The sequence below is a fragment of the Schistocerca cancellata genome, chromosome 8, assembly GCF_023864275.1.
Source record: "Schistocerca cancellata isolate TAMUIC-IGC-003103 chromosome 8, iqSchCanc2.1, whole genome shotgun sequence".
Lineage (NCBI taxonomy): Eukaryota > Metazoa > Arthropoda > Insecta > Orthoptera > Acrididae > Schistocerca > Schistocerca cancellata.
This window is the reverse complement of record NC_064633.1, coordinates 97021829-97093917: the sequence shown is the minus strand read 5'-3', so window position 1 is coordinate 97093917 and position 72089 is coordinate 97021829. Positions and strand designations below refer to the sequence as shown.

Below are 72089 nucleotides of genomic sequence, written 5' to 3'. Positions count from 1 at the left end.
TCCCCAAACCGGCGGGGAATCGAACCTGGCACCCCGTGATCCAGAGACAGCATCGCTAGCCAGACCACGAGTTGCGGGCGGCAGTGCTAGAGGGAATATGGTGTTTCACTATACTTAGTTGTTAAACGAAGTTACTTCGAGATCACTCATACGAGAAGAATATTTGAATTAAATTGCCTTCTGATGATAAGTCGCGTGGCCAAACTGGGGACTCTGCGACTTTTGTATGTGGAGGAGTCCGCGGAGATTTCTGGATCAAACAAGTCCCGGTGGTGGATGTCACGTATTACCTGCCGCGTGTTTCGCCGGTCAGCCACAACATTTCTGGGGGCAGCGGGTTGCAGATTACTGTAGAACTTTACTTTCTGCCACTTTCTACTCTTCTCTCCATGCTTTATATGCCTTCCTTTTAAGTCCAGGAAAGTGAAATAACATTATGTGAATTGATGGTTGACGATACGTGACAGACACGTACGGACAAGGGGATTGGCGAACATCTCTTATCTTACAGGGAAGAGGAAAGGTGGAAATCAGCTGAGGTGGTTTGATGATCGATCACTATGATTCGCGGCTTGAGCTCGGACTACTGTTTCTGGTCGATGACTGAGCGAATGCTTATGTTCAAAAAATATTTTACATTTTGATCATCCTCACAGCTGGGAATCGAAGACTTTCTGTGCCAGCACGATAAAGCTGCAGAATACAAAATAAGAGTAATTGTAATGTAGTTCGAAGAAAATTAGGTTACAATGCTGGACCAGGTCGCTAAACATTGTGATCTGAATCCAGAGAACATATCTACAGGGTGTTCCCGTAAGAGAACGCAAAAATTTAACAGGATATAGAGGATGCTTCACTAAACAATTTGAGGCAGGGAAACTGGAGTCGGAGACGTCAGCTTAAGGAGATAATAAGAATAAAATCGCATTAATGTGTTCTTTCTTATTTACGTTAGTTACAGTTAACTGCAAATACACTACTGGCCATTAAAATTGCAACAACAAGAAGAAATGCAGATGATAAACGGGTATTCATTGGACAAATATACACTCCTGGAAATGGAAAAAACAACACATTGACACCGGTGTGTCAGACCCACCATACTTGCTCCGGACACTGCGAGAGGGCTGTACAAGCAATGATCACACGCACGGCACAGCGCACACACCAGGAACCGCGGTGTTGGCCGTCGAATGGCGCTAGCTGCGCAGCATTTGTGCACCGCCGCCGTCAGTGTCAGCCAGTTTGCCGTGGCATACGGAGCTCCATAGCAGTCTTTAACACTGGTAGCATGCCGCGACAGCTTGGACGTGAACCGTATGTGCAGTTGACGGACTTTGAGCGAGGGCGTATAGTGGGCATGCGGGAGGCCGGGTGGACGTACCGCCGAATTGCTCAACACGTGGGGCGTGAGGTCTCCACAGTACATCGATGTTGTCGCCAGTGGTCGGCGGAAGGTACACGTGCCCGTCGACCTGGGACCGGACCGCAGCGACGCACGGATGCACGCCAAGACCGTAGGATCCTACGCAGTGCCGTAGGGGACCGCACCGCCACTTCCCAGCAAATTAGGGACACTGTTGCTCCTGGGGTATCGGTGAGGACCATTCGCAACCGTCTCCATGAAGCTGGGCTACGGTCCCGCACACCGTTAGGCCGTCTTCCGCTCACGCCCCAACATCGTGCAGCCCGCCTCCAGTGGTGTCGCGACAGGCGTGAATGGAGGGACGAATGGAGACGTGTCGTCTTCAGCGATGAGAGTCGCTTCTGCCTTGGTGCCAATGATGGTCGTATGCGTGTTTGGCGCCGTGCAGGTGAGCGCCACAATCTGGACTGCATACGACCGAGGCACACAGGGCCAACACCCGGCATCATGGTGTGGGGAGCGATCTCCTACACTGGCCGTACACCACTGGTGATCGTCGAGGGGACACTGAATAGTGCACGGTACATCCAAACCGTCATCGAACTCATCGTTCTACCATTCCTAGACCGGCAAGGGAACTTGCTATTCCAACAGGACAATGCACGTCCGCATGTATCCCGTGCCACCCAACGTGCTCTAGAAGGTGTAAGTCAACTACCCTGGCCAGCAAGATCTCCGGATCTGTCCCCCATTGAGCATGTTTGGGACTGGATGAAGCGTCGTCTCACGCGGTCTGCACGTCCAGCACGAACGCTGGTCCAACTGAGGCGCGAGGTGGAAATGGCATGGCAAGCCGTTCCACAGGACTACATCCAGCATCTCTACGATCGTCTCCATGGGAGAATAGCAGCCTGCATTGCTGCGAAAGGTGGATATACACTGTACTAGTGCCGACATTGTGCATGCTCTGTTGCCTGTGTCTATGTGCCTGTGGTTCTGTCAGTGTGATCATGTGATGTATCTGACCCCAGGAATGTGTCAATAAAGTTTCCCCTTCCTGGGACAATGAATTCACGGTGTTCTTATTTCAATTTCCAGGAGTGTATTATACTAGAACTGACATGTGATTACATTTTCACGCAATTTGGGTGCATAGATCCTGAGAAATCAGTACCCAGAACAACCACCTCTGGCCGTAATAACGGCCTTGATACGCCTGGGCATTGAGTCAAATAGAGCTTCGATGGCGTGTACAGGTACAGCTGCCCATGCAGCTCCAACACGATACCACAGTTCATCAAGAGTACTGACTGGCGTATTGTGACGAGCCAGTTGCTCGGCCACCATTGACCAGACGTTTCCAATCATTGAGAGATTTGGAGAATGTGCTGGCCAGGGCAGCGGTCGAACATTTTCTGTATCCAGAAAGGCCCGTACAGGACCTGCAACATGTGGTCGTGCATTATCCTGCTGAAATGTAGGGTTTCGCAGGGATCGAATGAAGGGTAGAGCCACGGGTCGTAACAGATCTGAAATGTAACGTCCACTGTTCAAAGTGCCGTTAGTGCGAACAAGAGGTGACTGAGACGTGTAACCAATGGCACCCCATACCATCACGCCGGGTGATACGCCAGTATGGCAATGACGAATACACGCTTCCAATGTGCGTTCACTGCGATGTCGCTAAACACAGATGCGACCATCATGAAGCTGTAAACAGAACCTGGATTCATCCGTAAAAATGACGTTTTGCCATTCGTGCACCCAGGTTCGCCGTTGAGTACACCATCGCAGGCGCTCCTGTCTGTGATGCAGCGTGAAGGGTAACACGCAGCCATGGTCTCCGAGCTGATAGTCCATGCTGCTGCAAACGCCGTCGAACTGTACGTGCAGATGGCTGTTGTCTTGCAATCCTCCCCATCTGTTGACTCAGGGATCCGTTACAGCCATGCGGATAAGATGCCTGTCATCTCGACTGCTAGTGTTACGAGGCCGTTGGGATCCAGCACGGCGTACCGTATTACCCTCCTGAACCCACCGACTCCACATTCTGCTAACAGTCATTGGATCTCGACCAATGCGAGCAGCAGTGTCGCGATACGATTAACCGCAATCGCGATAGGCTACAAAGTCGGAAACGTGATGCTATGCATTTCTCCTCCTTACACGAGGCATCACAGCAACGTTTCACCAGGCAACGCCGGTCAACTGCTGTTTGTGTATGAGAAATCGGTTGGAAACTTTCCTCATGTCAGCACGTTGTAGGTGTCGCCACCGACGCCAACCTTGTGTGAGTGCTCTGAAAAGCTAATCATTTGCATATCACAGCATCTTCTTCCTGTCCCTTAAATTTCGCGTCTGTAGCACGTCATCTTCGTGGTGTATCAATTTTAATGGCCATTAGTGTACTATTAATGACACAATGAACGTACCATTTGTACTGCATCTTTCTAAATGTGCTGAAACTGATGACCATCAGCATTAATGCAATCAGGACGTCGGCGAACAAGATTTCTAACGCACACTGACAAATATCAATGATGTGTTTCGAATCGCATCACAGGCGGGCCACTGGGGTCTCATACACAAGTGACTTTACATATACCCATAGGAAATAATCAAGGGGACCACGAGATACAGCAATGGGATGACTGCGGGCATCCGGCAGTGCACCGTCATGTCGTATCCATATCCTCTGACGAGCAGCCAAGGGTACGTTCTTCAACTCAGGTGCAACTCTTCGCACGAACCTCAAGTACAGGTGGCTACTCAGACGGCCAGGTAGAAATATGGCCCAGTGAGATTGTCGCCTACAATACCTGCCCATAAATTCACAGCAGACGCACTTTATGGTGTGACTCTACTACAGCGCGAGGGTTTCCTCCTACGACACATAACTGTTCCTGCTGTTCGAAATACCGTCACTATCAAATGAGACCTCAACAGTAAACAGTGCGATTTGGAGGAAATCTGGTCGATCAATCCACAGTTGGAGCAACCACACACAAAATGCGACCCTTGGTCAGTCACAAGCATTGCATGGACTCGTTGTGGGAGATTTGGGTGTAATTGTTCGTCGTGTGCTCGCCACACGCTAGTACGTGCAGCACCCATTTCACGTGCAATACGACGAGTACTTGTAGTGGGGTCGGCTGCAACCCGCTCCAGCATATCCTCTTCAAAATCGGGGGTGTGAGTGGTCTTCATGCTGCCAGGTCCCTCGTTTCTTTTTTCCAATGAACCATTCTCCCGCATTCGACGATCTAGAGAAATAAGCACTCATCGTGACGGATGAGCCTTTCAGCAGCGAAAGCACTGCAACGTACTTCACTATATACAAGGTGCATATCAGTGAGTTTTGCGAAATTGTACTGGTACTGCTCCATCGTATTGTGCTGTACGTCTCTGAATACGACCTAGTAATGAATGGGCCTGTCGTTGATCCACACCACGTTCTGACATGGGGCAATGTAAATACGATACAACAGATCCACCTTTTGGACAAGTTAAGTATGCAAAACCTGCATTATGACTTCCTTGTAATCATGCTCTTTCTTCTTGTTTGCCGGCCGGAGTGGCCTAGAGGTTCTAGGCACCTCAGTATGGAACCGCTGTGGTCGCAGGTTCGAATCGTGCCTCGGGCATGGGTGTGTGTGATGTCCTTAGGTTAGTTAGGTTTAAGTAGTTCTAAGTTATGGGGGACTGATGACCTCAGATGTTAAGTCCCATAGTGCTCAGAGCCATTTGAACCATTTTGAACCTTCTTGTTTGCTTGCAGGAAATAAAGAATGTACATATAAATAAACAGCACAGTATGCGTAAAATTGTACGCATGTTAGTTGTAAATAAGCTGCAAAACGACAATGGTAGACAAAGCGGTCGACAGTTTACTGCCACATCTCCTTAAGCTGGTTTCTCCGACCCCAGGTTCCGTACCTCAAATTGCTCAATGGAGCATTCTCTGTGTTCCGTTACATTTCTGCTCGTTCTTCCGGAAGCACCTTGTACGTCAACTACAACATCGGTTAAGTGTCACGTCAATTCACACAGAAATCCAACAACAAGGCTGGGCCATATGCGGCTCGCGTTGGTGCCGTAGGTAGGTTGGCATCGTGTAATAGGGATAGTGGCGTGTCGTTTTCTTCTTGTGTTTTCTGGCGCCACTAATTTTGCTAGTGTTGTCTGTCCAGGAGTGGCAGCAGCAGCGTTTATCGATATCTGGTACCGTGGTACAGGCTTTGGAAGGACACCAAGTGTTTTCCGGATCGGGTGTGCCGGTAGTTCGGTTGGGACGGAGCTGGACGGAGGTCCGGGAGCGCAAGGACATGCTGGGACCACTGGCGGCACGCAGGCATTGCCAGATCGAGAGGCTGTAGTTGCGAGGGCCACAACCTCGTTCTCCACTGGACCCAGGACATTTGAGTTGAGTGAACATTAACCCAGTAGTGCAACCTCCACTATTTTGAAATCAAGCCGTTTGTTCATGCATTGCTGCTCGCAGCGTTGCTGAGACGAAGAGCAGCGAGCGGAGTGTTCATTATTAATCACTGAATGCCTTGTGTTTATTCTTGAAGTTCAACCAGCGGTATTTTTCTGCCTAGAGGCCGCTAACGCCCCAGTTATCAGCCCTGGAGGTTAGCGTATTTTTCCTTGCCTTGCCACTGCTGTCTGGTAAGGCGTGTAGTTCGACAGCCTCCTTGATTGTGGTTCGGATATTTTGTTTTTTTGGACTACCTTGGTCGTAGTGGTAGCTTCCACGAATTACCATTGCATGATCAGAAGCTTCAAGTTTATTCCGCAGTATATGCGCGCCTGATTATTGGTCCCATTTTCTTTGATCAGACACTGACTTCGGCGCGTAACGATGGAAATATTTTGAAACCATTTGTGGCAGCATTAACGGAGGCGGAAAAGACTGGCAGTTACTTCCAACAGGATGGAGCAACTGCCCATACAGCCAGCCGAACCTTGGAACACATTTACACTTCACACCTGAAAGAATTGTTAGCAGAGGTCAATGTGATCGCTGCCCTAGCTGGCCACCTGATCTCTCACTGTGCGATGACTTTGTGTGGGGAGTCCTCAAGTCTAAGGTGTATCACAACAACTTCCAAAGTCCTCAAGAAATGCAGCAGATCATTTCAGATGAGACTGCAGCAATTGCAGGAATCCGGCTTCGATTCATCTTCAGCACCTTTCTGGACAGAGCCCAAAAACGTCAAGAGATGAATGGCGGACATTTTCAACATGTCTGTAGTCGTGTTAGTACTGTACTTCCTTGCCTGTGCTGGTTTCTTTGTGCCCTGGAACTCTGCTCTCCCGGCCACTTTTATTTGCCACACCTGGTACAAAACTTTGAAACACAGCATGAGGTGTGGACTTGCTTCACTTGACTGAAATAGTAAACAACTGTTTCAGCTGCCAAGTTAATTGGTGCCATCTGGCACCACACAGCTCAACTAGGGATGTCATTCACTAGCCTTCGGAAAAGATTCCGTTATGCAGTCTGTGCGACGCCTCTGTTCTCGAAGCACAATTTTTGTGGCCTTACGTCACTTGTACTCTGATTGCCTCGTGTATAGGTCTTCAGGAGAAGGAAGTGATTTTGATTGCATGCTGGTACCAAGTCCTTCATATTTCATCTTTGCAAGGTTGAAAACGTGAATTGGATGCCACATTACTGTGGAACTGTAGAAGCTGCTCAAATACAGATGCTATATACCAAGAAAGTCACAGAAAATTAATTCAGTTTTAACTCCGTTGTTAACACTTAGAGATACGATAAAGGCAAGTGTTAATTTTTATAGAAATTAAATAAGTTGCAGATTCGAGCGAATAGTAGCTGTGAACAACGGTGTCAGAGAAACTATCGACAGAAACTGAAATTTGCTTTGCAAATTACGATCACGTTGTGCCATATTACCTGTCTACCGATGTGCTGTCAACCAAGGACAGAGGTGTGCATGTCTGAGGCCGCCTTGCGAGCTACGAATTCGGCAATTTTCAATATTTGTTTTTAAAAATGTATTTGCAATATGTCTTAGAAGCTAAATTTTGACACTATGTTTCTTTCGGTGTGTTCTTCCTCTATACAAAAAAATCCTAGACGGGTATCGACATGTCGGTTTGGTTTGTAGCTTTCGTCCTCTTATTTTTAGTCAAATGGCTCTGAGCACTATGGGACTTAACATCGGAGGTCATCAGTCCCCTAGAACTTAGAACTACTTAAACCTAACTAACCTAAGGACATCACACACATCCATGCCCGATGCAGGATTCTAACTTGCGACCGTAGCGGTCGCGCGGTTCCAGACTGAAACACCTAGAACCACTCGGCCACCGCGGACGGCTATTTTTAGTCACAATCCTCTTCAATGACTATCGTCCCGATCATTCAGTACCCACTTTCATCAGCGTTGTGACTTATCGGCTGATGTTTTTCCGCTTTCCATGTATGCGGTATAAACCTTCGATATGGTGCCTTTTGAAACACCAAACACTAACTACCTCGGTTACCGAAGCACGCATCGTATGAGCGCTATCGACTTTTCCACTTTCGAATTCACTTAGCTCCGACATGATGCACTCGCAACTACACAGAACACTGTTCTGATAGCAAATGACCATTGCACCGTATTGACGACATTGCACAGGTGTCGTTCGTGGTCAAAACAAACAGTGCAACCTGAAGTCTGACGAGAATATGCATTAATGTTCAGGTATTCGTTTCTCACAATGTTTTCAGTTTTTGCCCAACCTTTGTAAGTTGAATTACAGCGACCTTGGCTACATAAAAGAGGACGCAACATACAGAACGTACACTAATGATGCAAAGCACTTTGACCTAATGTTTAGTAGTGTGTTGGACCACTTTGGCAACGTAATATAGCAACTATTTTGGCATGAAATCGATTAGAAAAGTTCTTGGTAGGTCTTCGTAGGTATGTGGTCCACGCACAGGTCACGCAGTTTCCGTGAATCTGCAGATCGATGGTTTACGGCTGCGGTGTTGACGCTCTAAACCGTCCCTTATGTGTTCCGATCAGAGGACTTCGGCGACCAAGACACAAAGTGAGTTACCTGCCATGCTCCTAAAACCACTGCAGCACGATTCTGGCCTTGTGAGATGGACAGTTATCCTTCAGGTAGATGCCATAGCCGTCGCCTTGGATCCTATGTGGGTGTTCCCTACAGCACAGTACAGTCCCCAACTGCACGTGTACACGTTTCCAGCAGCCGTTCGCGTGGCTGACTGCGTATTCGGACACAACCATCGACATGATTTAACAAAAAACCGATTCATCCTGCCAAACGGCATGTTTACATTGACCTGCGGTCCGTTCTCGATGATACACTATGTGATCAAAAGTATCCAGACACTCCCAAAAACATACGTTTTTCATATTAGGTGCATTGTGCTGCCACCGACTGCCAGGTACTCCGTTTCAGCGATGTCGGTAGTCATTAGACATCGTGAGAGAGCAGAATGGGGCGCTCCGCGGAACTTACAGACTTCGAACTTGGTCAGGTTGTTGGGTGCCACTTGTGTCATTCGTCTGTACGCGAGATTTCCACACTCCTGAACATTCCTAGGTTCACTGTTTCCGACGCGATAGTGAAGTGGAAACGTGAAGGGACACGCACAACACAAAAGCGTACAGTCCGACCTCGTCTGCTGACTGACAGAGACCGCCGACAGTTGGAGGGTCGTAATGTGTAATAGGCAGACATCTATCCAGACCATCATACAGGAATTCCAAACTGCATCAGGATCTACTGCAAGTGCTATGGCAGTTAGGCTGACGGTGAGAAAACATAGATCTCATGATCCAGCGACTGGTTATAAGACACACATCACGCCGGTAAATGCCACACGACGCCTCGCTTGGTGTAACGAGCGTAAACATTGGACGATTGAGAAGTGGAAAAACGTTGTGTGAAGTGACGAATCGCTGTAGACAATGTGACGATCCGATGGCAGGGTGTGGGTATGGCGAATGCCCGCTGTACGTCGTCTGCCAGCGTGTATAGTGCCAACAGTAAAATTCGGAGGCGCTGGTGTTTTCCATTGAGGGGGCTTGCGCCCCTTGTTGTTTTGTCGTGGCAGTATCACTGCACAGGCCTACATTGATGTTTTAAGTATCTTCTTTCTTCCCACTGTTGAAGAGCAATTCGTATGTGGCGATTGCATCTTTCACACGATCGAGCACCTGTTCATAATGCACGTCCTGTGGCGGAGTGGTTACGTTACAGTAACATCCCTGTAACGGACTGGCCTGAACCTTCGGGATGTTTTGGCAACGATGTGGTAGTGAAGTGGAAAGGTGAAGGGACATATGCAGCACAAAAGCGTACAACCGACTTCGTCTGTTGACTGACAGAGACCGCCGACTGTAGAAGAGGGTCGTAATATGTAATAGGCAGACATCTATCCAGACCATCACACAGGAATTCCAAACTGCATCAGGACCCACTGAAAGTGCTATGACAGTTAGGCGGGAGGTGAGAAAACTTAGATTTCATGATCGAGCAGCTGCTCATAAGTCACACATCACGCCGGTAAATGCCAAACGACATCTCGCTAGGTGTAAGGAACGCAAACGTTGGACTGTTGAGCTGTGGGAAAACGTTGTGTGGAGTGACGAATCACGTACACAATGTGGTGATCCGATGGCAGGATGTGGGTATGGCGAATGTCCGGTCACCGTCATCTACCAGCGTCTGTAGTGCCAACAATACATTTCGGAGGCGGTGGTGTTATGGTGTGGTCGTGTTTTTCATTGAGGGGGCATGCACCCCTTGTTGTTTTGTCGTGGCACTATCACAGTACAGGCCTGCATTGATGTTTTAAGTACCTTCTTTCTTCCCACTGTTGAAGAGCAGTTCGTATGTGGCGATTGGATCTTTCAACACGATCTACCACCTATTCATAATGCACGGCCTGAGGCGGAGTGGTTACACGACAATAACGTCCCTGTTGAGAGCAGATTTCTCAGAATGGGGCAGGATAAGGTTACGATTGTGGATGGGGCCGTAATCAGTTACTCTCGGTTACACAACAATAAGTAAACTTTATTTAAAGAAATTAAAATTTTAAAACAATGTCTTAAAGAAACGCAATTGACTGTACGGCGGCTGAAGGCCTTATCACAAAAAAAAGTTCCACAATTTTAGGGCTGAAGGCCACAAACAATAACCTCAAACAACAAACGGCGGTAGACCTGAATTGGAAGTCAGAAGAACAATTCTAAATAGCACATATTAAGATACATACTTCGTTTAAAAAAAAACTGTAACACGGCTGAAGGCCTTATTATAAAGGGAGTGAAATTATTGCTCGGCTGAAGGCCACACACAACTTGAACTTAAGCAAGGGCGAAGAGACAGACAGCACTATGTCTTCAGAACACACCAAAGGCCGAAGGAAACACTAGAACCAAGGTAGACCTCCCAAAAAAATATGCACAGTACAATAAAAGAGGCTGCCGAACTCCACGCTGTGACGGACAGCATCAACACAACGAGGAAAGCTACACTGCCAGAAAAGTACGCTAACCTCGAGGGCAGGTAACTGGGGCGTTAGCGGCCACAAGGCAGAAAATACCGCTGGTTGCACTTCACTAATAAGAATAATAGTAAATTCAATGATGAATAACAAATAGACATTGCAATATTTCACCGCCACGAAACACTTCATTCGTTGTCGCCAGGCTCAGCAGCCCTGGGAGCAACAGCCCGCCGAGATCTCAGAATAGTCGAGGTTGACTCTTCACTCAACTGAAACGTGCAAGGTTCGATTTGAAACGAATTCGTCGCTCTATAGCACCCACCCCTCCTCGATCCGACAGTGGCAGCACGTCGCCAGCGGCCCCTGCTAGCCCTCGTGCTGCACGGACCTGCTCGCTGTTGCGCCCCACCCAAACTGATGTCTGTTCGCCACCCCTCACCAAATCCAGTATGCAGACAGCATTAAAATAACTGCTCATTCAAAACCACAAGATACACACGGATCTGGGAACACAATTCCACCAACAACTCACAATACTAAAACCAGTCACTGTGAAACAACACAGGGGAATTGTAAGTCGGCACAAACACGGAATAGCCAGAAGCGGTCGGAAGACCAAATGCACGTCGCCAGCTGCGACGATCCATCGAACAACCAACCAAAGGTCGTCCCCATTTAAGTCAGGTATGGGAAGGACTGGCAACTTATTGCCATGAGGACACTTTGGCCAGCGAACACATACACACACAAGTGAAAGATGCACTACTCGAATATCACGGTCCATTCAACTAAAACTCGCTGAATCCGGTCCTTGACGCTGTCGTGCACTCTCGCGGCCACATCCTTCCGTCGGACAGTGCATGTGTGTCGCCAGCGGTCGGGCGAATACTGGCTGTCTGGACCTTATTACTGCTCCGTGCCAACTCCACTCGCTCGACACACGACGACCCGGAAAAACTAGAGGCCGCTACAAAGATGTTATCACTGTACGTGCTGTCGATAGCCGCTGCAACTGCCACTCACAGACAGACAAGGCGAGCAAACTTAGTGGCGCCAGTGAACAGACTAAGAAAACGAGATGCCACTATCGCTATTACAAGATCCCAAGCTATGGACGGCATCAATGCGAGCCGCACACGACTCACATGTAATGTACTGACCTGCACAGAGCCCTGACCTGAATCCTATAGAACACCTTTGGGATGTTTTGGAACGCCGTTTTCGTGCCAAGTCTCACCGACCGACAGCGATACATCTCCTCAGTGCAGCACTCCGTGAAGAACGGGCTGCCATTCCCCAAGAAACCTTCCAGCACCAGACTGAACGAATGCCTGCGAGAGTGGAAGCTGTCATCAAGGCTAAGGGTGGTCCAACACCATATTGAATTCCAGTAGTACCGATGGAGGGCGCCACGAACTTGTAAGTCATCTTCAGCCAGGTGACCGGGTACTCTTGATCACGTAGTGTAGTACGTCCACTGCAATCTTAATTGACGATACTGTTGGGTAACCATGTCTTTTTATACCTAGGGGCAGTTTGCTGTGGTCCCCTATGTTCATCGATGTGCTTTGAAGCGCTGAACTGTGTGCTCTGAGACGCTTGTGCCTGCACCAATACTGTACTCTGGTGTCACGTCTTCCGCAGATCTCCTCCCGCCCTCCTCCTTTAGAGAGCTGCCAGGCCTTCAACCTCCACGTCCTGTTCACGACTGACTCTCATGACAGTAACACGCGAGCAGTGGCAAAAGATTCGCTCGTTCTCAAGGCCGGACCGTAAGAATCCGCCCTTGGTGCAGCTCGTTTATGGCAGTGGATTTCCCAGTTCTGTTCTGTATCGTCGCTAGAGTGATTCAGCATTCGTTTCTACTTCGCAATGACATACTTTCCTTACCGCATCACGTGCTCTCAACGTTACCATGCGGCATTCATAATGCTATGGCTCATCGGTGTATTAAGGAACAGGGAGTGACGGGTGTAAGTACAGATATTTTTATGTGTGGTACAAAATGGTTCAAATGGCTCTAAGCACTATGGGACTTAACATCGGAGGTCACCAGTCCCTTAGAACTACTTAAACCTAACTAGGCTAAGGACATCACACACATCCATGCCCGAGGATTCAAACCTGCGACCGTAGCAGCAGCGCGGTTCCAGACTGAAGCACCTAGAACCGCTCGGCCACAACGACCGGCTTTGTGTGGTACCTTAATACGTAGACACGTTATTGTATTGGTTGTTTTTTCCCTATGTCGAACAGTCTTCACACAAACACGTCACAACCTTTACGAACTGACGTTTTCTGCATTGTCATACTGCACCACTAAGTAGACTATGCCTTTTAGTATAGACTAACCGTTTTGGGTCCACGAGTCCACGTATCAACACCTGATCTACTGCCCTGGAGAAAATAGACATTAACGCCTTGCACTCACCACACGTACTTCAAAGTACTAACCAACCCAAAAACATGTGCCTCGTAAAGGCTATAATTATTAGTCTGAAAATTATAGGAATTCTGACGTGATGATATTAAGTATACCGTCGTTAGCTACCACCAGAAGTATCTGCACTTATACACAGTATATCCTCTATTTCTGCTCGAGATACGTTCTAAAAAATTACAGTAGTTTCCGAACTCCAGACAGACGTTCGGGCCAATACAGATATTAAAAATTTGTACAATTGCTGCCCGAATCGTAACTCTTTTTATTATTTTCAGTATAGTGTAAGGGAAGAATGATGAATAGCGGAGAAAGTGAAAGGGATACTCACGTGAGAAAGTACACTCCTGGAAATTGAAATAAGAACACCGTGAATTCATTGTCCCAGGAAGGGGAAACTTTATTGACACATTCCTGGGGTCAGATACATCACATGATCACACTGACAGAACCACAGGCACATAGACACAGGCAACAGAGCATGCACAATGTCGGCACTAGTACAGTGTATATCCACCTTTCGCAGCAATGCAGGCTGCTATTCTCCCATGGAGACGATCGTAGAGATGCTGGATGTAGTCCTGTGGAACGGCTTTCCATGCCATTTCCACCTGGCGCCTCAGTTGGACCAGCGTTCGTGCTGGACGTGCAGACCGCGTGAGACGACGCTTCATCCAGTCCCAAACATGCTCAATGGGGGACAGATCCGGAGATCTTGCTGGCCAGGGTAGTTGACTTACACCTTCTAGAGCACGTTGGGTGGCACGGGATACATGCGGACGTGCATTGTCCTGTTGGAACAGCAAGTTCCCTTGCCGGTCTAGGAATGGTAGAACGATGGGTTCGATGACGGTTTGGATGTACCGTGCACTATTCAGTGTCCCCTCGACGATCACCAGTGGTGTATGGCCAGTGTAGGAGATCGCTCCCCACACCATGATGCCGGGTGTTGGCCCTGTGTGCCTCGGTCGTATGCAGTCCTGATTGTGGCGCTCACCTGCACGGCGCCAAACACGCATACGACCATCATTGGCACCAAGGCAGAAGCGACTCTCATCGCTGAAGACGACACGTCTCCATTCGTCCCTCCATTCACGCCTGTCGCGACACCACTGGAGGCGGGCTGCACGATGTTGGGGCGTGAGCGGAAGACGGCCTAACGGTGTGCGGGACCGTAGCCCAGCTTCATGGAGACGGTTGCGAATGGTCCTCGCCGATACCCCAGGAGCAACAGTGTCCCTAATTTGCTGGGAAGTGGCGGTGCGGTCCCCTACGGCACTGCGTAGGATCCTACGGTCTTGGCGTGCATCCGTGCGTCGCTGCGGTCCAGTCCCAGGTCGACGGGCACGTGCACCTTCCGCCGACCACTGGCGACAACATCGATGTACTGTGGAGACCTCACGCCCCACGTGTTGAGCAATTCGGCAGTACGTCCACCCGGCCTCCCGCATGCCCACTATACGCCCTCGCTCAAAGTCCGTCAACTGCACATACGGTTCACGTCCACGCTGTCGCGGCATGCTACCAGTGTTAAAGACTGCGATGGAGCTCCGTATGCCACGGCAAACTGGCTGACACTGACGGCGGCGGTGCACAAATGCTGCGCAGCTAGCGCCATTCGACGGCCAACACCGCGGTTCCTGGTGTGTCCGCTGTGCCGTGCGTGTGATCATTGCTTGTACAGCCCTCTCGCAGTGTCCGGAGCAAGTATGGTGGGTCTGACACACCGGTGTCAATGTGTTCTTTTTTCCATTTCCAGGAGTGTAGATTCGAATCTTTTTTCCATTTTTCGGTCCCGACCGTAGTGCACTGTGCGTAGAACGATGGTTGAGCAGTCATATGAACCAACACGTATGGCAGCCGGGTGCTGTGGACAGCATCGATGGTCTCGCACACTAGTCAACGTCACTGTAGATTTTAGATGGTTTGCAAATGCTTTTAGACATGTGCATTTATACTTCAGTTACAAAATATACTAGAGATAGAAACTGGTAACCATAGAAAACAGAGAATGTATGAATCACAGATTGATGGCGTGTGAGACTTCCTCTCCTGCCTTGGGTTCGAAGGAATTGCACCCATAGATAATAAGGGCAAATCGAAGAAGCAGAGACATCTGCCACTTGCAGAGTCCTCAAAATTTTAGGCAGCTCGTATGCTCGAAATGTACTAACTTCTGTTTAAACGCTAACGGAACGTCACTTAACGTGAACAGTTGTTTCCCTAACCGCCAGCCGGGGTGGACGAGCGGTTCTAGGCGCTACAGTCTGGCACCGCGCGACCGCTACGGTCGCAGTTTTGAATCCTGCCTCGGGCATGGATCTCTGTGATGTCCTTAGGTTAGTTAGGTTTAAGTAGTTCTAAGTCTATGGGACTGATGACCTCAGAAGTTAAGTCCCATAGTGCTCAGAGCCATTTGAACCATTTTGAACTCTAACCTATCGCAAGGTAATAAATGTGTAATCTCACAAGTAGTTTTACTGACAACATTACTCGTGCATGTGATGTGATTTATATGTATTTGACGATGCTGGTGCTGATTCCGCATTTAACAGTTGACTATGGCACTACGGCTGCAGTGCATTAGGACTTTGATTTTATGAGACCGGTAATCTGTTAAACAGAAAAGATTGTGACCATAGACGTAAATTAAAGGAGACTTATTAAATGTGTAATCTTACTACAAAATAGATTTCCACTGTTAGTGTGCAAGTTCCTTCGTTTGTTAGATTATGCGTGCACTTTCAGCTTTCTGAAGCCCGAGAACGTCCAGTCATTTAAATGTTGCTTTTCCGGAGCAACAGACGGGTCGCGTTCATTCATTGACCAAAATGACTGGTCGTGTTCATTGTAGGCGACGCTGAGTGAGTGATAGTCAGAAGAACAGATAAACAAAAGGAATCTGAGACAGCTTCAGAATATCTACGTATACTGTTATAAAGACAGCTGAAAAACACATTGAAATTCACAGTGGTGCTTCCGAAGTTTTGTCCTATATTTCTTACGATTACTAAGTTGTTTTGTAATGCACAAATGCGTCACTAAGTTATTTATGATGTCTTGATAATTTTATTGCGTTTTCTCACAACTGCTATCTTTAAGCGGCAGATAAATCCGTCGTCGTTGGAACTCGCATTTATTTTTACACGCATGATTGTACTCGAAGCCATCTTGTTATCTCGTACATGAGAAAATTAATGGCGTTCCTTGTAACAGTGCAATGAGTTTTGATGCTAAACGAGATGAGAAAATTTATACATGATTAGAGTCTTAATGCAGTGTAGCTGTAACAAATTTCAAATAATTACAATAGTAAATAATCAAGCAATGACCTGAAGATGTCTGCAGATTAAAATAAGTTAGATCTCAATTGAAGCAGGTGGAATCATGTTACGATATAATTTAATGTCGTAGCGCATAATAGTACGTTACCTTATTGTAAACATTTTTCGCAGTCCTGTGTCTGTTGTTGCTGTCTGCTGCCTGTTCGGCGGAGGTGCTCTTCCAGAACGAACGGCTCACTGTCAGCGCGGACTCCGGTGGGAGACTCAGCTTTGACTACACGAACACAGGTGAGTCTGTTGCACTAGGCTGCTGTCCTCGGAAAAATGTACGTGGAATTTTATGAAATAACAAATTTTGAGCCTCATTACGGGCTAAATTCGACATTTAACCGGCTATTCCCAAACTGAGTCGCTTTCTAGTGACTATCTCTTACTCATGATGTCACGTGTGAAGACTTATTAACTGTATTTCATTGTCAATGAATCACTCGGAATCTGTGACTCCGCACTCTAATCATTATATCTTCTCTCTGTTCAAATATTACGTATTATATTAATGTCACAAGAGTGCCGTACAAAACTAAACTGCACTACTAGTCATTAAAATTGCTACACCAAGAAGAAATGCAGATGATAAATATATTATACTAGAACTGACATGTGATTACATTTTCGCGCAATTTGGGTGCATAGATCCTGAGAAATCAGTACCCAGAACAACCACCTCTGACCGCAATAACGGCCTTGATACGCCGGGGCATTGAGTCAAACGGAGCTCGGATGGCGTGTACAGCTACAGCTGCCCACGCAGCTTCAACACGATATCACAATTCATCAAAAGTAGTGACTGGCGTATTGTGACGAGCCAGTTGCTCAGCCACCATTGACCAGACGTTTTCAATTGGTCAGAGATATGGAGAATGTGCTGGCCAGGGCAGCAGTCGAACATTTTCTGTATCCAGGAAGGCCCGTACAGGACCTGCAACATGTGGTCATGCATTATCGTGCTGACTTGTATGGTTTCGCAGGGATCTAATGAAGGGTAGAGCCACGGGTCGTAACACATCTGAAATGTAACGTCCACTGTTCAAAGTGCCGTCAATGCGAACAAGAGGTGACCGAGACATGTAACAAATGGCACCCCATACCAACACGCCTGGTGATACGCCAGCATGGCGATGACGAATACACGCGTCCAATGTGCGTTCACCGCGATGTCGCCAAACACAGGTGCGACCATAATGATGCTGTGAACTAACCTAAGGTTATCACACACATCCATGCCCGAGGCAGGATTCGAACCTGCGACCGTAGCAGTCGCGCGGTTCCGGACTGAGCGCCTAGATCCGCTAGACCACCGCGGCCGGCTCGCAGGGATAGAAGAATGAAAGGTAGAGCCAGGGGTCGTACACATCTGAAATGTAACGTCCACTGTTCAAAGGGCCGTCAATGCGAACAAGAGGTGACCGAGACGTGTAACCAATGGCACCCCATACCATGACGCCGGGTGATACGCCAGTATGGCGATGACGAATACACGCTTCCAATGTGCGTTCACCGCGATGTCGCCAAACACGGATACGACCATCATGATGCTGTACACAGAACCTGGATTCATCCGAAAAAATGACGTTTTGCCATTCGTGCACCCAGTTTCGTCGTTGAGTACACCATCGCAGGCGCTCCTGTCTGTGATGCAGCGTCAAGGGTAACCGCAGCCCTGGTATCCGAGCTGATAGTCCATGCTGCTGCAAACGTCATCGAACTGTTCGTGCAGATGGTTGTTGTCTCGCAAATGTCCCCATCTGTTGACTCAGGGATCGGGACGTGGCTGCACGATCCGTTGCAGCCATTCGGATAAGATGCCTGTCATCTCGACTGCTAGTGATACGAGGCCGTTGGGATCCAGCACGGCGTTCCGTAATACCCTCCTGAATACACAGATTCCATATTCTGCTAACAGTCATTGGATGTCGACCAACGCGAGCAGCAATGTCGTGAAACGATAAACCGCAATCACGATAGGCTAAAATCCGACCTTTATCAAAGTCGGAAACTTGATGGTTCCCATTTCTCCACCTTACACGAGGCATTACAACAACGTTTTACCAGGCAATGCTGGTCAACTGCTGTTTGTGTATGAGAAATCGGTTGGCTACTTTCCTCATGTCAGCACGTTGCAGGTGTTGCCACCGGCGCCAACCTTGTGTGAATGCTCTGAAAAGCTTATCATTTGGATATCACAGCATCTTCTTCCTGTCGGTTAAATTTCGCGTCTGTAGCACGTCATCTTCGTGGTGTAGCAATTTTAACGGCCAGTAGTGTATTAAGCGTTTAACTGTCTATGGAATTTGTGTTAACGATATAATAGTGCGTTTTTCATGTAGCACGAAACAGAAACCGAATTATATGTTATGAAGGATTGCAGAAATAATAGGTAACATGTACGAAGGCAACTTTACTCAGGTGATAAAAAGTCATGCGATAGCGATATGTACATATACAGATGGCAGTAGTATCGCGAACACAGTTTCAAGAGTGTGCCGAGATTACCAAATTTCAGGCATTACGCCTGACGACGGACAATGCAGTGGGAGACTGCCTTTACTTAGCAATGGGGAGCAGTGGCGTTTGCGTACAGTTGTTAGTGCTAACAGACAAGCAACGCTGAAATAGTAGCAGAAATCAATGTGAGAGGTACGACAAACGTATCCATTAGGGCAGTGCGGCGAAATTTGGCGTTAATGGGCTGCAGCAGACGACGCCCGACTCGAGTTCCTCTGCTAACTGCACGACATAGCCCGCAGCGCCTGTCCTGGGCTCATTATCATATCGGTTGGACCCTAGACGAATGGAAAACCGTAGCCTGGTCAGATGTTTTCCGATTTCAGTTGGTAAGAGCTGATGGTAAAGTTGTAGCGCATCCCCACGAAGCCATGCACCCAAGTTGTCAACAAGGCACTGAGCATGCTGGTGGCGGCTCCGTAATGGTGTGGCCTGTGTTTACATGAAATCCACTGGGTCCTCTGGTCCAGCTGAACCGATCATTGACTGGAAAGGGTTATGTTCGGCTACTTGGAGACCATTTACAGCCATTCATGAAATTCATATTCCAAAACAACCATGTCATGTCGCCGGCCACAATTGTTCGTGATATCTCTGAAGAACATTCTGGACAGTTCGACCGAAAAATTTGGCCAACGGGAGCACCCGACATGAATCCCATTGAACAGTTATGAGTCGTAATCGAGACGTCCGTTCGTACAGGAAATCCTGCACTGGGAACACTTTCAAATTATGGACGGCTATAGAGGAAGCATGGCTCAATACTTCTACAGGGGACCTCCAATGACTTGTTGGGTTCATGACACGTCGAGTTCTTGCACTACGTTTGGCAAAAGGAGGCCTGACAATGTGTTAGGAGGCATTCCACGAGTTTTGCCACCTCGGTAGATATCCCCTGTTTAGTATACTGAGATACGTGATACATACTGTAGCTAAGTTATAATAAAAGCTGATATAAAACATGTTTAACTCATTAATAAAACATAAACCTCAATACGTGAAGTGTTATTCATAATATAATTGAGTAGCGAATAAAACATCCAGATTACTTCAGTTATGGACTTAAATTGAACCTATAGTTATCTGAAAAACAAATTAACATTCCAGTTTAGCATGTACAAGCCGTAAACTTCATCTAAATTTCATCATATAAAATTGTATATGCGGCTGGTATGTGATGACGGTAAATCCATAACATGTTAGTAGGGACCTAAATACACTACTGGGCATTAAAATTGCTACACGAAGAAGAAATGCAGATGATAAACGGGTATTCATTGGACAAATATGTTATACTAGAACTCACATGTGATTACATTTTCACGCAATTTGGGTGCATAGATCCTGAGAAATCAGTACCCAGAACAACTAACTCTGGCCGTAATAACGGCCTTGATACGCCTGGGCAATGAGTCAAACAGAGCTTGGATGGCGTGTACAGGTACAGCTGCCCATGCACCTTCAACACAATACCACAGTTCATGAAGAGTAGTGACTGGCGTATTGTGACGAGCCAGTTGCTCGGCCATCATTGACCAGACCCTTCAGTTGGTGAGAGATATGGAGGATGTGCTGGCCAGGGCAGCAGTCGAACATTTGCTATATCCAGAAATGCCCGCACAGGACCTGCAACATGCGGTCGCGCATTACCCTGCTGAAATGTAGGGTTTCGCAGAGATCGAATGAAGGGTAGAGCCACGGGTCGTAATATATCTGAAGTGTAACGTCCACTGTTCAAAGTGCCCTACCATCACGCCGGGTGATACGCCAGTATGGCGATGACGAATACACGCTTCCAATGTGCGTTCATCGGATACGACCATAATGATGCTGTAAACAGAACCTGGATTCATCCGAAAGAATGACGTTTTGCCATTCGTGCACCCAGGTTTCTCGATGAGTACACCATTGCAGGCGCTCCTGTCTGCGATGCAGCGTCAAGGGTAACCGCAGCCATGGCCTCCGAGCTGATAGTCCATGCTGCTGCAAACGTCGTCGAACTGTTTGTGCAGATGGTTGTTGTCTTGCAAACGACCCCATTTGTTGACTCAGGGATCGAGACGTGGCTGCACGAACCGTCACAGCCATGCGGATAAGATGTCTGTCATCTCGACTGCTAGTGATACGAGGCCGTTGGGATCCAGCACGGCGTTTCGTATTACCCTCCTGAAACCACCGATTCCATATTCTGCTAACAGTCATTGGATCTCGACCAACGTGAGCAGCAACGTCGGGAAATGATAAACCGCAATCGCGATAGGCTGCAATCGGACCTTTATCAAAGTCGGAAACGTGATGGTACGCATTTCTCCTCCTTACACGAGGCATCACAACAACGTTTCACCAGGCAACGCCGGTCAACTGCTGTTTGTGTATGAGAAATCAGTTGAAAACTTTCTTCATGTCAGTACGTTGTAGGTGTTACCACTGGCGCCAACCTTGTGTGAATCCTCTAAAGAGCTACTCATTTGCATATCACAGCGTCTTCTTCCTGTCTGTTAAATTTCGCGTCTGTAGCACGTCATCTTCGTGGTGTAGCAATTTTAATGGCCAGAAGTGTAGTTACCCGCACTTGTACATACATTTGTATCTGAAGAGGAAACATGAGAAATAAGGGTGGGAAGAATAAATGGGGTAGGGGTCAAAAACATTAAGAAGAACCCATTACCTACGTTTTAGTTTTGAACATACAGGGTGAACATTAATAAGAAATTACAGGGACGGATTCATGACTGGAAAATGGGGGAAGAAAAGTCCCATGAACATGGGTCCAAAACTGCACCGCTGCCGCGGAAGATGCCTCTGTCAAATGCTACTCCCTCTGACCTCGTACCGTATGTTCCTTGAGAGCTGCCGGCTGTGTGATTGATGTACCGTAGTGAAAGCAGCAGAATGGAGTGGTAGGGAACAAGCCGAGATGCTGTTTGTGTACGGTCAAGCGGAGAGAAACGGTCGTGATGCAGCACAGCTATACAAAAAGAAGTACCCTCGAAGACACCACAGAATATTATAATCTCTTTGTGGGCGTTTGTGTGATCATGGGTTCTTTCAGACTGACGAACGAGCAGCGAGGAGGCAGACTGTGCGTGCATCAATCTGGAGGAGCGGGTTTTGCACCTATTGAGACCAACCGTAGCTCAAGCTCCAGGAAAGTGGCCCGCCAACATGGTGGAGCCAAAGCATGATTATGTGTACCCTGCATGTCAACCGTTACTGTACCTGTCACCTGCAGCTCCATGGAGGCTACTTCGAACATTTGTTGTGACGTGGTGTGATGAAGTTCTGTACTGTGTTCCGTATCGATTTGTTGTACGCGCACGCATACCGTCATTTTCCGGACACATGTGTCCGCAGCTCGTGGTCGTGCGGTAGCGTTCTCGCTTCCCGCGCCCGGGTTCCCGGGTTCGATTCTCGGCGGGGTCAGGGATTTTCTCTGCCTCGTGATGACTGGGTGTTGTGTGCTGTCCTTAGGTTAGTTCGGTTTAAGTAGTTCTAAGTTCTAGGGGACTGATGACCATAGATGTTAAGTCCCATAGTGCTCAGAGCCATTTGAACCATTTGAACCGGACACATGTGCACAGGAACTTTTTTCCTCCATTGCCAGTCAGGAATCCGTCCCTGCAGCTTGTCTTATTAACGCTCATCCTGTATTATCTGCTTGATGGAAATGGAAATGATCGTTTGGCGTCATTGGTCGGGAGGCTCCTTGAGGGGCAGGTCCGGCCGCCTTGGTGCAGGTCTTATTACATTCGACACCACATTGGGCAACCTACGCGCCGGATGGGGATGAATTGATGATGAAGACAACACAACACCCAGTCCCAGAGCGGAGAAAATCTCCGACACAGCCAGGAATGGAACCCGGGCCCGTAGGACGGCAATCCGTCACGTCGGCCACGCAGCTATGGGGGCGGACATCTGTTTGATGTTTTCTAAACAATTTTTATGTTTTAAATCGGTTCGTTTATTGAGCACACACTCTGAGTGTTTGATAAACACAGTGCAGGTTTCAATTTCTTCGTAAATGTTCATAAGGATTCCTTTATTAATAATGTGTGACACGTCAATTTTTTTTCCTTTTTTTAGCTGTATATTTGATGTTTGCCGTTGCATAAGTGACTGTTGAAAGAAGATTTATTACTCGCATTTGTACTGGCATTAAAGTGCTCCCTTAACTTTTGTACCAAAATTGCTGCTCGTTTGCCCTATGTAAAATTTATTAACATCACATTTAATTTTATAAATGCCTGATTGTTTTATAACTGAATTGTTTGTGTATAATGTTGGTGTATTCTATTCAACTCACTGTGAGTTTGAAAGTCTATTTTCACTTTAGTGTTGCGAAATTCTTTTGCTGCGAGATACAGTTAATATACTCTCTTTTTGCACGTAAGATTAACTTGCACTTGCTGAGGTGTCAGCGAAGCATGTAGTATACAAAGTTGAACGTTATCAATAGTCAGCTGTATTATCTTTGGTTGTATCTTTGCAAAGACATTAGAAAGCTGATTTCAGTTTCAGTCTGTAGGTGGAACTGTCGTGGTTCACGCATGATATGACGTGATTTTACGGTTGTAGCACGATGTTTTCGTTACTAGATTGTACTGTAGATGAATTATTACACGTACGGCTTCACCTATCACGTACGACATATTGTATAAAGCTGATATATAAGTAAGACTGCTTCTATTGAATTTAAACGCGGTTGCTGTTATGTTTAAGGTTTTCCACAGTGTGTATACAGGGTGATAATTATTGAACTATATGAAAGAAAACATCAATTAGCTACAAACTACAGCGTGCAAACACTTTATTCAACATGTAACCATCACTACAGATATTCGGATTTGGGTTATGACATGTTCGATATGCTTGCCATCATTGGCGATGTTGTGGAGCAGACTAATACCGAAATTTTTCATGACCCGCTGAAATGCCGAAAAATCGATGCTGTCGATGACCTCCTCAATGGCTGTTTTCAGCTCAGAAATGGTTCTGGGATTATTGCTGCACACCTTTTCTTTAATATAGGCTCACCAAAAAGAGTAGCATTTGTTCAGGTCGCCGGCCGGGGTGGCCGAGCGGTTCTAGTCGCTAATGTCTGGAACCGCGCGACCGCTACGGTCGCAGGTTCGACTCCTGCCTCGGCCACGGGTGTGTGTGATGTCCTTAGATTAGTTAAGTTTAAGAAGTTCTAGGGGACTGATGACCTGAGAAGTCCCCTAGTGCTCAGAGCCATTTTTTTGTTCAGGTCAGGAGAATATGGCGGCCAATGGAGGCCTCCAGGTGTCCCAGAGACGGAATGCGGTCCCCAAAGTGCTGCTCCAGGACATCCAACACTCTCCTGCTTCGATGGGGTTGACCTCCGTTTCGTATGAACCACTTTGGATAATGAGGATGGAATCATTTTCCAAAACCTTCAAGTACCGTTCAACAGTCACCGTGCCACCAAGGAATTTCGCACCGATTATTCCGTGACTGGACACTGCATGCCACGCAGTCACCGGATGGGGGTGAAGAGACTTCTCGATCGCGAAAGGTGGATTCTCAGTTCCCCAGATATCTCAATTTTTCTCATTGACGAACCCATTCATATGAAAGTGGGCTTTGTTGCTAAACCAAACTATGCGCATGCGCATAGTAATTCCCATCACGCCCTGCGGCCAACCGTGCAGTTTGAATCTTCTAACGCAAACCGTTGAGAAGTTACGACGATTTTATTTCATGTAGTTCATTAATTGGCTCCCTGTATTAACTACATTACTCTTGCATGTTGATGTATTCTTCTGTAGGAGTTTGAAAATTACTTAATGTCGAAATTGGGCAATCACACAGCGAGTAAAGGCTATAGTTGGACAGTCTACTAGGGAATTTGTTATCTTTCTTAAATTTTTTTGGAACTGTGGACCCACAAACGAAAAAAATTTTGAAGAAAATAGTAAAGACTTTTGTCAAATTTGAGTATCTCTAGGAGTAATAAGAAGCTGTATACAAGTACCACATTTTAAGTTTGTGCTGGTGCGAACTGTTTCAGACGGATCTGTGGCGCTGCACAGTTGGACCGACGCAGCTGTGGGGTCTGAAGTCGAGCTTTGCGAAGCACAGGAGTCGGCGCTGTGTCTACAGTGGGGGCAGGAGCAGAAGCTGACGCTACTCTTCACCGACGACACGTGCGACCACTACACGTGGCCCCCATACTCGACAACAGGGCGCTGGGAGACTTGCTTCGACCAGGGCGATCTCCACTGGTACGGCGGTCCGGAGCAGAAGGTGCAGCACTGGCCGTTCGAAAAGCTGAACTTCACCGAGTACTCGTATGTTACCAAGGAGAAGGACTCCATGGCGGTCGTCGAGTCTTACTGGCTCCTCTCCAACGGGCTGTACATATACGTGGATATCAACGTGCCACTGTTTCTGAATCAGGGAAACGGAACTTTTTGTCTTGTAGCGGAGAACGCCGACCCGTACCCGCCCACAAGACAGACGCTGCACTTAGGATATTACGTGTGCAGAGGCGAAGACGCCAAGCAAGCGCACCTCCAGGCGGTGCAGAAGTTCCTCTGGAAACCCTCTGCGGTCCCCGACGAGCGCATGGTCCGCCACCCGATCTGGTCGACGTGGGCCCGATACAAGCGCGACATCGACGAGAACACCGTCAGCGCGTTTGCGGAAGAGATCCTCCAGAACGGCTTCAACAACAGCCAGCTGGAGATTGACGACTTCTGGGAGACCTGTTACGGCAGCCTCTCGATCAACACCACCAAGTTCCCCGACATGAAGAACCTCACCGATTCGCTGAAACAGAAGGGTTTCCGAGTGACAATGTGGGTGCATCCGTTCGTAAATTTCGACTGCGAACCCTACTTCTCCGAGGCGCTGGCGGCAGGTCACCTGGTGCTCAATACGGACGGCGACCCTGCCACGCACTGGTGGAACGGCGACGGCGGCCACGTCGACTTCACCAAGAGCGAGGCCTTCAGAGCGTGGTTCGACCGTCTCCACGCGCTGCAGGCCGCTGCCGGCATCGACTCCTATAAGTTCGACGCCGGCGAGACCAGCTGGCTGCCACAGCTGCCGGTCCTATCCGTGAAAGAGGACGTCAACCCCAACCAGTTCACCAGCATGTACGCCGAGTGGGCGTACGAGGAGTTCAGAGACATGGTGGAGGTCCGCGTCGGGTATCGCACGCAGCACGTGCCGGTGTTTGTGCGGATGCTGGACAAAGACTCAAAGTGGAGTTTCCAGAACGGCCTGCCCACGCTGGTGACGACACTGCTGCAGATGAACATGGTCGGCTACCCTTTCGTACTGCCCGACATGGTAGGTGGCAACGGCTATAACGATGACGTCCTCACCAAGGAGCTCTTCATACGATGGCTGCAGGCCAACGTCTTCATGCCCGCCATACAGTTCTCCTTCGTCCCATGGGATTTCGACAATGAGGTATGTGTCTTTCCTGCATAATGCAACGCTGTTTCCAAACCGTACATACGTTGAATCAATGTTGAATGTGGCCGAGATGAATGCATTGATATAATTTAAATTATTTATTTAATATTCTTAACATTGGTACACAACCATTAGTTTCCAGGTTTCCTAGTTAGTCAGATGTTCCATAGATCATTTTGCACGATAGATCATAATGACGTGCAACGAGTTATTTTATATTCACATTGCAAATTGATGCTTTTTTTTTAAAGAGAAAAGACATGCAGTATGTAACTTAGTAATTACTGCCCACCACCTTTCACACATTTCAGTAACAGAAATTCTCCTACGGTATAGAAGGAGTTGTCAAGGAGAAACTTTCTCAGTTTGTTATCAAATTTTACTTTGCTGTCTGTCAGACATTCTGTATCACTGGGTAAGGGATCAAAAATTTTTGTTGCAGCATTGTGCACTCTTCTTTGTGCTAAAGACAACTTCAACGTGGAGTAATGAATGTCTTTTCTCCTTCTGGTGTTGTAATTATGTACCCCATTGTTTCTTTTGAATTGGAGTAGATTGTTGAGAACAAACTGCACGAGGGAATAAATATACTCTGAAGCAGTAGTCAGAATGCCAAACTCTTTAAACAGATGTCTACAAGATGATCGTGGGTGTGCACCACATATTATTCTTACAGCACGTTTTTGCACAATGAATACCTTCTTTCTTAAAGACGAGTTACCCCAGAACATTACTCCATATGACATTATTGAATGAAAATATTCAAAATACATATACTTAGTGATTTGTCTCTCCACAAGATTTGCAATAATTCTAAGTGGAAATGTGGCAGAATTAAGTTGTCTTTGGAGGTCAAAAGTGTCTTTTTTCCGATTTAAATTCTCATCAGTATGGACCTTTAAGAATTTTAAAGTTTCTACCGCGTTTGTTATTTCCTTACCATGTGTTGCACTTATCATTGGTCTTGTACCTCTAGACGAGCAGAACTGAACACGTTGTGTCTTTTTAAAACTGAGGGTGAGACCATTCGCAGTAAACCAGTCAACGATTCTTTTAAGAGCTTTGTTTACCATTTGTTCTGTTTCTGTGTGTTAGCTTGGACTGATTGCAATACTAGGGTCATCTGCAAAAAGAACTATTTCTGCTTGTTTTATACTAAGAAGATCGTTTACATGTATGAGAGACAATAGTGGTCCTAAGACTGAACCTTGGGGAACCCCATACATGATATCTTTCCTGTCAGGATTATGTCCCTGGACTTTATTGCTTGAATTACTAAGTGCAGCTTTCTGCACTATACTTTGTAGTCTTTCTCATTCGATTTTGAGGAAACTTTTCGGAAAAAAATTCGGCGTCTTGTAGTCTAACATAGTTTGAGAGTGAACTGATTTTATTTTCGTTATTGTCCGTTATTATTGTGATGCTTCCAAAGTAACTAAACCACCGGGCCTATTTTGAAAAACCTGCATTGAAGAGTGTAGTTGCGGACCAGTTGACGTTTGTTGGGGCTTAGGACATAGTTTGCAGCGTGTGCAGTATAGCTAACATTTGAAAATTGCTTTTAACGACGGAAGGAGGTACATGTCTCCAGTGCTGAGTAAATAAATGATATATTTTGATATTTGGCCGCCACTCGCCTTTTTGGCAGCGTCTATGAGGCTTTGGGATTCGTGTTTCTCTTTCATATGAAGTCATCACATTTTAAGTTAGTATTGCATTAAGAGTTAGTTTAATTTTATAACTAGAGGTAGGCAATCGCAGATCCAGTGGCAGAGTTAGCTATACACGTAAGTTTTTCTTCTCTCCACTAACAGTTTCATTCATGAAACATTGAGTGTTTTCGTTCACATATTGTCGAACAAATGGCGTGCGAGCAGTGAACGAGATATGTGACTTTGTTATTGATATGAAGATAACTGGAGTATTCTCTGTTCTGAATATTTTATGCTTACCAATTTTTGTGTTTACCTATTTGGGCTTTCTTGATGTAAGCACTCTATATGGGGCAAAACGACGTCTTGCATATTTTTGTAACAGTTGTTACATATACAGTATAATATATATTACGTATATTTTAAAAAAGAACACTATTTCTTTATTTTCCTAGTCGGCAATGTTGAACCTGTGCTGCTGAAACAGTTTTTTCTGTATTACTTTTTGCAGAAATAGGAACGTTATTTTGAGAAGGTACAACAACGAAGGTCAAAACATGTTATGTTTACTGCAATACAAATCTGTGAAAGGAGCAACAGAAGAGACGGAAAAATTTAATACTATTCCTGTTGCAATTATACTAAACATGTACAGTCAGCATTATAATTTCTGTCCTCAGTGAATGAGTTTTCCCAGACATACGTGCAAATTCACTATTCGCTTGGTACTTGCCCACAAAAATTCCGTTTTTCAGCTGGGATTTAAAGACACAAGTCAAATAAGGCTTTATTCTTCGCACTTTCTACTGGCAGAATTTTATAACATAATAAAGGGGAAACTGTAGCGTTATCTAGCAGCACATTTCTTTTCCCAGTACCTCTCGGATTCTTTGCAATGCTTTGACAAGTGTACGCCTGATGGATGTTATGACGCTTCCCCATCCTTGGTAAAGTACGGCTGTCAGACGGAATGTGTGGTCAGATACACTCTGTTATTTTAAAACAACTCTTCTGCAGCAGACTTACTCTAGTTCTCTTGTTTTGCACAGAACGACCCATTGGCCCTGGAGGTGGCAACGACTGGAATCCAGTTTTCAGGGTGAAAGTATGTTTTGTTTCTCTCGATAAGAGCAAAATCTCTACCATGTGGAAGGGAACTATGCGCTGTAACGAGGAGTTACTTGTCTACAGCAGTGAAATATTTACGGATAATCAGATTTTGGAAAAGTGTCGTAATGTTTTGAACATCTCTCACAAAATTAGCAATAGTTGAGCTTATGTTCGAAAGAAAATCATATGAATATTTCTTATCGCATCTCTCTGAATGTTCTCCTTCACTTTGTCTAATACAATAGAGAAATACTTTTGAGACATTCTGTAAAAATGCAGTAAAATTTCAGGATACACATTCAGTTCTCTCATTAGGTCGAATGTGCCAAATTTCTTCCCTTTTTGGAACCATAACACATGTAACTATTATCTTCCTCGCTGCTCAAAAGTTACGAGTTAAGATTGTAGGGTAGATAACTTCCGCAAGTGGTAGTATGAACCGAAACAAGAAAAAATGTTCAGTAAACAAGGGCTCAAAAATGAATACCTGTGGAGCGATGGGCATTTGTTCAATAGAGGCTGCATTTCACAGTAGCGAAGATGAAAAAGTACTCATAGCTCTTCAGGTACGCATTTTAGAGCCCATGTTTACTGGACTTTTTTCTTATTTCGGCTCATACTACCACCTCTGAAAGTTACCTACCCTACAATATTGGCAACGGCACTCCCAGTGCATGTGTTTTACTGTCAAAGTCGCTTATAACTTCCGATTCGTTCGATTCCGGTGCAAGGACCCTTACCTCAAACTGATGCATTTTTCTGTTCTCCATCATCCTAGAAAGTTTGTAACTTCGTAACGGAATAACTCTGTATGCAGGGTGTTAAAAAAAGCTATTCAATATGTCAGGGTGATACGTGGTACTTACTGGAATTGAGGGAAAACGTGGAAGGTTAACAATATAACTTTCTTTTAACACAGCCTGTTTATTTAACAATATATAAACTGTGTTTTACAAATAATCGAAGCATTACCCATAAAATTTTCTTTAACAAAATGACCAAACTTGCAAAATTCTTTTGACGTTAAATAGGCTTTGAATCTTTGCAAAGAAATCTGAAGTATTGGAAAACTGCAAACAATATGACAAAGATTACAAGACGGCCGGACTTGCAGCCCACCCGTTTCGGGTGAAACAGCGGTGTTTACTACCGCGCTGGACACACTCTGTCTTATTAAATGCCCTTCTGCAACACATGAAAACTATATAAGCACAATTGATGACAAGAGTGATTCAATTACTCAAAACAGATGACTTAACTTTTAATTTTCAAGCTGCATGTCGAAAGGTTCGGGGTTAAGATACGCACCTGTGCTTAAAGGTTAAACAGATTAGCAAACAATATGACAATGATAAGGCTTACTTAAAAGCAACCAATCTCATAATTTCAATCGGCAACCAAGGTGCTGCTGGATCCCAACCCGTCCCTCCTGACAATTTTATTCTGACTAAAGCTCTGATGACAGTTCGCTGTTAATATTTTCAAAGTTAAACTGATTGTCAGTTATTAAGACAGCTCTGAAGGAACGTCTTAAAACATTGCTTGTGAACACTTATTAAAAGAGAACTCACTAGACGGAACCGCAAGATCCAGCTAAAATACATCAATAATGACCCGGTCTTTCAAACACGGTAACCAACAGCTTAGTACAACAGGTTGTTCAGATTACAACTAATGACTGAGAAATGCAATTACAATCAAAGAATTGAAACGGTTAACAGCTAAATATAACCACAAGTTCCCTCTTTTGTTTAACAGAAACCTGTGCCTTAGTACAACTGTTCCGGCTGTTTTTACGACCAAGAGCTGATTAATTAGAACATTAATGATCGGGTACAAACCAGAAAGGAAAGGCAATGTAACAGCAGGACAAATTTTCAAACGACAACTAGTGTCTTAGTAAAATACTACGCCTATATTTACGACCAAATGATCCAACCGAGTAAAATTCTGAGAGTTGGGTACAAACCAGAAAATAATAAGGAGGGCAGGTAGACAATGAAACAAATCACCACGAGGATTGCAGAATGTTACTCCCCTTTGTCAGCATGGATCCACGGTGCGTCGCAGCGGTTACTGAGTGGAGCCGATGAAAGCCATGTAGAAGAGGGTAACTATAGTTGAATTCTTTTATCTTGGCGGCTCGCGCATGCCCGCCCAAACGCGGGAGATTGCTGCGTTGCCAGTTGCACACGACGCACGCGCCAAGAGAAGCAGCGCCATAGTGTAGCATAGTTCGCAAACTTAGGTTTAGGGGGGAGCGCGCAGTTCAGGAAGTAAAGCCTCCACGGCCGCATTAACCCTATCGCTGCTACAAAGACGTGCACCCTGCATTCCGCGCTGTGCGCGATTTTGTCACTGCACTGCTCGCCTGTGTAGACACATGGTGTTCCGGCTGCTTTGACACTCTTATCATTCGATTTCACAAAAACTATTTGGCCCAAAAATTTGTTTTTTACACATCTTCTTGACTGATATCTTCCCCCCATAAATGACTTAATTTTGTTTCGATGTTCAACGCAGTTATTATGCAGCATTAAATATAGTAAACCTTTGCACAAAATTTTGAAGAGTTTGCAGAGGAAAAAGTCCATAGAGTATATTTTCCGTATGGTCGATTTTAGTTGCCACAATGTTGAGAATGAAATGTGGACAAGATACCTAAATTTCATATAAAATTTACTGTATAGCAATATCTCATTTAATTTAATTACCACATAGGTGTCATATGTAATATTAAGAAATATTCCGTCTTTCGCGACTGTAACAAAAGTTTTATTTACACCGGGCACGTTTGGCTTTATTTTAAAGCACTTCAATCAATCAAAAGGAAGTAGGCAAAATAAATTAAACAAAACTGTGGACTTACAAAAACATTGGGACTTGAATATACCGTCTATCAGTGAAGTGGTCTGAGCTATGTCAAATATAATTTTTGTGTGTGGCGCACACAAACAACATTTATTTGCTAAAACACTGATCAGCCGACACAAACGTTGAATATTGTGTTACCGCAGCACAAAACTATGAAAGGTGACTTGGCAATGGAGGAGACAAAATATTGTCAACTGAAGATGCTTCAAAAGAGAGACACGCATCTGGTCTAAATAAGTCGCTTTATTACAGTTGCAGAAGAGGAATAGTTTTACCAATGGTATTGAAATACCATTGGTAAAACTGCGACTGTGGAACAAAAACAAGAAAGACAACATGAGTACCATTGTGTATGTGCCATACCTTTCATTGACTGAAGTGCTATAAAATAAAGCCAAACGCGCCCGGTGTAAATAAAACTTTTATTACAGTCGCGAAAGACGGAATATTTCTTAATATTACATACGACACCTATGTGGTACTTAAATTAAATGAGATATTGTTGTTCAGTAAATTTTATATGAAATTTAGGTATCTTGTCCACATTTCATTCTCAACATTGTGGCAACTAAAATCGACCATACGGAAAGTATACGCTATAGACTTTTACCTCTGCAAACTCTTCAAAATTTCGTGCAATGGTTTACTACTTTTAATGCTGCACAATAACTGCGTTGACCATCGAAATAAAATGAAGTCATTTATGGGGGGAAGGTATCAGTCACGAAGATGTGTAAAAATCAGATTTTTGTGAAATCGAATGATAAAGTGTGTCAAAGAAGTCGAAACACCATGTGTCTGCACAGGCGAGCAGTGCAGTGATGACAAAATCGCGCACAGCGCGGAATGCGGGGAGCACATGTCTGCAGCAGCGAAAGGGTTAATGAAGAGACAAAGCACTAGAAATTTAAAAAAAATTGCATTCAAACGAATAAAATTCGTGAAGTAAGACAATTCGATATTATTTTTAAATAAAGAAAATATTTAGCATTGCACAAGGCTTGAACTCTTAACCTTTCACTTACTAGCCCAACGCCTTTTTTTTTAAATCTCATTTTGTTCGTTGCATCCGCTCGGGGCGGACGTCGTAAGACATCCGTGTAAGTTCTTTCTTGATCGATTAGCTCAGTTTTTTTATTACAAAGGGGGTGCTAACCCTCTGACCGAATACGCTGAGCTACCGTGCCGGTACGCCTTAAGCGTTACACTAACGCAGCTCGTACTGCATTATAACTCCATGATGACTCTAACACGTCAAGCAAAATACTGACGAGCACTGTTGGTATGACTATGAATTACTCACACTTCGTCGAAGTACAATAGGAAATAAACAATTACCGCTGTTCTTTATTGCGGAAAAGCGGTTCGTGAGATTGATGCAAACACCTTTCCTTGCTATCGCCTGAATTAGGAGTCTTATTGCTTGTTTTGTTTAATTAATTAACAGAATATGAAGCAATTGGTATAAAGAATGCTTTTTCCAAAGTTTCTATAAAAGGAAGTCTGCTACCAATACATTGCTTTTGTTCAATTACTTTATTTATGACTGAACGTTTCTAAAACTGAAGACACTCGTCCGTATTCTGCTCTGCAGTCGAGATCTGGCAACATCGTTCTCTGTTCATTGGCTGACTGTGTTTTGTGACGTCAGAGGCGCAGAACGAACCTAAACTCGGCCGCCAACATAAATGACGCGCACTTTAGGCCACGAGCGGTCGTCCGACACGAATGTTGCCAACCAACCGAAGGGATGTCGGCCTGCTGCTTGCAGTCGTCACTGACCCCCATGAAGTACTCCGGTATCTTCGCTCTGCGCAGGCCCTCCTTGCACAGCTCGTGGCTTCGGCCGCTCGGACCTCGCGACCATCTCTTATCACGATGCTACTGCCAATCCCCAAACTTCGTGCCTCCATCTCGGGCCTCCGAACCCCCTATAAATATCGGCAAGCAAAGACTTCTAAGGGTTGATTGGTTGGCAACACTGCGCCGACGCGGACTCTTCGAGTATTTGCTGCAATAAATAATTATAAAAAGCGTTGTTATTAAGCTATTTTTAAACGTGTACAGGTGTTATAAATATAATGTAAGTGTTGTTAAATTAGTGGAAGTGTTAGTGAAGTATAAAATAAGATTAAAGGGGGTAAGAAGCGTATTTTTCTTCTCGCGCCTGTAGCACGAATCCTAGGCCTAATTTCACGCGCGCGAATCGTAAGTAAGCAGTCAATTAAACTTATAGGTAAAGGTTTCCAGTTGGTATAAATATATTGTAAGTGTTGTTACATTAGGGGAAGTGTCAGTGAAGTGTTAAAGAAGATTAAACGGGGTAAGAAGTTTATTTTCCTTCTCGCGCCTACAGCACGGATTTTAGGCTTAATTTCGCGCGCGCGTATCGTAAGTAAACAGTGACTTAAACTAAACTTATATGTAATCACCAGTTTCTTTATTCAGTACTCTTTCAATTTATTTATATCTGCCTGAATAGTTTCTAGGGTCCTTTGTTTACGTTTTAGTCAGTACATAAATCAGTTTATACGATTTCTATTTTTACCATGAGTGAGAAGTGTGTGAGATGCCGTACGATCGTTAGTTTCGCGGTATGGTGTGATGGGTGCTGCAGTTTCTTTCATTGGGGCGAATGTAGTGGCGTGGTAAATGGGGACATAAATGAGGCTCACCAGTGGTATTGTAGGATCTGCAGTAGAAATAGGAAAATACTGGAACAGGAAGGGAAAATTGCAGCTCTTCAAGCTGACCTAGACAAGGCAAGGGAGGATCTGGACAGGTTAAAGAGGGAGAAGGGTGAACAGAGGTGGGAAGCGGCAACAGGGAATAGGGAGTACAGGCAAAGGAGAGCATCAGACAGCTTTGTCGAAAATAGATTTGACCTGTTGCCTCAGTCAGAATCGGATGAGCCTCATGTAGCTGAAGCTGTAGAAAGGGCACAACAAGCTTTCAACGACTTGAAAAAGGTAGGGAAATTTGTAAAGAGAAAGAAAGTTCTGTTGTTAGGTATTTCCCATGGTGGAGGTGTTGGCCAACTACTGCAGGAAAATCTAGGTCCTGAGTACCAGGTCACAAACTTTTTCAAGCCTAGTGCAGATGTGGGTCAGGTAACACAGGATGTAGGTTCTTTATGCAAGGATTTCACAAAAGAGGATGACGTGGTTATAGTGGACGGTCTGGGAAATAGCATTGACAGAGACTCTGAATATTCCGTAGAGAGTGACCTGGTGAAGATAGCATCAGCAACGAAGCATACGAGTGTGAGATTTGTATCTGTGTTGAGACGCCATGATCGGCCTCATTTCAACTCTTCCGCAGGGAGGGTGAACTTGGAGTTGGAGTGGCTGCTTAGGACGGATATAGGGTCTCATATTTGTTTGATTCCTATGGATGTTATCGATAGGTGGGACTACACTAGGCATAGTCTTCACCTCAATAGGGAAGGGAAGGGAAAACTGTCTGCGTTGATTGCAGAAAACTTAAGGGGGGACACTGTCACAAGAGGTAAAATACCAGTGGTCACAGGTGTCAGAGTGATGCCTTTTTTTAGGATAGGGAAGGGGGAAAGGAAACGAGTTTTAAGAGAGATTGGCAAACACACTCAGTTTGAGAAAACATATGAACAGGAGTCAGATTTTGGCATACAGCCTCCATTTAAACAATGTTTAACATAAAGTAATCAGAAACTGGCAGTTCATCTTCGCCAAAGCAGTTATAATCCCATTACTATGCAGCATCAGTTACCTTTATTAGACCAGAACATTCCGGGACTCAGAAATAAAATTGATGAAATACTCATTTGTATCGATGAAATGAATTCATCTAACCAAACTGACATAATCTGCCTCTCTGAACATCAAGTGACCACTGGTATAGATATGTTAGACATTTCAGGATTTAAGATAGCTTCCTACTTCTGCAGAGTAGATATGAATGGATGAGGAGTTGCTACATTTATTAAAAACTGCCATAAATTTAAGAATATTGACATTAATAAATTCTGTTTAGAGCAGCATCTAGAAGCATGTGCAACAGAAGTAGAGTTCCATAACAGATCCCATACAATAGTAACTATTTACCGAGCACCTGCAGGAAATTATAATCTATTCATAAATCATCTAGAAGCTCTTTTGGGTTATTTAACAGGAAGAAACAAAGAAATTTTGGTTGCTGGTGACTTTAATACAGACTTTCTAATGCAATCTTCCAGTAAACATTTACTGCAGTTAGTAATGTTGTCTTTCAGTCTAACTCACAGTGTAAACTTTCCAACTAGGATCACTAAATCCTCAAGGACAGCCATCGATAACATTTTTATAGACAAATCAAAGGAACAAAATCATATCATAAAACCTGTTATAAATGTACTATCAGATCATGACAGGCAGCTCCTTGTTTTAGATGTAAATTCTATGCAGATTATCAAGAGTGCTAAATATGAGTATAGGAGAGTGGTCAATCAACCAAAAATTGAGCATTTTAGAAAACTGCTTAAAGATATGAACTGGAAAGATGTTTATAGTGCTCATGACATGAATGAAAAATATAACACATTCATGAACAATGTCAGTACCATGTCTGAAAACTGTTTTCCTCTAAAAGTTACCCATATTAAACAGAAGCCATAGATTACACAAGGAATAAAGATTTCCTGTAAGACAAAAAGGAAAATGTATCTGTCGACCAAGAATAGCTCCAATGCTGATGATTTAGCTAAATACAAGGAATACTGTAAAATATTAAAAAAAGTAATTCAGACATCTAAACAAATGCAATACGAGAAGAAGATAGCAATGTCAAGGAACAAAATGAAAACAGTGTGGGATATAGTGAAAGAGGAGACAGGTAGAACCAGAAAGGAACAGGAGCAAATAGCACTAAGGGTAGATGACACATTAGTAACCGATGAGCATAGTGTGGTAAATCTGTTTAACAAGTACTTTATATCCGTTACTGATAGAATGGGATTGTCAGGAACAGTAAATAATGCCCTTGAATATCTGAAACTAGCCTTTACAAATAGCTTCAAGTACATGAATATGTCACTCACTTTACCAATAGAAATAACTTCCATAATAAAATCTTTAAAAACAAAGAAGTCTAGTGGTTATGATGAAATATCAACAAAGTTAATTAAGGCATGTTCTTGTGAGTTAACTACAATTCTAAGTTACTTGTGCAACCAGTCAATTATAACTGGGACATTTCCTGACTGGCTAAAATATGCAGGCCGATTTCACTTTTGCCAGCACTCTCAAAAATTTTAGAAAAAGTAAGGTACAGGCAGCTTCTCAACCATCTGACCACAAATAACATATTATCAAGAACACAGTTTGGATTTCTGAACGGTTCTGATATCGAGAAGGCTATTTACACCTACAGTGAAAATGTACTTAATTCATTAAATAACAAGTTAGAAACAGGAGGTATTTTCTGAGGTATTTTCTGTGATTTGTCAAAGGCATTCGACTGTGTGAACCACAACATCCTTTTAAATAAATTAGAATTCTATGGAGTCACGGACAATGCTGCAAAATCGTTCAAGTCATACCTCGCTAACAGGAAACAAAGGGTGTCAGTGCAAGGGACTAGTGAATTAAATCATCAGTCATCATCAGAATGAGAAGAAATTACACGTGGTGTCCTACAAGGATTTATCTTAGGGTCATTGATTTTTCTTGTGTACGAGGGCAGTTCAATAAGTAATGCAACACATTTTTTTTCTCGGCCAATTTTGGTTGAAAAACCGGAAATATCTTGTGGAATATTTTCAAACATTCCTGCTTCGTCTCGTATAGTTTCATTGACTTCCGACAGGTGGCAGCGCTGTACGGAGCTGTTAAAATGGCGTCTGTAACGGATGTGCGCTACAAACAACGGGCAGTAATCGAGTTTCTTTTGGCGGAAAACCAGGGCATCTCAGACATTCATAGGCGCTTGCAGAATGTCTACGGTGATCTGGCAGTGGACAAAAGCACGGTGAGTCGTTGGGCAAAGCGTGTGTCATCATCGCCGCATGGTCAAGCAAGACTGTCTGATCTCCCGCGTGCGGGCCGGTCGTGCACAGCTGTGACTCCTGCAATGGCTGAGCGTGCGTACACACTCGTTCGAGATGATCGACGGATCACCATGAAACAACTCAGTGCTCAACTTGACATCTCTGTTGGTAGCGCTGTCACAATTGTTCACCAGTTGGGATATTCAAAGGTTTGTTCCCGCTGGGTCCCTCGTTGTCTAACCGAACACCATAAAGAGCAAAGGAGAACCATCTGTGCGGAATTGCTTGCTCGACATGAGGCTGAGGGTGACAATTTCTTGTCAAAGATTGTTACAGGCGATGAAACATGGGTTCATCACTTCGAACCTGAAACAAAACGGCAATCAATGGAGTGGCGCCACACCCACTCCCCTACCAAGAAAAAGTTTAAAGCCATACCCTCAGCCGGTAAAGTCATGGTTACAGTCTTCTGGGACGCTGAAGGGGTTATTCTGTTCGATGTCCTTCCCCATGGTCAAACGATCAACTCTGAAGTGTATTGTGCTACTCTTCAGAAATTGAAGAAACGACTTCAGCGTGTTCGTAGGCACAAAAATCAGAACGAACTTCTCCTTCTTCATGACAACGCAAGACCTCACACAAGTCTTCGCACCCGAGAGGAGCTCACAAAACTTTAGTGGACTGTTCTTCCTCATGCACCCTACAGCCCCGATCTCGCACCGTCGGATTTCCATATGTTTGGCCCAATGAAGGACGCAATCCGTGGGAGGCACTACGCGGATGATGAAGAAGTTATTGATGCAGTACGACGTTGGCTCCGACATCGACCAGTGGAATGGTACCGTGCAGGCATACAGGCCCTCATTTCAAGGTGGCGTAAGGCCGTAGCATTGAATGGAGATTACGTTGAAAAATAGTGTTGTGTAGCTAAAAGATTGGGGAATAACCTGGTGTATTTCAATGCTGAATAAAACAACCCCTGTTTCAGAAAAAAAATGTGTTGCATTACTTATTGAACTGCCCTCGTACATTAATGATCTCTCATCAGTTACACTGCCAGAAGCCGAGTTCGTTTTGTTTGCAGATGACACAAGTATTGCAATAAATAGTACGTCGAGTGTAGTTCTAGAAAGATCAGCTAATGATATTTTGATGGATGTTAATAAATGGTTTAAAGCCAACTCACTGACATTAAACTTCGAAAAGATTTACTCTATGCAATTCAGAACCTGTAAGAGGTTTCCACCCAGCATCATAAAGTATGAAGAAGAGCAGATAGAAGAGGTTGACAGTCTTAAATTCCTGGGTTTGCAACTTGATAATAAATTCAGTTGGGAGGAGCACACCACAGAACTGCAGAAGCGCCTTAACAAATCTGTATTTGCAATTCGAGTGTTAGCAGACATAGGCGACATAAAAATGAAGAAGCTTGCATACTTTGCCTACTTTCATTCCATAATGTCATATGGTATAATATTTTGGGGTAACTCTTAAAGTCAAACAAAAGTTTTCAGAGTCCAAAAGCATGTAATACGTATTATTTGTGGAGTAAATTCACGGACGTCCTGTAGAAACCTCTTCAATGAACTGGGTATACCAACTACTGCCTCTCAGTATATTTACTCCTTAATGAAATTTGTCCTAAATAATATATCTCGTTTTCCAACAAACAGCTCAGTTCATATATACAATACCAAGAACAAAAATGATCTGCACAAGGACTTAAAAGCACTTGCTTTAGTTCAAAAAGGGGTCCACTACTCAGGAACACTCATCTTCAATAATTTGCCAACAAACATAAAAAATTTAGTTACAAATAAAGATCAGTTTGAAAGGAGCCTGAAAGAATTACTAGTGGCCAACTCCTTCTACTCGATTGACGATTTTTTTAATAGAAACAAATGATGTATTGTATATATTCATACTATTAGTATTGTTATCTCAGCTTAAAAAAATTGACATGTTCCACATCCACGAGGATCTCCTCAGCATGGATCTATGGAACGAAAAAAATAATCTAATCTAATCTAATCAGGCACAACCCAGACATACCAACTCTTCCTCAGAGATGTTGGCAATGGGGCCGCAAGGGGGATAGTCGATACTACACCTGAGCCAGTGGCGTCAGACAGAACAGTCTACTAATTCAATGGCACCACGGCTCACAGGGGATGGCAGTATGTATCAAAAGAAGACAAAAATGTCTGATGATCATGGGTCCTACAAGGCATACGTTCTGACATATGACATATGAACATGTGTTCATAAGAGGTGCTCTTGTGATGTCATACGTGGCAGTCCATTACTTGTCTTACTACAGATAACTACCCGATAATTAACTTTAATTACAATCCCTGTCATGGAATACTGCGAGATAGAAAGGCATCACGAACATGTGGCTGCGGATTAAAGCAGCACTGTTGCATATCAGGGTCAACAGCGTGATGGGAAACTGCCGTCCAGTATTGACATTTCTTGAATGTATTGTGTTAGAACTGGCTCAAGATTATTGAAGAATTTTGAGTTTTTGAGTACAGTTATTTCACTAAGTTGATCTCTTCCAATTCAAGACATGTCAATGTAAATAATTGACTAGAACCAAGAATATCGATACAAAACCTCGATAATCGATACAGACACATGCTACAGTCCGCCATATTGTGTTGTGTGTATAAAATCGAAGCAATTTGTGCAGTGGCAATCAGTGACAAAATGTAATGTGCAATAGTGTAATGTCAATCAACAGCTCCGCCATTACACCAGTGATGCAAGTGAAGCAGCAAGAAGATGAAATTGTAAGTGATCAGCTGTCATATAAAAGCCTTGCACACTATTTTCGTAACACATAACTGATGCAAATCTATCCGCATCGGATACAGGCTGTGATATACATATTCAACAACAAAGAAGAAAACCAGCAGAAGACATCACTGATTTCGATTTCTAGATGTACACTGCCCCCCTCCTTTCCCCCAAGTGCTACACCAGCATCTACAGTGAAAACAATGGACAAAGTGTTCTAGATCAATCTAGTTTAAGACTGTAACATTTCTCTATGTATTATAAACGCTTGAAGAGAAACAGAACATGTTCGAAACGCGTTGTATTATGTTAGATTAAGCATAAGATAAAAAGTGTCTGGTAGCAGAAACATGAAATAAATAATTATCCCACACAGTCACGGTTCGCAAACATAGCCACTATGGCTGAAAATAATTATCACTCAAGATTTATTGTTGAAAAAGTGCTTAAGGAGTACATGAAATGATTACTTTTACAGATCGACAGCACAAGTGGTTTTGAGGTACCAGATATCGAACCAAGCTGAAATACAGATATTAGTACGTGGTGTAGCCTCCACGGGCGGCCATGCACGTGTTGACTCTGGCATCTCGTCGGTCGTACAGATGACGAATACTGTCCTGGAATACGTTATGCTATGCGTGCTTCACCTGTTCATGTAGTTCTGTAAGACCCGTTGGTTGAAGACTCGCACGAGTCACTTAGTCACTTGTCGTCGCATCAAATACCACATGTGCTCGGTTCGAGACAAGTCCAGAGATCTTGATGGTCAGGGAATTTTCCGCATGTCTTGCAGACCATGTTGAGTTTCAGAAGCATTATACTGTTCGAACAACACATCACCTTCCTGAAACTTCCTGGCGGATTAAAACTGTGTCCCGGACCGAGACTCGAACTCGGGACCTTTGCATTCCGCGGCCAAGTGCTCTACCAACTGAGCTACCCAAGCACGACGCACGCCCCGCCCTCACAGCTTTACTTCTGCCAGTATCTCGTCTCCTACCTTCCAAACTTTACAGAAGCTCTCCTGCGAACCCTGCAGAACTATCACTCCTGAAAGAAAAGATATTACGGAGACATGGCTTAGCCACTGCCTGGGGGATGTTTCCAGAATGAGATTTTCACTCTGCAGCGGAGTGTGCGCTGATATGAAACTTCCTGGTGGAAGATCCCGAGTTCGAGTCTCGGTCCGGTACACAGTTTTAATCCGCCAGGAAGTTTCATATCAGCGCACACTCTGCTGCAGAGTGAAAACCTCATTCTGGAAACATCACCTTCCTGTTGCAAAAACGTCAAAAAGACTGGTCTAACAACATTCTGCACCTACTGAGAGCGGATTAGCGTACCCTACAGAAACTCCACGAAGACGAACGGGAGTTGTAGCTTATCGCACTCCAGATCATAAGTCGTGGGTGGGGCCAGTGCGTCTTGAACGAATGCACTTCATGCGACAGCACTATCCAGTTCTACGTCGTATAAGCATCACTTGCATGGAGGCAGAATCTGCGTTCATCACTGAAAAACACGGCGAACCATTCCATCTTTCAAGTGATCCTCCGACGGCACCAGTCGAACCGTGCACTTCGGTGCTTGGGCGTCAGTGGCAGACGGGCTAGAGTTGTGCGTGCCCATAGTTCCACTGCTAATAACTGGTTCGCAGCAGTTCGTGTTGACACGCCTGGGCTCACAAGTCCTCTTACCTGTGCTATGGTACCTGTGCGATCTGTAAATGCTGCCCTTACAATACGACCATCTTGGTGGGTGTGTGTGCTAGTGGACGTCCAGAATCCCATCTACAGGTGTGAGAATGTTCACGTAACCACAGATAACAGCATCGTTGCACAATTGAAGCAGCACATCCAGCGTGTGTGGCATTTCTCCGAACGGACCATCCCGCCACTTGGAAGACTAAAATTTGACCTTTCAAACTCGCTAGGCTGTAGGAGGCACGAGTGGATCACCGTAGCACAACTGCCTCCTTATTTTAAGCGTTTGCACTACACCGAGCCTTCTGGCTGCGAGATTTCCCTATTAAAGAGTAGACACTGGTTATGTTGTGGTAGATATGCCACTGCGCTGTCTCTTGGCGGGCGACGTTGGAATATACAAGGTGTACAACTTTGCTTCCGCCGTTTGCCGATAGGTGGCGACAACGGCAAGTAGCGGTCGAAAGAAACAGATCGCATCTTAATTTAACATGTCAGTTTACGAGCCTAATTCTCGTCATTTGCTGCAGTGTTACTGTTTTGCTTCAATATGAAGAAAACAGCGGCTGAGTCTCATCGAATGCTACCAAGTATGTATGGTAAGGACGCTATTGGTAAAAGAACGTGTCGTGAGTGGTTTCCACGCTTGAAGAACGCTGATTTTAACGTCGTAGACCAGCATAGTGGTGGAAGACAGAATGTTTTCAAAGATGCAGTATTGGGGACATTGCTGAGTGAAGGCTTGCGTCAAACTCAAGAATTGGTACGATTGTTGGGAGTGACACAGCAGGCCATTTGGAAACGCTTCAAGGCTATGGGCATGATTCAGAAAGAAGAAACGTGGGTCCCGTGTGAGCTGCAACCTAGAGACGTTAAACGGCGTTTGTGTGTTTGTGTACAGTTGCTTCAGAGGCAATAACGGAAGGGATTTCTGCATCGTATTGTGACAGGAGACTAAAAATGGGTTAATACGATAACCCTAAACGCAAAAAATCATGGGGATATCCCGGCCGTGCTTCCGCGTCGACGGCTAAACCGAATATTCACGGCTCCAAGATCGTGCTCTGAATTTGGTGGGACCAGCTCGGCGTCGTGTACTGTGAGGTTTCAAAACCAAGTGAAACAATCGCAGGTGATCGTTATCGAACACAATTAATGCGTTTGATCAGAGCAGTAAAAGACAAACGACCGCAGTTCAGCGAGAGACAAGATAAGTGATTTTGCAGCATGACAACGCTCGACCCCACGTTGCAAAAGAGGTCATAACGTACTTGGAGACGTTAAAATGGGAAGTCCTACCCCACCCGCCATATTCTCCAGTCATTTCTCCCTCTGACTATCACCTGTTTAGATCAATCGCGCGTTGCCTGTCTGACCAACACTTGCGATCTCATGAAGAAGTCATAAATTGGGTCGATTCGTGGATCGCTTCAAAATATGAACAATTTTTTCGACGCGGGATTCGCACACTGCCCGAAAGATGGGAGAAATTAGTGCCCAGCGTTGGAAAATACATTGAATGATACATGAGTAACCAATTTGTTTCATTAAAGCCTCAAATGTTGGGAAAAAGGCGGCGGAAGCAAAGTTGTGCTGTGTGTGTTTGTGTGTAATAATTGGTTGTATTATAATATTTTACTTATGCCTAAGCAATAAGATCACAAACGCTATTCTTCAAATATCATGTACGTTTGTTTTGTTATACACTCCTGGAAATGGAAAAAAGAACACATTGACACCGGTGTGTCAGACCCACCATACTTGCTCCGGACACTGCGAGAAGGCTGTACAAGCAATGATCACACGCACGGCACAGCGGACACACCAGGAACCGCGGTGTTGGCCGTCGAATGGCGCTAGCTGCGCAGCATTTGTACACCGCCGCCGTCAGTGTCAGCCAGTTTGCCGTGGCATACGGAGCTCCATCGCAGTCTTTAACACTGGTAGCATGCCGCGACAGCGTGGACGTGAACCGTATGTGCAGTTGACGGACTTTGAGCGAGGGCGTATAGTGGGCATGCGGGAGGCCGGGTGGACGTACCGCCGAATTGCTCAACACGTGGGGCGTGAGGTCTCCACAGTACATCGATGTTGTCGCCAAGGAATAAATATATTGGGAAGCAGTAGTTAGTATCCCTAGTTCCCTAAACAGGCTTCTGCAGGATGTTCTTGAGTTCACACCACATATAATTCTTACTGCACGTTTTTGTACCCGGAAAACTTTAGCTTGGCTTGATGAATTACCCCAAAAAATAATCCCATATGACATTATGGAATGAAAGTAAGCATAGTATGCCAGCTTTTTCATTTTTATATCCCCTATGTCTGACAAAATTCGCATTGCAAACAGAGATTTGTTAAGACGCTTCAGCAGGTCTGTGGTGTGCTCCTCCCAGTTGAATTTATTATCAAGCTGTAATCCCAAGAATTTAACACTGTCCACTTCTTCTATCTTCTTGTCATCGTATGTTAGACATATACTCTTGGGACACCCCTTACAAGTTCTGAACTGCATGTAGTATGTTTTTTCAAAGTTTAGTGACAAAGAACTGGCTAGGAACCAGTGATTAATGTCCACAATTTTCCTTCAGGGCAATCCTCGTAGTAATGAGGTGCGACGGTCAACTAAGGTTACTCTCCATTCGGCACAAAAAAAGCATAGACTCGTCCAGTGATCAGGATGAAAATGGGCTTACGCGCTGGAGCTGCGGTAATATTACAATCCTGGAAATTGAAATAAGAACACCGTGAATTCATTGTCCCAGGAAGGGGAAACTTTATTGACAGATTCCTGGGGTCAGATACATCACATGATCACACTGACAGAACCACAGGCACGTAGACACAGGCAACAGAGCATGCACAATATCGGCACTAGTACAGTGTATATCCACCTTTCGCAGCAATGCAGGCTGCTATTCTCCCATGGAGACGATCGTAGAGATGCTGGATGTAGTCCTGTGGAACGGCTTGCCATGCCATTTCCACCTGGCGCCTCAGTTGGACCAGCGTTCGTGCTGGACGTGCAGACCGCGTGAGACGACGCTTCATCCAGTCCCAAACATGCTCAATGGGGGACAGATCCGGAGATCTTGCTGGCCAGGGTAGTTGACTTACACCTTCTAGAGCACGTTGGGTGGCACGGGATACATGCGGACGTGCATTGTCCTGTTGGAACAGCAAGTTCCCTTGCCGGTCTAGGAATGGTAGAACGATGGGTTCGATGACGGTTTGGATGTACCGTGCACTATTCAGTGTCCCCTTGACGATCACCAGTGGTGTACGGCCAGTGTAGGAGATCGCTCCCCACACCATGATGCCGGGTGTTGGCCCTGTGTGCCTCGGTCGTATGCAGTCCTGATTGTGGCGCTCACCTGCACGGCGCCAAACACGCATACGACCATCATTGGCACCAAGGCAGAAGCGACTCTCATCGCTGAAGACGACACGTCTCCATTCGTCCCTCCATTCACGCCTGTCGCGACACCACTGGAGGCGGGCTGCACGATGTTGGGGCGTGAGCGGAAGACGGCCTAACGGTGTACGGGATCGTAGCCCAGCTTCATGGAGACGGTTGCGAATGGTCCTCGCCGATACCCCAGGAGCAATAGTGTCCCTAATTTGCTGGGAAGTGGCGGTGCGGTCCCCTACGGCACTGCGTAGGATCCTACGGTCTTGGCGTGCATCCGTGCGTCGCTGCGGTCCGGTCCCAGGTCGACGGGCACGTGCACCTTCCGCCGACCACTGGCGACAACATCGATGTACTGTGGAGACCTCACGCCCCACGTGTCGAGCAATTCGGCGGTACGTCCACCCGGCCTCCCGCATGCCAACTATACGCCCTCGCTCAAAGTCCGTCAACTGCACATACGGCTCACGTCCACGCTGTCGCGGCATGCTACCAGTGTTAAAGACTGCGATGGAGCTCCGTATGCCACGGCAAACTGGCTGACACTGACGGCGGCGGTGCACAAATGCTGCGCAGCTAGCGCCATTCGACGGCCAACACCGCGGTTCCTGGTGTGCCCGCTGTGCCGTGCGTGTGATCATTGCTTGTACAGCCCTCTCGCAGTGTCCGGAGCAAGTATGGTGGGTCTGACACACCGGTGTCAATGTGTTCTTTTTTCCAATTCCAGGAGTGTATTTTGCTCTGGTAATCTGGACTCGTTAGCTACGTATATTGGAGGTTATGCAGCTTGTGGACGTATCTTTCTTTAGCCCTCTTGTTTTATGCCGCCCTCGGTCTCTTTTGCGAGGCTGCTGACGCCACGTTTCGGTGCGGCTTCGTTGCAGACGGTGGAGATCAGCCGGCGCTACACGGCGCTGCACGCACAGTACGCGGACGCCATCCTGGCCGCCATGCGGCGCGCAGTCAGCGAGGGGGCGCCGGTGAACCCCCCTGTCTGGTGGGTCGACCCCGCCGACACCGTCGCGCAGGCCATCGACTCAGGTAACGACTCGTCCAGCGCGCTCGCTGGTCCTGTCCTACAAGGGCGATCTCACCGACTACCCTTCTTCGATTTTCTTCATACTTACAGCATTTTAGCTGAATTTCCTAAGTTAGTACAACGCAATGAAAAGAATTCGGCTTTGAAGATTAGAATATTGCCGAGCTCTGTTAACACTAAACATTTTTAATTTATCATCACAGTTGCTCGTAGCTAAGTGCGCAGCTTAAAAGACTAGTAATATCGCTAGTAGCAACACTTCAAGATCCGAATAAATGCATATCTGGGCGACTCTGCTAGTTCAGCTAGTTAAAAATTGAAATATGATTCAATATTTGTTAATAATTACTATTTATTTAATAATTACTATTTATTTCACAAGGTGACCGGTTTCGACCACTGCTGTGGTCATCTTCAGACCATTGAGTAGGAACCTCTTTCCGTTGGAGAATCACTACTAGTAGTGTACTGAAGATGACCACAGCAGTGGTCGAAACCGGTCACCTTGTTAAACAAATCGTGATCAAGACTGTTTTTAATAGTAATTATTTACAAGACATTGATCACTGCTGTTCCCGTAATGCATTCAAAAGTAATTCAATATTTGTTAATTAACACTTCCATTTCATAATTGTTATATCTTCCTTTCCACGCTGTGTGGTTCTTTAGTGAGTACAGGAGCGAGGAACAGATGTAGTTCATGAACAGAAAATTTAGAATTTTATATGACTCTGTGCGAGAACGGTGATCTTATTGTGATAAAATTATTTAAAAGCAGTCTAGATCGCAACCGATGTTAACTTCTGACCGATTTCGGCCTTCTATTTATGGGCCATCATCAGAGATTGCACTGTAATAACCAAAGTGACAGTGCAATATTACATAGAGAAGTCACTTTTGTAAAAGTATTTTCTAGAGCGATGTGTCGTTACCCATGTGGATGACGACGATGGTAGAGATAGCGCACTCCAGAGCTCAAGGCATCGCCATCAGCCAATGGGTAACGATTTAATATCATTTGATTCTTCATACTTAATTGTTTATATTTTAAATTTAACTGATCAAGAATCGAATTATGGCACATAGTGTATGTTACAGCCCGTCTCATAAAAAGCATGACAGTCTAGTGTAATTCGTTAACTGAGGTCCAATGCGTCGCCTGGATGAAATAATTAGCACTATAAGATCGTTAGTTCTATAGCTACTGCCATTTATTCATAATGAAACCAAATGTATGGCGTATTAGTACGAAAATTATACATATTGACTCATTTCTATAAGCAGTCAGTAACTTAAAGTTTTCAAAAAACACTAGGAAGATCTAAATACATCGTTGTATACGTGTTTCACCTATTGGTGCCTGTAATAACGTATTAAGACACCGTTTCCATCGAGACATCCAGGTTGATATGTCTGTCAGCTGTCAAAGTTATTTAGAATAAACTTTTACAACACTGACTTCTCTCTGTAATACAGCACTGTTACTTTGGTTATTACAGTGCAGTCTCTGATGATGGCCCGTAATTAAAAGCCCGAAATCGACGAGAAGTTAACATCGGCTGCGATCTAGACGACTTTTAAATAAAGAAAATTTAGATGTCATTTTATTCTACATCTAGTATCAAATGGTAAAAATAATACACAACTTTGTTGCGGTATTACTTGCGTCAGTTGCTAACAGTAGATTTGAATGTAGAAATATATACAGATACCAAAGGTTTATAAATCTGTCACTCTTCAACACAATGTCTCTTCAGAAGACGTCGTGCCCTGGCCACTATGAAAGTCTGTAAATGTTATTCAGCTGGCACAAAATGGGCTCAGTGCATGAATGTTCGAAATTAAGTACACCCGCCTCTGGAGCTCCCGAGAGGGGATATATATATATATATATATATATATATATATATATATATATATATATATATATATATATATATATAAAGACGACGAATAAGGAATTTAATATATATATATATATATATATATATATATATATATATATTAAATTCCTTATTCATCTTTCTAATATACATATGCAACCCACCACCATACAAGATTAGTTGCTCCTAGGATGTTACAATGTCATTATTGTTAGCAACTAACTACAGGTAATACAAGTGACCTACAGTACAGTTTAACAATGGGCAATTTCTATTCTATTGGTACTCTACTTAGTTCTAATGGCTACTCATGACCAAAACCCTTTACTGCCTGCAGCGTCACAGGTGCGTCAGTGATTGTATAAACCTACTGTGCACCCTTGCTCGCTGAGCTAACCCCGATAGGCGTGACTTTGACACTAGGCAGGCCAAGGATGACTTGAATTGCTGCATGTGATGTTTGCATCTCATTGGCAGCAGAGTAATCCTTCGTGGCAGCGACCTCGTGCCGCGGCGGCGACTGTATAAAACACGGCGGTGTAATTGGAGGCGCGCGTGTTTGAAAGTGCGGTCGACAGGATGGCGGCCGAAACCACAATAATGAGTATACAATTACAATGAAATGAACACCCTTAGCTGCTTACAGGCGTTAACATACGTCAACGGGGACAGATGAAAATGTTTGCCCCGACCGGGACTTCAACCCGGGATCTCCTTCTTACATGGCAGACGCTCTATCCATCTGAGCCACCGAGGACACAGCAAAGGAGGATGGGGCCCCTCCACGCCCGCACCAACGTGGTGACCAAACCAAAAGTTCTACTGTCACCTCCGTAAGCATGTTAGTATTTGAATCAGGCGTCACAGGATGCAGGCTGTGATGTTATCCATGCGTCTGGGTAAGACTACTCATTAACATGGTCCATCAGGAGATAGAAGTGGTCGAAAACGATTGAAGGGTAGCGGTTGTAAGGGCAGAGGAAAAAAAGTGCCAAGGCCAGCGCCAAGGGAAAAAAACCTCTGCGACAGTAGGACGGGTAGTAAGGGCAGTAGCGGCTTGCTAGCTGCGACAGAGCATGCAAGGTGAGGGAAGGTTAGCGTGAGGTATCGTGCAACGTTACCTATGTACTGCGTGGTCGTTAGCTGGGTCAGTCCGGTTGCTGCGGCTGGGCTCGCTTGTAGTCTCCTGGGCCGGCCGCAGTGGCTTCCTCCCTGTAACATAAAAGTTCGGCGCGGCAACGCATGCGTTGCTGTTAGGCCCTCTGCTGCGCCTTGTCGTCAGTGACTTGGTGCAGCTTCATCAGGCTGGTGCAGAACGGCGGCGATCGGCTACCGTTCAGCGTTCTCCTCTACTGCACGGCGCAGCCCTTCTGCACTACAGCGTCAAGACGCGCCGCTGTCTCAGTGAGCTGCGCCGCTCCAGCGTCGGAGAAAGGTGCGCCGTTCGCTCTTGCTGTCGCGATGATGGTCGCTGCCGTAGCGGTCGGCGTCGCCACCGGTTCCGCTGGGGCGGCGGTTGTCTTCTTTGCGCCTCTCACCTGCGGTGCTGCTGGGACAACCGCTGGGATAGGCGCGCGAACGTCCTTCTGCGAGGTCGCAGGAGTGTTCGCAGGTACGACTGCGCTGAGGCCTTGGGCGAAGACTGCTCGCAGTTGCCTCAAGGCCTCCACCTTCTCTGCAGCCACGGCGGCTGCGAAGGCAGCCCTCTCCGCCGCCATGACGGCTTTGAGGGCTGCTGTGGCCTCCTTCACGGCGGCGCCGAGTTCGAGGTCACACTTCTTCACGGGAGGGCGAGCTGCGTCCTGGCTGCCCGTTTCCGAGCGGCCGTCCCTGCCCCTGGCAGGTGGATCTGCTACTGCGCCGTCCCTCAGCTGCGCCGGGCTGCGCTGCGCCCTACGCCGTTTCCGACGTCGTCTTCTCTTCTGCTGCTGCGTCGGTGCGGCCGCGGCCGCTTCGCCGCCCCCGGTTTGGGTGCGGCTTGAGAAAGCCGCACAACCGCGCCAGCTGGCGACGTGCGGGCCGCCACACCGGACACAAGTCGGCAGAGCGTTGCTGCCGCGGTCGCAGACGCGGCTGTCGTGCTCGCCTGAGCACTTGACGCACCGCGCCGCGTTGCGGCAATACTTCGCTACATGGCCCTCGCCCTGGCACCTGAAGCACTGGGGCAGAGGGTCCATGGCGGTTGGGAGAGTCTCTGTCGTCACAGGGAAGCCCAGCAACTTCCGCAAGTCGAAGATGTCGCTCCCGCCGTCGACCGTTTGCACAGTCACGGCATAGAGCGGCGCCCTCTTCCTGTTGGTCCGGTTGTGCAGCCTTGCGGCTGCACAACCAAACCCGGCTCGCAGCAGCCCTTCCCGGACCGCTGCCTCGTCACAGCACCAAGGCAACCCCCTGAGGAGTGCCTCGGTCGTCTTCATCCTTCCGACGGAAGGTGCCTTATCACGCGCCGGCGGTGCGTCGACGACGTGGTCGGCCACTGCGACCTTGATCGCCCTGTGGTCGGCCACGTTTGCAGCTCGAACGCAGATCAGCGAGTCTGTATCGACAGACTCGTAGACCACCTCGTTCCGAGCGCAATTCGTGATGGTGTCGAACAGCGCTGTCCACGCGCCTTTGCACTTGACGTACAAAGGGGGAGCAGGCCGCGACTCGTCTTCACGGGAGTTCCTCGCATGGTCGGCAGACTCGGTGAGTTGCACAACCGAAGGACCCTTCGTAGCGGCAGGTTTCCTCTGCGCACCCTTCTTTCCCATGCTGCGAGGCGCGGAACACGACAATTTGCACGCGTTGTAAGAACAACGCACGACAATCTGCTCTCCGCGGCGCCTACAGCACAGAAAACCTCTTCGCGAGCTCTCAACGGCTGAGTAGGCTAAGCGCGCAACGGCAGCGATGCGCTCGCCTCGCCAGCTCAGGCCGCTCTCTGCCGCCTGCCGCACCGAGGACACAGAGGATAGCGCGACTGCAGGGATTTATCTCTGGCGCGTCTCCCGCGAAACCCACATTCTCAACGTATTGTCCCGCACTACATTCATAGTGCCCCCGCTCATTATACTCATTACTCGCGGCGCGTTGCCGATTCCCGTAACAGTTCGGGCACTGTTTGTGCATTCGCACAGAAGAAGAAGATGGTCAAGTGGCCGGTGAGCCTTAACTATGTGTATACTAATGTAGTGCGGGACAATACGTTGAGAATGTGGGTTTCGCGGGAGGCGTGCCAGAGATAAATCCCTGCAGTCGCGCTATGTTCAGTGTCCTCGGTGGCTCAGATGGATAGAGCGTCTGCCATGTAAGAAGGAGATCCCCGGTTCGAGTCCCGGTCGAGGCACAAATTTTCATCTGTAAGCAGCTAAGGGTGTTCATTTCATTGTAATTTCAGTCTAACGAGCTGCATGATCACCGATGGTATCTGTTCTTTTGGACATGTCCGAAAGAACAGATACCATCTTAGTATATAATGAGAATACAGTTTTAGCAAAAATAAGAAAAAATAGTTTCTACTTTCCTGCACAACAGTGAAGATGTCGACGACATGGCTGTGTAGCTTGTTTGCGTAAAAACTTGTTCCATTCACTCGAGGTCCCCGCTGTTAAGAACAGTAGTAGCACCCACTTCAGTCTCTGTTCTCAGGCTTATGTTCAGTACTGCTCGGTTCTGTCTCGGCTTTTTTTCCGCCAGTGATCCAGTGATAATAGTACGTTAACAGTAAGATTCAGTAGTATGGGTAGTTTTACTTATAGAGAGTTGGCAGATGTGCTCCACGTGTAAGAGGTCACTGAACGCAATGGAAGGGCGGCGCGACGATGAAATGCCGAACTGTTCCCGCTCTGACCACCCTAACGTCAGGTCATTTTTGCATCTGAGGGTTGTTGCTTTACTCTGTGTTTGATGTAATGCGTTTCGGTGACTGCATATAACAGGCGTTTTCACTGTGATAGCATTTACACGGAAACAAAGGTAATTGGTATAACAAACTGAATAAATCATAACTACATCATTAGTCTGTAACGAGCGCCCAGAGACAACGCCTTTCTTAGACTAAAATGCTCAGAAATTGTCTCTGTGAAACCTCTGAAAATTTTTAGGTAACGCCCAGGTGCACCCTGTGAATGGGGACAAAAAAATGTACAAATGTGTGTGAAATCTTATGGGACTTAACTGCTAAGGTCATCAGGCCCTAAGCTTATACACTACTTAACCTAAATTATCCTAAGGACAAACACACACACCCATGCCCAAGGGAGGACTCGAACCTCGGCCGGGACCAGCCGCACAGTCGATGACTGCAGCGCCCAAGACCGCTCGGCCAATCCCGCGCGGCGAAAGGGTACTTCGACTGCATTTAAACTATAATCAGGAGAGCAGGTGTGACTGAAGAGCAGGATAGTGAGATGATTGCTCATAGCGAACAGAAAACCCAGTCATGATGCTAGCCCAAAATTCCTGCTGCCGCTTCAGATAGTGCGATGTGCTACTTGACAAAAAACTTGCAGCATTTAGAAGAGGAGGAGCAAACACAATGAAGATTCACGGACTGAGAGGATATGTGATGTTATTTCGGCGATTAAAAAAAATCGAGTGAAATTCACACAGAACGTGGCAGTAGGGGGCGTACTTACCAGTTTGAGATTACATCCCCTCTGATCTGGATGCATGTGCTGATCCAATGGAGGAGAACGCTATGAAGCTGTCGAATCTTCTCCCAGGGCAAGACGGCCCACAACTGCTACACTACTGGCCATTAAAATTGCTACACCACGAAGATTACGTGCTACAGACGGGAAATTTAACAGACAGGAAGAATATGTTGTGATATGCAAATCATTAGCTTTTCAGAGCATTCACACAAGGTTGGCGCCGGTGCCGACACCTACAACGTGCTGACATGAGGAAAGTTACCAACCGACTTCTCATACACAAAAAAAGCAGTTGACCGGCGTTGCCTGGTGAAACGTTGTTGTGATGCCTCGTGTAAGGAGGAGAAATGCGTACCATCACGATTCCGACTTTGATAACGGTCGCATTGTAGCCTATCGCGATTGCGGTTTATCGTATCGCGACATTGCTGCTCGCGTTGGTCGAGATCCAACGACTGTTAGCAGAATATGGAATCGGTGGGTTCAGGAGGATAATACGGAACGCCATGCTGGATCTCAACGGCCTCGTTTCACTAGCAGTCGAGATGACAGGCATCTTATCCGCAAGGCTGTAACGGATCGTGCAGCCACGTCTCGATCCCTGAATCAACAGATAATAACGTTTGCAGGACAACAACCATCTGCACAAACAGTTCGACGACGTTTGCAGCAGCATGGACTATCAGCTCGCAGACCATGGCTGCGGTTACCCTTGACGCTGCATCATAGACAGGAGCGCCTGCGATGGTGTACTTAACGACGAAGCTGGGTGCACGAATGGCAAAACGTCATTTTTTCCGATGAATCCAGGTTCTGTTTACAGCGTCATGATGGTCACATCCGTGTTTGGCGACATCGCGGTGAACGCAAATTGGAAGCGTGTATTCGTCATCGCCATACTGGCGTATCACCCGGCGTCATGGTATGGGGTGCCATTGGTTACACGTCTCGGTCACTTCTTGTTCGCACTGACGGCACTTTGAATAGTGGACGTTGTATTTCAGATGTGTTACGACCCGTGACTCTATCCTTCATTCGATCCCTGCGAAACCCTACATTTCAGGATGATAATGCACGACCGCATGTTGCAGGTCCTGTACTGGCCTGTCTGGATACAGAAAATGTTCGACTGCTGCCCTGGCCAGCACATTCTAGAGATCTCTCACCAACTGAAAACGTCTGGTCAATGGAGGGCGAGCAACTGGCTCGTCACAATACGCCAGTCACTACTCTTGATGAACTGTGGTATTGTGTTGAAGCTGCATGGGCAATGTACCTGTACACGCCATCCAAGCTCTGTTCGCCTCGATGCCCAGGCGTATGAAGGCCGTTATTACGGCCAGAGGTGGTTGTTCTGGGTACTGATTTCTCAGGATCTATGCACCCAAATTGTGTGAAAATGTAATCATATGTCAGTTCTAGTATAATATATTTGTCCAATGAATACCCGTTTATCATCTGCATTTGTTCTTGGTGTAGCAATTTTAATGGCCAGTAGTGTATAATTGGTCCTTGATAATCTGGACACTGGCATAGGATTGAGTGATGTGCGAGCTGGTCGCACACACGTTCCGTTGGGGACAAATCTGCATATCTTCTTGGCCACGGGAGTACTTCAGCATCGTGCAGACAGTTCATAGAGAGACATTGTATGTGTGGACCAACAACGCCCTACTATAAAAATGGCACAGAATACAATCACATGAGAGTTAACACATGAGGACGCAGGATGTAAGCGACTTACCGTTGTGCCATCGTATTTATCTTAATCATTATTTGCCATATACCTGATACCTTCCTATCGGAAAGAGCTAACACCACTGTTATTGCTGTTTGCTACTTGTTACGACTTCTGCACCACTTGTTAGCATCAGACACAGTGTCTGCGCCAAAGACTGAGACGGCGTGGAGTTTTACAGTTATTTATTGAACTTTCGTTACAATTTCTCCCTCGTCGTCGCTGCCCAACCCTGCGGATCCCTGCGCCTGGCTGCTGCTGTGTAGATTATACGACAATGCGCCCAACACTCGCCACTGACCGCACTCGGAGCCTCAGGCCACCAGTGCTCCGCTGAAGTCAGGGTGCCCTGTGGTTGAGATGAACTCGTCGCCGCTCGGCAGCCGCGTCGCCGTGAGGTCAGCTGCCGACGCCTGCTGCATCGGCGGCTGGGAAGCCGTCAGTCGCGATGTCCGTGAGGTCCCGTCATGGACGGACCACGCGCCCTTTATCCAGGTTGCCGTGAAGTCCGGGCGTCAGTCCCCGGCGGCACCTGTGACCAAGACCGCGCTGCGGCCGGTCCTGCTGGAAGTTCTCGCTGTAGTTAGTCAGCCATGGTGCCGACCGACCTCGGGCCGACCTCCAGAGCTGAAGTTGACATTTGGCGGCGAACGGATGACTCCTGCGAGCTAGTACAGACTTCCGGAATCGTCACCTACGAAGATTAAACATTCGGACATGGACCACATCCGTCCTCAGTTCCGAACTCCTTCCTAATGGCTTCTGTCTGTTGTTGCCTGCGCTCCACTATTTATATCTGGCAGGAGGACAATTTTACCTTCGGTGATAGCTTTTTGTTATTACTCCTGCAGTATATTGCAGTGCAGCTTAGCGTGCTGGTCTCACTTCCCCTTACTCAGCACTCTCCAGGCTTCGCTCGGTGATCGGTCTGCGTGCATCCTTGCGTCAGCCGATTGGTCGACTGCTTCTATCAGCAAGGCTATCTGTGTCGCGCTTATTTCGCAACGCCTCGGTTGCCGGCTGCCTCTGTTTTGCCATTCTCCACTGCGTGAAGCAACGCTTACTACATGTGGCCGCAACTCCACTGTACCTCCCCAAAATACTGCAAAATGGTACCACTTCCCCGCCATGCTCGCCGTCGATGGTCATCCATGGTGGTTTTTTTCAGAGCCACAATGTATCGCTGAACGCAACTCGACGCCGTTCACCAGCAGTTCATGCCTACCAGTCACAGCACCACCCCTAGGTCAGCCGTTCAGTGTTGTGGTGTTATGGAAACCTACGCATGGGTCGGTAATTCCTTAGTCTGGCAGCTGCTAGTCTCCAACAAAAGGTGTGCGATAACACAGAATGTTACATGGGGTCCTGTACGTATCCTCAGATGGTAGGCTCTTATGATACGCGGTTTCGATGTGCTTGGTGATTCTCCCTTGTGGTGGTCAGACGGAACCGGAACCGTGATGAGGAGTATGCTTGCCGTCACGTTCCTATGAACTCCAACACCAGGCCATTGTCACATCCAATTGCCCTGCAAAGCTGGATACTGCATGATTCTACCAGCTTGCCAAACAGAGATCCACGATGATGCCTATTTCGAATTCTGTGAGGTCCTCATAACTCTGCCTCACGAGTAGATGGCATCTCATTCTCCTTCGCACTGACCACTCAACATCGGGCGCTGTTCACGCCATTACTGTGTATACCCTACCACACACGGTAGCGGCACTAAACACGAAAGACACTGATGCCCTCCGGTGGCCATTCTACCTATCACAGATAATTGCAACTCTAATCATCTACAAAAACCCACTGTGGGTGTGTACGCATACATTACATCGACATGTGACCATCTCTTCAGCGAGTTTCAATTTTATAATCAGCGACTGTCTTTCTTAGGCAGAAGTTATGTCTGAAGAACTTTTATTAATTTATTAATTTCCATCGTCCCATCACATCTAGAAGACTGAAAATACTATTTCGCACACTGCACAACATTGACCTCATCACTCAGATGTCGCCATAAGCATGTTGTGAGGAAAGTTCATTTTCAGTTGCATCTGTTCATTCTAAAAGATAATAACTATTTAATTTCAAAACGTGTAAAGACCTACAATGCCGCATGAAATAACTTTTATTGTATACCAATTTTCACCGACACACTTCACTGAGTGACGGTGATAACTGTCGACATTGCAGTAGTGGCGTTTAAGGCGCCAGAGATATCGTAGACCTGTGAACGTCCAAACCTATCAGTGGCTAATTACCAAAAACGCGAGAGTTCTGAATGACAGTGACTATACAGGAGAGGTGCGTTAACCTAGAGAGAATGGCTGTAGATTAAAGCACAATATTAAAATCAACACCAAGACCCACCATTAACACTGACAACCTTCGATAGATGAGTCTTGAAGCATCCAGATTTTATAGGTTTCCCAGATTAGGTAAATAACGCATACAATAGTTGTCTTACTTAGGTATTTCATTCAGAAATTTGTTGGAAAGTTATAACTCGTACGAAAATAAAAGCAGAAATTAATTGCAACTTTGGTATAAATACTTAATTATTTTCTAACTAAAATAACAAATATACATGTCTGTTCGAGAAATGTGTTGGTGTAGCGATCCTCACTCCTCAGATTGGTTTGTTTCGGCTCTCCATGTTACTGAATCCCTTACAAGCCCCTTCACCTCCTTGCAACCTACATCCATTTCAATCTGCTTACTGTATTCATACCTTGATGATGCTCTCGTTTTCCGTCTAATAAATCTCATTACAAGATCAATAGTACACTCCTGGAAATTGAAATAAGAACACCGTGAATTCATTGTCCCAGGAAGGGGAAACTTTATTGACATATTCCTGGGGTCAGATACATCACATGATCACACTGACAGAACCACAGGCACATAGACACAGGCAACAGAGCATGCACAATGTCGGCACTAGTACACTGTATATCCACCTTTCGCAGCAATGCAGGCTGTTATTCTCCCATGGAGACGATTGTAGAGATGCTGGATGTAGTCCTGTGGAACGGCTTGCCATGCCATTTCCACCTGGCGCCTCAGTTGGACCAGCGTTCGTGCTGGACGTGCAGACCGCGTGAGACGACGCTTCATCCAGTCCCAAACATGCTCAATGGGGGACAGATCCGGAGATCTTGCTGGCCAGGGTAGTTGACTTACACCTTCTAGAGCACGTTGGGTGGCACGGGATACATGCGGACGTGCATTGTCCTGTTGGAACAGCAAGTTCCCTTGCCGGTCTAGGAATGGTAGAACGATGGGTTCGATGACGGTTTGGATGTACCGTGCAATATTCAGTGTCCCCTCGACGATCACCAGTGGTGTACGGCCAGTGTAGGAGATCGCTCCCCACACCATGATGCCGGGTGTTGGCCCTGTGTGCCTCGGTCGTATGCAGTCCTGATTGTGGCGCTCACCTGCACGGCGCCAAACACGCATACGACCATCATTGGCACCAAGGCAGAAGCGACTCTCATCGCTGAAGACGACACGTCTCCATTCGTCCCTCCATTCACGCCTGTCGCGACACCACTGGAGGCGGGCTGCACGATGTTGGGGCGTGAGCGGAAGACGGCCTAACGGTGTGCGGGACCGTAGCCCAGCTTCATGGAGACGGTTGCGAATGGTCCTCGCCGATACCCCAGGAGCAACAGTGTCCCTAATTTGCTGGGAAGTGGCGGTGCGGTCCCCTACGGCACTGCGTAGGATCCTACGGTCTTGGCGTGCATCCGTGCGTCGCTGCGGCCGGTCCCAGGTCGACGGGCACGTGCACCTTCCGCCGACCACTGGCGAGAACATCGATGTACTGTGGAGACCTCACGCCCCACGTGTTGAGCAATTCGGCGGTACGTCCACCCGGCCTCCCGCATGCCCACTATACGCCCTCGCTCAAAGTCCGTCAAGTGCACATGCGGTTCACGTCCACGCTGTCGCGGCATGCTACCAGTGTTAAAGACTGCGATGGAGCTCCGTATGCCACGGCAAACTGGCTGACACTGACGGCGGCGGTGCACAAATGCTGCGCAGCTAGCGCCATTCGACGGCCAACACCGCGTCTCCTGGTGTGTTCGCTGTGCCGTGCGTGTGATCATTGCTTGTACAGCCCTCTCGCAGTGTCCGGAGCAAGTATGGTGGGTCTGACACACCGGTGTCAATGTGTTCTTTTTTCCATTTCCAGGAGTGTATTTACAAACTGATCCAGACAAGATATCTGTATGACTCGAAAAGCGGCAACTGACTCTCAAGAACAGAAAGAGTATAAGATAAATCTTTGGGTCAGTATGGCCTCCCGTATTTCCACATTTCTCCAGAACCCAAGGCGATCTTTCCTGATTTCGGATTTTACATCTATTACATTCCTCTGTACATAAGTCGTGCCTGTATTCGAAGAATGACTTATTAAACTGATGGTTTGATAATATTCACACTTGTCAGCATCTGCCTTCTTTGGAATTGAAATTATTAAATTTTTCATGAAATCTGAGTATATTTCGCTCATGCACCAAGATGAATAGTTCTGCCACAAGCCATGGACGCTCACATCCATTTTACCCATTCCATTAATGCTGACAACAACTGTTTTCTTCGGCATGTCAGAAATTTTTCTTAACTCTCAGTCCATACTTCTCAAGGACGTAGTGTGAAACGCCTACGCATTTTGTCAGTAGAATATCTGACTGTAGTGTATTTAGTGATTTGCAGGTAACAACTGAAAACGACTCAAGGCTGACATTGCAGTCGTTGAAATTGTAATAAATAGTACAGTGGATGGCGAACACGATGTCATGTAAAAAAAATTCAATGAGGCTATACTCTTCAGACAAATACCGTAGTATACTAGTTATAATATTTTGGACGAAAGTGACTTGCCGGCCTGGTTGGCCTAGCGGTTCTAGGCGCTACAGTCTGGAACCGCGCGACCGTTACGTTCGCAGGTTCGAATCCTGCCTCGGGCATGGATGTGTGTGATGTCCTTAGGTTACTTAGGTTTAAGTAGTTCTAAGTTCTAGGGGACTAATGACCTCAGAAGTTAAGTCACATAGTGATCAGAGCCATTTTTCGAAAGTGACTTGGGTGCTTGGTGTGTGTGCAGAGTACCTGCTGGGTGAGGATACTCTGGTGGCACCAGTGCTGAGGGAGGGCGCTGTCAGCCGCGACATCTACCTGCCCAGGGGCAGCTGGAGGGACGAAGCGGACCCGGAGCACCCCGTCATACAGGGTCCCACCTGGCTCTACGACTACCCGGCGCCACTGGACACCCTGCCCTACTTCACCAGGGTTGACTCTTCGTAGAACTCGCGCAAAATAAATGTGTACTGAGTAGTCACTATTAAATATAATACGTCAAAAAGTCTACAAAAATCAGTAATTCCCCCGAAACATTTATTTTTCACATCTGGAATCTTTTAGTACGAGGTTCAGAGGATACCTATCACAAGGAGAGAGAAATGGTTCCGTAAGTATTTTTAGGTACTATCTTAGACTCAATTGTAGTATCCAGTTTCTGTGTATCATACTCGTACATTGCAGACGTTTCAAACGGATGACTGCCAGAAAACAAGCTGTGAAGACAGTCTGTTAGTCGAAATCGTAATTCAGTGTGTAAGAGCAGTGTCCACAGTGGGTTGAGCTCCTCGTTTGACCCCAGACTCGGCGTATCGTCTAAATCTATCAGAAAGTTTCACAATAATGCGAACTCCACTGCAAGGTGAGTCATTCACTGGGGGAGCTATTACACAGTATACAGGGTGCGCAAAAATAAGCTGACACTAAGACAAGAGCAGGACAGAGGATGTCGAGTTGACCAAAATTTTCCAGGTAACCAGACGACGGAGGTGCACCACTGGGGAGCTGCGCTTACGACCGCCAACCAGCAAAGAGCACGTATTATGTCGTCCTTTAACAGAATGCGTCTGACCGATCTGCTGCTGTGTTATGGTGTGGTTGTTATGATCCTGTGGTGTTGCACGTGTTAGAACTGATTCGACTCAGGGAGCTGTGGTCGCTTTGGGTGCAGAAGGCCGAGCACGGATTGCAGGAGGGTGGACCGGTGTAATTCTCAGAGGCTTTAGAGACACAGTAGTATTTGTGATAATGTTTATTCGTCAGGATGAGTATACGGAGGAGTAAGCTGGATCTGTGCATGTTCCAGGGGCCTCAGCGCATGCTGTGAAGATGCGCTGACGCACCTTGCCAGTGAGTCCTGACGTCCTGACGTCAGAGCAGCAGGTCAGTATGTCGTGCCTGCTCTGGTTCTGCGGCACAGTGCGGCCTTTAACGTCGGCTGTCTTGTAGGCAGTATATCCTACGCTTAGGTGAGAACAGCCGACTGTCTAGTTCAGGATGTTGGTTAAGATTAGGTGTTGGTCACCCACCATGGTTTGATCAAGACTGTAGCCAGGGGGGTTTGTGGGAACGTGTCACGCTTAGATGGTGTGCAGATGACAGCTCAAAGGTCATCCACGAATAGCCCTCAGTGGGAGGAGGGGTGGCAGCACACCAGTCTTCACCTTAATTGCGATGTCCCAATAAGCTTCAATGGCAGTCCACAGTGGTTGTTTGCAACTGTTGACTGCGTCTCAGCACTGAAGTGGCACATATCAGGCAGACCATCATCGATTGGCTTGTTGGCGTTTCAGTGAAGCTCAATAGACCATCACTCTCTCTGGATCTGGTGACAAAATGGTGGCATGATTGAATGTGACTTAGAGCTCTGAAAGCCTTGTTATTGAAAGAGCTGTGCCCACACCTGTGGTGTGGTGACTTTGGAGGCATGAGCGAACTGATATGTTGTATTGCATTGTTTGCTCTTCTGCTTTTCTCGTTTGGTGCTTATGTCGCAGTGCTCCCATGGCGATGTGTCTTCTGCTACATCGGCAGTACACCGTGTTGACTGGCCCTGAGCTGGCCTCATTGGTCCTGACCTCGCTGGGTAAAACATTAAAAAATTTAAGCTTCCACGCCGAATTCTTTCTGGGGTGCAACAGGATAAAAGTTTATTCATTATTTCAGCTCACTAACAAAAATTAAAAGATATGGTCCTTGATTGCATTATTAATAACACTGTATCTCACACTAGCACATGTCGAGCAACTTGCTGCAATAATGTTTTTGTAGCACAACTTATTATTTTTACAAATTTTGGATGGAAATTAGGATAGGGGGCATGGGAATGAGGTAGTGTGTAAGAGATAGTAAGGAGAACACATAGGTGGTCACTTCCGATTGGTTTAAGTATTTCTGCAGTGAGCCATCCAAGGAGATTGGGAGATGCTAAGATGACATCTAGAATGATGTGACATTCAGGATGGTGTGCTGTGGGATGGGGACAATGCTGCCTGGGAGAGAATGTGTAAACTGATGCTACCATTGGACTTCTGCTGGGATCTACTGTGGAAAAGGCGTGTCACATGGGATTGGGCGATTAGTTGGGATGTATATAGTGATGAAGGTAGTCCAATTCAAATTTCCCAAGAAACGGGTAAGGATAAGGTGTTCAGTTGGAGCACTGTATAGGAGTTGTGGCTGTACAGGGATGCACTTGTGATGACCATTTCCAACTCCACCTCCGGCTAGGGAATGTAGATTATCTGTATGATGGAGGATATAGGGAGAGTTTCGGATGGTACATTAGGGTTGGAGGAACGTTTTGTTAATGATGAAGGTATAGACATTGTATTGGGGTACGGTATGCCTTAAGAGGATTTGGACAGAAAGAAAATTCTCACATTTTCGGGTTTTCATCTCATTATAAAATTTGCAATTTTCCGAATAAAATGATATATATATCACTTATAAACTTACAGTATTTTTTAAAATATAATCTACACTGGTTGAAAATGTTAAAATTTTTACCTACATTACTTCAAGCTCTAATAAAATCGGTAAGTTTTTACATAGAAGGCTGTGGATTGCTGTGTTATAAAAGTCAAATTACGTGTTTATATTGGTAGCACAGTCAAAAACAGTATCGAATCATTTCATAGTATAAACACGCATTGTATGTCGAAGTGCTAACGTTTTTCCGAGGAAAAGTGACGAATCGATCGGTAAATATCTCAAAAAGTAAATTATGACGCCAAAACGAAATGTTTTTAAGAAACGTGGGTTTCATGATTTTTCCAATAAAGGGAAACATTGTGTTCAACATGAGGCATGTAAAGTTAAAGACAATGAAATACAGGCAAACTCGTCAGTATCTAGAGAAACACCCATTCGATTAAAATAAAACGTCGTGATACACAGTTTTCTCCAAACTAAAGTGATGTAAATGGTGGGTTAGGTTATTACTTCTAGATTTACACATACTAACAAGGGTGTTAGATGAATGTGTGTGTTATAAAATATGTGGAGAGCCAGTTAGTTTACATGAAGACAGTGAGGTATCAAATGGACTCCAGGAAACATATCATTAATTGTGCCAGTTGTAAATATACTCATTCATTTTGGAATTATGATAAGTGTAAAGATAATTATTTAGAAGTAAATGTTAGGTGGTTTTGTGGATTGAGAGCTACTGGCAAAGGACACACTGCAGCAGAAACAATGTGTGCTGTGGTGAGTATGCCACGCCCACCTTGTAAAATCGACAAGTATGCAAGATTTATTGGAGCTGCTGTGGAATCTGTGTCATGTGAGTCAATGAACGCTGCTGCAAACGAAGCTGCTGAAATAAACGATGGTATGATTGACATACCAGTAACTTTTGATGACACTTGGCAGAAGCACGGCTACAGTTCTAAGAATTCTCTTGCTACAGTGACCAGTGTGGATACTGGAAAAGTAATAGATTTCCAGATTTTAACCAAACATTGATATAAGTGTAAATCAGAGAATGAATAAGGGCATATCTGTGACACAAATTATGAAGGAACAAGTGGTGGTATGGAGGCCTCTGCAACTATTGAAATTTTTAGGCGATCTGTGAACAAAAGGGGAGTGTGTTACACTAAGTTCTTAGGTGATGGAGACTCAAAACTATATAGCAGTGTTGTATGCGCTCAGCCTTATGGTGAGAAGATTATCACAGATCTGGAATGTGTTGGTCATGTCCAGAATAGGATGGGCACCAGGTTGAAGAAGTTGAAACAAAGTTTGAGAGATAAGAAACTTTTTTGTGGTAAAACCATGAAAGGCAGGTTGACAGACAAAATGATTGATGAACTACAGCAGTATTATGAGATGCCCATTAGAAATAATACTGTGGATTTGTTGAAAATGAAGCAGGTAGTATGGGCTACCTTCTTCCACAGACTGTCAACATGGCAAACCAATACACCACCTTTGCCCTCATGGACCTAATCATGGTGCAATTACCACATTGCCCAGTACTCAGTTCATATAGCCATAAAAATTCCATCCCAGCAGCAGTCACGGATATTATAAAACTTATTTACAGAGACCTGGCAAAATCCTGAATTATTGAAGAAGTGTCTGCATGGTCAGACTCAAAATTCCCGTGAGTCGTTCAGTAAACTTATATGGACTCGCTTACCAAAAAATGTTTTTGTTGGAATGAAAACACTAAAGTGGGCGGTCAGTGATGGTGTTATTGCTTTTAATGATGGCAACGTTTGTAAGGTGAAAGTGCTACTGCATATGGGAATTAATCCTGGAGCAAACTACATCATAGAACTTGAATGGATGGACAAGGTTCGCACTGATAAAGCAGGGTGCGCAGCACAGTTGGCCACTAAGGAGTGCAGAAAGAAGAAAAAACTTGGAAATAGATCAAAAGGATGTTATACAGTATGGTGGAGGGTGCTTCTGAGTGACTAAAACTAAAAAATGAAGCATGTACTGAGTTACAGTCTTCTGAGACTTCAGAAGCCGTTCCTAAAGATCTACATTTTCTGTTACATTTTTCCTTAAATCTCAGAAACCACTTCGAGTAGAGTGTTCAAGTTTTCAGTGAGTAATAACATACATATCCTGAGACTACTGAACTGAAAGAAGAACATAGTGTTATGTATAATTAAAATTATTTAGGATAATGTACAAAAAAGCACACAAAATTTTAACTGTGTAGTTAAAAAATCGTATTTCATAAAGCATTGGCTGAAATTCAATTATTGTACTTTAGTAGACTCAGAACATACAGTTTAATGTCCTGTAAAAGTTTCATGTCAATAGCTACAGTGGTTCCTGAAATACAGGGAAGCCAAGTCACTAAATTTAACATTGTCGGCATAGGGCGTTCCAACTTCCCTTAAAAGGGGATTGATGGTGGGTAGGGAGCAGGTGTTGTGGTACATGATGGTGCATTGCTGCCGCGCCATGATGAGAGGCTAATGAGCAGGTTTTATGGATAAAGAGGTGGAGAGTGTTTAAACTAGGGTGCCAAGATAAGTGAGTACGAAGTGATCTTGGATTTGGGAGTAGGCAGCTTGGGTAGTGAGGTGGAATACGAAGCAAGTGGCAAGGGAAATTTGTTTTATGGTAAGTAGTCGTTGGAAGTGGTGGATAGTTTGGAGCATAATGATGTAGAACCAAATGATATATTTAGCAGTGGCAGGTTGTTGAAGGGAGTTGATGGGGTGGATACCGTTATCAATAGGCAGGCAGGCATGGTTAATTCTGATTTAGAGGCTTGGCTTTGCGTTTGATGGGTATCATTGCAGGTGTTTCACGTGGGAGGAGAGCTGTGATTTGGACACTGAAGAATTTTGAGGCTTTACAGTAATGACAGTTGAATGAATTTTTGCAGTTGAAAATGAGACGGTCATTACAAAGAAAGCATGTTTGGAACTGGTAGAACTTGTGGACTGTGAATTTTGAGGGTTTGGCTTTGTGGCAGCTACTGTAAATTGAGGCTTCCTTTGTCAGGAGGTGATCGATGGTGGGAGCAAACTTGGTGAAAACACACAAGTGAAAGATGGAGCATAGATCGTTGTAGCTGATGTAGATGTGGAATGCTGTGTGGAATTCTTCGGCAGGATGGGAATTGAATTTGCAGACCAACACCTCTGCTGTGGTCATAGGGCCAAACTTAAGTATCACCAAAGTGAGCGTGGGGGACAGCAAGGAAGCGGTAGTTTTTTTTTTAACTTTTTATACCTGGGATTCACAGTCATGTAGAACTTTATAAAAGACATCATATTCACGCCAGTGACTGTAACACTTTCTTTATTTCACGATTGCCATTATCAAGTGAAGATGTTATGGCTATTAGGCTATGTCAACCTAAAAAATGTGTCAGGTCATTTTAGGTTGACATGTCCTAATAACCATAACATCTTCACTTGATAATGGCCTAAGGCCAAAATTGCAATCGTGAAATAAAGAAAGTGCAATCACTGCCGTAAATACGATGTCTTTTATAGAAGCAGTGGTTGTATGTTTCCATAATGGTGTTGAAGGGGGAGGGGGGAGGGAGGCATGAGAGCTGAAGATGTTTCATGGGATTTTGAGGCGGAGGTCTATATGGAAACTGGAGTTCAGGCATTTAATAAGAAAATAGTCTTTAATGCGTGGCATGTACTTCTCGATTTCCAGAATGATGGACTTGGCACTAAGAAACCAGGGCGAGGTAGGATGAAGATGTGAACAGCTGGGGAAGAAGGTTGGGGGGGGGGGGGGGGCACGGGGGTGTGGAATGGTATCCATGTGTTCAGTGGGATCTGGGTTTATTTCAGTACTCTTGGAAACAGTGCTGGTGTTGGTGTACGTGTTGGGACACTTCTGTGGTTCCTTTGAGATAGTCAGATGTCGTGGGTATTGGGGAAATGGAGAGGGTGGAATATTCCACTTGGCTCGAGTTGGCGTGGCAACTTGTCGACCAGATGACAGGTATTGTGGATTTTGGCGGTGCTACAATAGCACAAGGAGACGTTATCCTTGCTATTGGTGGAGAAGGGGAAGTGGTTGGTGTAGAGCAAGATGGAAGTGAGAGCTGCTATGTAAAGGAAGTGGTAGAATGTGGGGTAGAGGTCATGGGAAGGGCAGAGTAGCCGAAGGGAGTATTTGCTAATGGGAACGGTAATGTAGGAAGGGGAGAGCGGACACAGGGATGTGGACTGGAGGTAAGTGCTCCATATAGTGACAGTGGGTGCATGGGATGGGATAGTATACATGAGGGAAGTGTAGTGATGTCCACAGCGTGGTCGGGGGCCAAGGAACGGTTAGTAAGCGATGATTACCGGCGACGAGGTTTTGCTGAGGTCGCGGGGTATGACAACAGCGACGTCCAGGATGATGTCGTGTTGACGACAACAGATGGTGGCAGCGGAGCTGGCGACGGAGGCGGAGGCGAAGTCGTCAAGAATGACTGCAGCAGAGGAAGTGAGATGAGTGCACTGGAGGCGATGAGAGGACTGCGACGACATTGACGTCGATCCACAGGGGAAGATGAGCAGGATGATGAGGAACACACACGAAGACAGAAGAAGTCTTGAATGTAGAAACAAACTACACATACGCAGCAGATAGTGTCTATTAAGTGTAGGAGAATTCCCTTTCCAATCTACGCAGGACCAAATGTGGGGCCGGCCGGTGTGGCCGAGTGGTTCTAGGCGCTTCAGTCTGGAACCGCGCGACTGCTACGGTCGCAGGTTCGAATCCTACCTCGGGCATGGATGTGTGTGATGTCCTTAGGTTAGTTAGGTTTAAGTAGTTCTAAGTTCTAGGAGACTGATGACCTCAAATGATAAGTCCCAGAGTGCTCAGAGCCATGTGAGCCAGCCAGAGGTGGGTGAATGGCGAACTATCGATCTAGAACCAGGGAGCGCCCAGGGCAATTTAGTCAATAGCCACTGGGGTTGACGTAAGCTATCCCTCAGATTCCTATAAAAATTTTCTTGGTCACTGTCACTGTGAGCTATCGTGTACCTAATCGTGTGTCAAAATGGGTGTTGTGCCAGAACTTGCATCGTTTGTTTAGGCAGTTCACATGGTTACTTCTTTGGTTGGCAAACATTTCAATTTCTTCCAGTGCAGTGAGTAGAGCATATTTTTGTTCTCGATATGCAATTTTTAAATCGTGTAGGATGCCGTGCACTTACATGCTCACCATATGCTGTGTTGTTATTTTGTTTACGAATGTGTTTGTATGTTGAAAAAAGTTTCTGCGTTTTGGCCAATCTGCTGTTTTTCATGTAATGCATTTGTGATCCAACTGTACAGGTAGAGCCTAAAGGCACATTTTGAATTAATTTTGTACTTCTAACATTTAACTTGTACCATATATTACATTTTTTTATTATCCATGAAACGAGCTGATATTTTACGTATATTAAATCTGGTAATTTTATTTAAATATACAGATTCCACCATATTTTAGAAATATAAATGAGATATTCCATTCTACATCTGCTAACACATTCTATATTTTTAATTTTTTGTGTAATATACATATCCTTTAATTTGGGTGTACTATGGCCCCTAGTGCCACCAGCGCCGATTATAAATTTGAAAGTTACCTGAAACTCGCCACTTCCAGCGCTCAATTTTTCGTTTTCTGTATTTTCATTATTTCGCGATACAGTTGTCGTAGCGTTACTGCAAAGATGATTCAGTAATCAGGGGCGACTACAAACACGGTATCTTTGGAGGTTTAGTCTGATAAGGTTTAACGAAACCTGCTTTGGGGCACTTGTGGTAGTGCGGGTCAGACAGAAGTCTGACCGGTCTCAGAGCACGCGGTGTCTTCGTTTTAAACCACTAAACGCATAGTCTTTAAAGAAACGACCTCCCACGTGTAAAAGAGCTTCAAATTTCTGATAGCTTTACAAATGGGTTAATCTGTTCAGATGATGAATATGCACTTGAATTTAAGTAACACATGTCGTTTGTGGTCTCAGAGAGCATCTGTTATTCCGTTCCGCTTGGTCGTCTGTAAACATTCTGTCTTTATTTTCCTTTACCTATTCATTTTAGGGGCTGATGGTACAAGAGGTGCAAGTGCTCGCTGGAGCAAACTGAGTAAATGACTGCCAGAGTTAAATGGCTCTTCATAAAGTATGTGAGTTGCTATCAAAACATCAGATAATTTCTTCTAACGACCAGTTAGTCCATATAAGGGGGGGGGGGGGGGTTGGTTTGTTTGGGGAAGGAGACCAGACAGCGAGGTCATCGGTCTCATCGGGTTAGGGAAGGACGGGGAAGGAAGTCGGCCGTGCCCTTTCAAAGAAACCATCCCGGAATTTGCCTGGAGCGATTTAGGGAAATCACGAAAAACCTAAATCAGGATGGCCGGACGCGGGATTGAACCGTCGTCCTCCCGAATGCAAGTCCAGTGTGCTAACCACTGCGCGGTCCGTATAAGGTTGTAGGTATGTTTCGAGACTGTAGTACTTCTGCATTTTTTAAATAATATATTAAAAGTACTTATACTACTTGAATCTTAAAACTTTTCAGAGTAAAACAGGTACAAGTACAAAAACGTTTTCTTTGCTTTATACTGAAAATCTTTTTGGTGCAACACACATGATACTCACGGCATAGTACCTTCTCGTTATAAAACAAGATTTTATGTCTGATTAATTGGCATTAATATAACAAGCCAAAAAACAGGTAAATAACAAAATAAAAATACCAAAAAGAATTTATGTTGGTATGTTTTCAATACGTGCGAGCGATTATTCATTTTCACTTTCTATAATTCTGTCATAGTCAGTGCCTAAATATAGAGTGAGAATCACTTCTTTCTGTTGTATATCCTGAAGAATGTCGTTCCTGCGCAATACTCGTGGTGCTGTATCGTTGTACCGTGCATTTTCCGGCCTTCATTATCGACGAGCAATATTGTGCCACCTAAAATTCGCTTCAATAACCCCTGTATAACGTTCTAGTGAATTCTTGGACTGCGTTGTTAGAGGTTTTTTCCCACTGTGATGCTACTAATATTCCTCCATTGTATTTGGTTTTCTTGAGTGACTTTAGCAATTTCGTCCTTTGCTATGGCATCTTTGACTGTATCTGAAAAAACGCATTCTGTTCCCAATCCCACTAAGGAAAATTTCAGACTGACCTTCCGTGGTTTCATCCTGTCTTGGGGAGCAAATACACTCCTGGAAATTGAAATAAGAACACCTTGAATTCATTGTCCCAGGAAGGGGAAACTTTATTGACACATTCCTGGGGTCAGATACATCACATGATCACACTGACAGAACCACAGGCACATAGACACAGGCAACAGAGCATGCACAATGTCGGCACTAGTACAGTGTATATCCACCTTTCGCAGCAATGCAGGCTGCTATTCTCCCATGGAGACGATCGTAGAGATGCTGGATGTAGTCCTGTGGAACGGCTTGCCATGCCATTTCCACCTGGCGCCTCAGTTGGACCAGCGTTCGTGCTGGACGTGCAGACCGCGTGAGACGACGCTTCATCCAGTCCCAAACATGCTCAATGGGGGACAGATCCGGAGATCTTGCTGGCCAGGGTAGTTGACTTACACCTTCTAGAGCACGTTGGGCGGCACGGGATACATGCGGACGTGCATTGTCCTGTTGGAACAGCAAGTTCCCTTGCCGGTCTAGGAATGGTAGAACGATGGGTTCGATGACGGTTTGGATGTACCGTGCACTATTCAGTGTCCCCTCGACGATCACCAGTGGTGTACGGCCAGTGTAGGAGATCGCTCCCCACACCATGATGCCGGGTGTTGGCCCTGTGTGCCTCGGTCGTATGCAGTCCTGATTGTGGCGCTCACCTGCACGGCGCCAAACACGCATACGACCATCATTGGCACCAAGACAGAAGCGACTCTCATCGCTGAAGACGACACGTCTCCATCGTCCCTCCATTCACGCCTGTCGCGACACCACTGGAGGCGGGCTGCACGATGTTGGGGCGTGAGCGGAAGACGGCCTAACGGTGTGCGGGACCGTAGCCCAGCTTCATGGAGACGGTTGCGAATGGTCCTCGCTGATACCCCAGGAGCAACAGTGTCCCTAATTTGCTGGGAAGTGGCGGTGCGGTCCCCTACGGAACTGCGTAGGATCCTACGGTCTTGGCGTGCATCCGTGCGTCGCTGCGGTCCGGTCCCAGGTCGACGGGCACGTGCACCTTCCGCCGACCACTGGCGACAACATCGATGTACTGTGGAGACCTCACGCCCCACGTGTTGAGCAATTCGGCGGTACGTCCACCCGGCCTCCCGCATGCCCACTATACGCCCTCGCTCAAAGTCCGTCAACTGCACATACGGTTCACGTCCACGCTGTCGCGGCATGCTACCAGCGTTAAAGACTGCGATGGAGCTCCGTATGCCACGGCAAACTGGCTGACACTGACGGCGGCGGTGCACAAATGCTGCGCAGCTAGCGCCATTCGACGGCCAACACCGCGGTTCCTGGTGTGTCCGCTGTGCCGTGCGTGTGATCATTGCTTGTACAGCCCTCTCGCAGTGTCCGAAGCAAGTATGGTGGGTCTGACACACCGGTGTCAATGTGTTCTTTTTTCCATTTCCAGGAGTGTACATGTTTCAAGCGTTTCTTCGCATTATCTCATTCCATGTACGTACTGCCAAGTTCGATGAAATTGTGACCTAGGTGTGTCAGTATGCTGATTTTGTCTCAAGATGTACAACCACTATTTCAGAATAGCGCCTATTGAAACATTCATTAAATAGAGTTATAAGTAATTTTAAAAACC

General features: G+C 45.9%; 1 protein-coding gene across 1 annotated transcript; it reads left to right on the top strand.

Moving 5' to 3' along the window:
• The first annotated feature begins 21766 nt into the window (after positions 1 to 21766).
• LOC126095396 (myogenesis-regulating glycosidase-like) lies at positions 21767 to 60804 on the top strand. The gene is made up of 4 exons (XM_049910197.1): positions 21767 to 21797; positions 25198 to 26606; positions 47051 to 47207; positions 60583 to 60804. Exons 1-4 carry the CDS (start codon positions 21767 to 21769, stop codon positions 60780 to 60782), a joined length of 1797 nt encoding a protein of 598 aa, XP_049766154.1. The 3' UTR covers positions 60783 to 60804.
• Positions 60805 to 72089: the final 11285 nt, after the last annotated feature.

What these genes read in the sequence shown, in the direction of transcription:
- LOC126095396 (XM_049910197.1), top strand. Translation starts at nt 21,767, where the DNA reads ATGAGAAATAAGGGTGGGAAGAATAAATGGG. An exon ending in CATGGGATTTCGACAATGAG is followed by an intron (nt 26,607 to 47,050) that starts GTATGTGTCTTT and finishes GCTTCGTTGCAG; the next exon opens with ACGGTGGAGATCAGCCGGCG. An exon ending in CGCGCAGGCCATCGACTCAG is followed by an intron (nt 47,208 to 60,582) that starts GTAACGACTCGT and finishes GTGTGTGTGCAG; the next exon opens with AGTACCTGCTGGGTGAGGAT.